Source organism: Pungitius pungitius, chromosome 7 (genome assembly GCF_949316345.1).
Source record: "Pungitius pungitius chromosome 7, fPunPun2.1, whole genome shotgun sequence".
NCBI classification, from domain to species: Eukaryota; Metazoa; Chordata; class Actinopteri; order Perciformes; family Gasterosteidae; genus Pungitius; species Pungitius pungitius.
In genome coordinates, this window is record NC_084906.1 from 3,914,908 (window position 1) to 3,986,996 (window position 72,089).

Sequence of the window (72,089 nt, forward strand, 5' to 3'; positions counted from 1 at the left end):
CGAACAGCATGCCGTAGTCATCCATTTGCCTCAACAGGCTAATGCTCACAACCCGAACGCCTTATCAATTTAAGCTGATCGTTTTTCAATAATGTGCTCACAGCTAGTTTGCAGCTAAACAATGTTGCTATTATTCCCTACGGATATCAATCCACCCATCCTGTTGTTACTCAGCAAGTACGGTGCCTTTTCACATATCATATCAACTTCAGTTGGAAATTTGTCAAATGTTCACAGTCTTTGGCTTTGTGTGTGAGCAGGGAGGGATGATGAAGACGATTTGATTTGTCATAGTGACTAAACTGCATTTGGTCTCTAGTATTGTGGAGCCATCGTTAATCTTATTAGTAAAGTAAATGGTCAATGTCAAATGTGTCGGAGAAAAAGTGTCTATTCTCACAGTTTTTCAGTGCAATTATGCGCAAATTATGCTTTTCATTTTCCACTTGTGCTGTTGGCATAACATTTTACCAAAGAGAAATTACCAGCAATGGTTTCCCCATGAGTTCAGTCTGTGTGGTGGGTGGCGTTGAGTCATTGTTAACATGAGTTGCCAAAGTCAGAGGAAAGGCACTGTGAGAGGGTATGTCAGTAAGTAACACGGTGCTATTTTGTTGTCTAGACCGGTGCAGCTATTGTACTTATTACCTGACTGACAGTGACTGAAAGTCCACCCCCATCCCAAAAAAAAATGACTCGAGTTGTTGTAACAGAAATCCGATTTTTCTTTTTTTTTTTCTTCCACAGCATTCATCTGTAGTTTTCTCCTTGGGATTTGTCACTGCAAAACCTCACCAACACCTGTTTGTCAAAACATATAATGACTACTCTTGATTCACCATCTCTTCCATTCAGGCTCCTTCTATAACTATCGATGAAAGCAAGCAAAGACAATTGGTTTGAAAACTTCTAGACAATAGATTGTCTTTAATCGCTTTTAGTTTTAAAGGTCCCATTCTATGTGCTTGTTGTCTCTGCAGAGATTCTTCACAACTTAATAACATTGATGAAAAGCAGGGATGGGTGAGCCGGGAAGCTGGTGAACAGCTGTGTGTTTCTATAATTGTTTATCGTTCTCTGCTTTGCTTCACTTCATCATTTGGTATTATATTGTACAAAGTAGATCATAGTAGCCGTTACGGAGGGGGGAAAAACAAAACAAAAACCTCGCAGATTTCTTGGGGTATGAGGAAATCTGAAGCTAACAAAGGGAGAGCAGAACATGCAAGTTCTGGTAGACTAAAAGATGTGAAAGGTAATCTGACGCAGACCTGACAAGTGGCCGCGAGCGGTTGCAATCTGATGGATGGGCTGGCGCGCAGCGTTTTTTGCTGTAAAAAAAAAGATATTGTGTGTGGGGATTAAGGGTTTGAATCTCTAAAAACTAGCAGGTTTTCAATGTTATTTGTGGTTTAACTTGCTTTGTCATAAGCATTCCATAACGTGACATACACAAATGCACTCATTTAACATTTAGAAAATAAGTGCATTAGGGATGATAAGGTGTGCCTTAATCAGAGGCAGCAAAGACAGGGGAGACGAGGACTTCATGTGGGGACACAATGGGAGACTTCTACTTGGCAGTGCTGCAGTGCGGCATCTCAATTCAAAGAGCTGCATCTATTAAGAGTCCATATTCTCACAGCCAATATGTCAAGACAGGTTGATAGACATGTCCTCTACTAAAGGTTTCTCCAAAAGTAGAGGAAGAAATGCAACCTTCATGGTTGAAATTGAAGGATACAAAGCGCTCTACCCTTTGCGGCCCATTATACAATATCCAATTGTTTAATGGAGTGTTCAGAAGGTTTTCGTCAATGAAGGTATCCAGGAAACAACATTTTACTAAGTCACCTTTAACTGGTGTTAAAGGTGACTTGAGCAAAATATAATCTCCACTGATTGAAACCACTATGTAAAAGTTAATGTTGAAGCATTTAAAGGTTAATCATAGTCAATACATTGAAAAAGGGAAATGTCTCAGCTCATAATCTATGAATGCGCATTATTGCTACAATATCTTTATGTCGGGCTGAAACACACTGTACATGATTTTATTTTATGTCTTCATGCATTTTTCATGATCAAACACACTGCTTCATCTTATTGAAGATTGCACCCCCATCAAAAGAACATCAGCGTCTATTTGAGAGGTCTTGGAGTTCTTTTGTATTGGAAAACCGATGCCTTGCTGGCTTTTAAAGGGAAAGACACAGATGTGACTTGGGAGCTGGATTTCCACACTGAACAACACATCCTACAATGTACAATTGTTGTGCACACGTCCAGCTGTGCCACAAGTCCCCACTTGTCTTCTAGACAACAAACCATCACCAAAAGTCTGCATTCATGCCATGAGCGGTGCTGGATGTGCTTTGCGCCATGTCCCGATGAATACAGTGTCCTACATATATAAAAAAATAAAAAAATAACTGAAGGCCATTAAGAGCAATTCCAATTGAATTAATCAACGATAACTTATAAAATCAAATTATATACAACCAAGCAAACCCAATGTCTACTCAGACGGTTTCAGTTTGAGTTCTAATTATATTATCCACAGAAAGTTCAGGAAGACGTGCCACGATGGAAATATTCTGTAGCGGGGCGGATCCCATTTACAGACCTACGTGATTACCAATGGCCGTCATTCTGCCGGAGGAGGACTCGACAGGGTGCGATGTTGTAAAGGAAACGTCACCCTGCTACGCCACCACCATCAGGCTCTTTTGGATTCCTACTGACTGCTGGTGGATTCTTGTGTCAGCCAATGATTGACATATGGTATTTCACGACTTTTGCGTGGGCCATCTGAGGACATTTAAACGCCTTGAGGATGTGGGCAGGAGTCCATGTTAATGACAGCTCCTGCTTGGGGAAAAACAGTAATAGAACAGTTCTTGTGGGCTCCATCTGAATAACCCTGGACCCATGGCTCCACTGAGTTTAATTGATGTAATATGTTTGATTGGAAGTGAGATTTCACATATTTGAGTAAGGAGAGAGCTTTTGGGAAGATTGCTCTTGAAAACACAGCAGGACGGAGCTTTAAATTCTTATATTAGCAGCTAACAGTGATTTTGGAGGTGCATCCAGTGGCATATTGCTCCTCAAACACAGTTTGTGGTAATTTTCTATAATTGCTGTAATCACTTTGGCACATGTATACTGGCTAATTGGGATTGATTTTTTGGAGTTTTTGATTGCCCAAACCTTTAAGGCCTTGGAGTTATCTTAATTGCTTTAGCCACAGCTGCAACCCATGTCAATAGGGGTGCAGAAACGTAAATGCAATTTCCTTTATATATAAATAGTATGGACTACATTAAACTATCATTTAGTCTAATGTTTATTAGTAAAAATAAGGCATTGTTTCTTTGTACTTCAGGTAAACCTCATATTATTATAATGTATTTTCTGGGTAGTACATGAATCGCGATGAATCATTTTTGGCTTTTCTGCATGTCGTACTATATTATAAGCCACATCATAAACAATGTTACCAAACTGAATACTTGCACAAAAGTGCCAGTTTCTTGTTGAAAGTACTGTTTGTTTGACCCAAACATACATTTATTCCTCTACAAAAATAAAGCCAAATCGAAAGAACTTTAAGAACAGTCATTTACCAAGTTTCAGACAATGGGCTGAACCCTAACCCCTGACATGATCCTTGATCTGTCTTCAAATAAGTGATGTACCACCAACTGTTCCTCTTAGAGATCAGTCACAACCCCTTGAAGTAACACTTTATGAAGAAGTTCAGCTGTAAATGCGGTACGGCTATCGGTGATTAATGGAACATGGATGTTGCATTATCAGCGTTGCTGTTCAATCGGCAAAGATGGGATGGAAATCATTTAGAAATGGAAACTAAATTGCGTGGTCAGCGAGCTAAAGTTCGGCAGATGTTTGGTGAGTGGTCTGCCCCGGGAACTATTTTTCTGTTTTGCCTTTAAAACCTGATAAAAAATAAAATTCCTGTGTCCAATGTACCCAAGTTTTCATTTCTTCAAATGCAATTTGAAAATGTGATGTTTGCATTACCTTCTTTAATTTTTTGATTACTTTCTTGTGAATAAATATACTACCTGTGTTTTAGACTAAATAATATAATTAAATTAAAAATGAATAAAATAAATGATCCTTAAATCCTTCGACATGAGAGCAAACAAATGGGATTCCGGCCACATTTGCTGGTAATGCAAGTGAAGCCAAATTGGTGAGATAACAATTCGATTCCCTTGTGCTCTGACGAATGAAGTCAATCTGGTGCTTGAATGAAAGTGTTCCAAAAACACAATCCCCAGGTGCGTCATTTAATATTACATTTTAAAGGCTGAAAGGGATGTTGGTATGTGTTGAGGCTATAATCAACAACAGGTGCTTAGATTTAAAGCCTCTGTACACACAGGAGGTTCAACTCATTTTTGCTTTATTCGGAGCTTATAGAGTTGTGTGCATAGCTTAGAGACTGCTGGACCAACTTGCAGCAATGCTCCTCTTTGTTGAACCTTTTGCTAATTACCTTTTGGTATATTCAACTGGCATGATGCTTTCCAGTCTAAAATGTTTAGAAAACCCACAAGTGTTTTCCAGTTTGGAACGAGGTACATTACCTCATCTGACGTGGACAAAGGATTGTGTGAATGCTTTTCTTATTTCCTCTGATGACACCTCATTACTTGCATAAGGTATCGTCTGTTTCATTCGTATCTAACGTGAGCCTGAGCAGAGGTCTAATCAGCCTGAACTGAAAACACCTGTGCGGGCCTTTTTTTTTTTAAATCGTCGCTGCATGTCGTATTAAGTGCTTCTGCAGACGTGAGGCAGTGCAACGCCGCCGCAGCTCACTGCTATGAGTTGACGTGGCGTCCACAACGTGCCTTACGCATATCTTCTTTCAGTCCCGCGGGAAGCTTTGACAGCTTGCAAAGCAATCAGCCACTTGTTTACTCACAGCTGGCTGCGAACAGAGGAAGAACAGACCGTTGTGTGTACCCTTCAAAATCATTTAGAAATAAATATTTCACCCTACTGCCTTTTGTCACTCTGTTTGCTCAAACATGCAGCAAATGTGAGCAGCATACATTTGCAGAGGCTTGCGGGTAGGCCACGGGGTCAAGTCTTGGTGTTTCAATCTCGATGACTCGATGAGGATTTTTGGCAAAAATACAAATTAAGTCTGTCACCGAAGTCAACAGCTTGTCAGCCAGACAGAAATACATTCCTGTTACTGTTAAAAATAAATTGCATTGATCAACTTAAACATCATGACACTTACAAACATAATTTGGATGACTGGATGTGGCTACTTGACTGACTGAGGCGTTTTTGAATTTGCCGAAATTCCGATGCTCAATATGAATGAATGTCGCCATTGTTCCCTTAGAATTGTGCTCTAGTTAAATATTGATACAAGTATCTGTGGAAGAATCCTGAAGTTCATTAAAGGACACAAAATACCTCCAAGACAACTTTCACCATCCAAGAGCGAGCCAATTGCCTATGAAAAGGCAATTTCTATCCTTTTTCATGATGGCCATAGCGAACACATCCCAAGGTCTTTCATAATGTTTTATTTAAGTTACAGACTCTTTTTATGAATGAACACAGTCAGAGCCTCATCTCTGAGATGTGTCTCATCAATGTCTTGCCATCACGTTGGTCTGGTCTTTGATGTTAGGCAGGTGCCTTTAACTGGGTTTATCTGATGCAACTGAGGTTGATGAGAGTGCTGACAGACTGAAGCAGCATAGAAATCTTTAGCTGTTCTTGTGCTTAATCCAATTTGTTAATTAATCAATATACAGCCACATACAATTCAACCCCAAATTGAAAATGAAATCGAAGGATGTATATTAATGCTAGCTTTTACAATATTCTACGTAGTTTTTAGGTTAATGACATTAAAAAGTTTTCTGTTCACGTCGTGGAGAAGCAAAGAAGAATGTTTTAAAGTCTGGTGGTTCGGCAGCTGCTACTTATGTGTCTCTTTCCTCTTTTCTGGTTCATATTTTCATCCCCAATGCTCAGTCGACGGGTGTCAACGCTATGCTCGGCGGTACTAATCACCAGCTGGGACGCGAGAGCCCTCCTGTCCTGTACCATTCACGTGTTATGCCAGCTGGTAATGTTGCCAATCTGGAAGTTTTGTATTGCACCTTTGTGCAAGTTGACAAGCGCATAGTCTTCTTAAGCGATGCAACCGTGTGTGAGCTTTCTTTGCCAGGATCACGAGTGAGGACGATGGTCGTTTTGTGAGGCGGACTGCAGGTATCTTAAAGCTGCTTACTCCACCACAGCGCCATTAACGAAGAAGAAAAAGCAATGAATTATACAGACTAACATCGAAGGCTAGCCAATAGAAAATGTAGCTGGAAGATTAATTGATAGTGAAAGAAAATGCCAGCCGTAAACTAACAACCACAACAATGCAGCCCAAGCAACACATTACACATGGCCATTTTATTATTTTTTCCCAATTAGCTTAGCCTATTAAACCTGTTGTTTTGCTCACTGAAAGACCAGAACTGTGGGTCTTAAATAAGCATATTAATCATGAGTTTAAAAGGCAATATAGAAATGATTGATTGGAGCTTTTATAAAATTTAAAAAGATTTATGTTATTTAGTAGTGTGCTTCAACAACAGTTCTCCCTACTTTCTAGAGAAGGACTCATAGAACCACAAGATACTCGCTATGCGAAAATCGCATGCCTCCCAAAAACCTGTGGTGTTAGGATAACTGATAAACAAGGGACAGATCAATTTGCACAATTAAAAAGGAAAGTCTTGATCGGTCTATTTATTTGCTCTATTGACATCACATACTGACCCCTGGCAACAAAGAACCTGTAATAATTTAACAACCAGTCAAGGTAAAGGGCCCATAGATATCTGTCCCTTACCATCTTGTCCTGCCTGAGCAATGGCTCACAGTAACTTATGTGACGGGGAAGTTATCGCCATGATTGATGGGGGCAAAAAGGAATCAATATTCTGCATGCCTCTGATTGGGAAAAAATGCCTACATATTTCAGAGCCATTAGCTGACAACAGTTGCCATACTTGGGGCAATGTTTCTCAATTTGACTTGCCAGTTCATACTGATACTAATTTAGTTAAATTTCAAAGAATCATATATGACGTAAACCGTAAAAGGACCTAAAAGGGTCCGGTCCAAACAAGGGTGCAGCCAGTCTGTTTCCCGGGTCAAAGGAGATTTGTCCGCTAATCTCTACAATTCCTTTTTCTCCTAAAGTGATTGTGTTAACAGGCAGGCCAAATGAGTTATGGCCTCGCCTCCCACAAATGTAAAACATGTAAAACAAAGTCAATTGAATAACTTGATGACATGGGCTTTTATCAGAGGGGACAACGTTGCAAATGGAGGCACTGCCGTGGACAGTCATTTGACCTTTCATTATCTTTCCTCAAAAGTGGATTAGATAATGCTTTTCACCCAATGGAGACATGTTATTATCTAGCCTTCCAATTACCCAATTTCCTCAATGAAAGGGAGGAAGAGTGAGGGTTTCTAAATTCCTTTGTAAGTGAAGGATAACAAATGTAATTTCAAAAAGGCACTGATCATCTCTATTATTTATTTCCTTTCTTTTCAAATGTTCATGTCCACTTTTTCTTTTTTTAGGGAATTCAATCTTTATGTTTATGTGTATACAATTTTGAAATAAGTCAGGTCACACACAGGTTTACTTGTCACGTAAACCGGTGCCCCTTTTTATTTTAGTAATATCTCTGTATATCTTATAGTCACCTTGTATCGTAGAGTGTATATTCTTCACTTCTCACATGTCACTGGTTTCCTTACTAAATTATCAGGAAATGTTTTTTCACCATCCATTAGTTCCTAATTTCAAAACGCTTTAGTTGAAAATCGAAGCCCAACGCAGTGTGTGTGTTGTTAAAAGCAATACACAAAATACACAATTGACTTTCAGAAACTATTATAGATTAGATAATCAACAGAAACAAATCCTAAGATTGTTATTTGTGAAATATCCTTTCCATGACTAATTGGATTCTCAGAAGTTACAAATTCATGTCTTGAGTGAAAATGACCCACTTTTGTGTAAGCCCTAACTTCGTTTTGGATCTGACAGCATGTGGACGCCCCAAGAGCCCCGATGCTGAAATTAATCTTTTCAGGCATTTTTTGGCATGCAATGGTTCGGTAAACAAAATTAACAAAGCAGATGAGAGGGCCAATAAGGGCATGTCCCCCTGACACCAACGCGTTATTGTCAGAGCAGACATGTACACAGCAGAATATCTTCTCCTTGGCATTGTACGCCATTAAGAGGCCCAGGCAGCTGGGGTTCTATTAATTAACTTGGCACTCAACGTTTAGTTTTTGTTCAGCACTGACTCCACTCCGGTGATTTTAGGGCTGTGGAACATGGGAATGCCTGCACCAGATTCAGGGAAAATTACATACGGTCAAACCACGAGGGAAGAAGCCTCTTCTGTGAGCTCTATGTAATTTAACAGGCCTGTCAATCACGATTTCTAAACGGCCCCTAAATCCCTTGTCTGTATCAGGGTTAAATAATAATGCCAGAGATTTGCGATGGCTCAGCTTCTCAGGAAACATCCTCCGAAATCCTGAAAAATCCGATGTCCAACAACGTTGAACCAAAACTGGTGACCAAGTCTTTCAGTGGCTGTAGCGTTTTTTTTTTTTCAAGACAGCTTGAAAACGGTGTGACTGTGGTCCCAAGATGGAAGTAATGCAGTAGAATGACAAAGTTTGACCGCATGTTGCTTTTCATCTCATTTCACTCTACTACCACTTCATGACCCCCAACAATATATTGCAACGAAAATTAACTGGAAAAAGCAACACGTTAAAAAGTAAACGGCTATTTACGCTATTCAGTCAAGCGTTTTACATGAATTTTAATGAAAATGTTAAAGTTACCGAATCTGACACTAGTCTGCCCACGCAGAGATATGGGGGCAAAGAATGTTTCAAAAAAGGCTGTTTATTCAGATTGAAAATTTAAGAAATACTTTCAACAGCAAAAGAAATCTTAAAGATTTTAAAAACTATGAATGCAATCTGTGGCATATTTAACATTTTAATTCCTTTTTACTGGTCCATTTTCTTAATGTTATGCATGCGTAATGCACAATTTCCTATTGATTGATGCTGCAATGCAATGATCTGGCGAGATTGACTGTAATTGGAGTGCGTTCATTTGGCAAGTGAGAAATGTTTGAAAGGTTATATCATATGAGCCAGTTAACATGTCGGTTACGTGGACCTGCTGTGTAAACATCATTACATGGCAAGGACAGTAAGTAATAGGATAGGGTTGATAGGAGCTCTTGTTTGAAATTGAAAGGCAAAAAGTGATTTAAAAAAAACTAAATGACAAGCACATTTTTGTAAAGACATTTGATATGAGACGAAAGACTCAAAAAAGGATTAATAAGAACAGTAAAACCAAAAGGTTTTTCTTTTGGCTAGTATTCATGACTCTAGTATAGTCGGTAAAAAAGACTGGCTTTTGCTTTGTGGCCAAAGAAATACAAATCTATTCTACTAAGCTTCACTGTAATTGAAGTAATTAATTTGGGGTGAAAGATTTAAGGGTGCTACGGTCTAATATAAATCATTTTCGCTACATGCACCATTGGTAGCGATGGTTTTAGCAATACTTGAATGGGTAAAGCCAGGTTTTAGATATGCTTTTAATTTGTGTGTTTAATCGGGGCTCATAGTCCTCGGAAGGAATTCATCACTTCCATCCATAGTTGTGTGCACTGCTACTTTTGGTTGCTTAGAAATGAGCTTTTCTAGAATAACAAATGCCCTTCCGCTCAGGTGGAATTAAACTCTTACTCATGCCTATAGTGTCCAGCAGAGACTCTTCCGGTATCTGCCTCACAATTTGACAAATTAAAACCCCAAACATAACGGACGTTGTTACAGCTTCACCAAGAAGCAATCCGCAGCAGTGGTGTCTTCGGCCCATTATTATATTAATCATTCAAATCAGTACCCATAGAAACGTCTTCCTGAACTTACCCTCACAAACACATGCATGCCATGGTCTCGTACTACTTTGCTGATAAAATGGCTGGGGATTTTAATGACTGGGCAAACAAGGCACCAGCCACCTCATCTCTGATGAATTAACTGTGAACAACACAGTGCCAAACCCATCACTGCGTCGACAGCTTAAGTAGAGGTAGGAGTAATTAATGATTCAGTAGTCCCGAGAAGTAGGGTGTCAATTTGTAATGTCCTCCAAATCCCCAACCACCTCTGCCTACTGCTAAAGAGCTTACAGATTTGTCTGAAACCAGCTGTAAATTACATTTTAATGGTGCGAAACCTTTTGCTGAGTCATGCACTTCCCCCCCCCCCCCCCCTTTTTGTCTGCTTTTCCCCCCAATTTCCTCTCCGTTTTTTTTCCCCAACGCTGTCACAAAACACTTGTTCTCTTTGACTTCTACTATCTCTGTCAGCAGGGGGCCAATGGATCTATCGGGCCAAGCTGGGAAATACAGATAGTGACAGGGGTAATGTGGACCGGGTCACTTCACATGCCTTGACTTGTCCCTGCTTCTAACGCTCAACCCTCTGCATACCACAGGTTGGAGAATGGATCTGTTCAACGTTCACTCAGCTTTGTGTTGTACAAACAAGAATAACATTACATTTTCAGGACACTCCTTTACAATGTAGAAAACTGTGACAACATACAGTCCAATGCCATGCTGTGAGAGGCTATTCAGTTTGATTGGAACCCCTTTGACGTGCAGGGGCATTTACAACATACTTAAAAATGTACATTTATTATTATAGAGTTGTCTTTTTTTCGTTTTCAGACACTGTAGTCCAACAACACAAATGCAAACTCAACTGTATATGAGGCCAAGATCGACACAGTGCAACTTTACGCCCAAGCATAATATTTCTCCTAAATGTAACCACGTCAGTGCTTTGGTTTAATTCACAAAGTGTAACCTTTGTTTAGTCCATCGTGAAAGACTAGCCAGTGTGTTAGAAATAGTTTTAAGGTAGTGAAGACACATCCGCTGCCCAGTACTTCAGGATTTCAAATTGTTGTTGAAGAGGGGGGGGACTTTCCATCCCATGTCTGAAGACAAATTGTTGGTTTGTTCTTTTCCGTCAGCGCACACACACCACCCCCAACAAGTAATAGTGTTGATATGAGTTAACTTGCACAGAGACGGAGAAGCTCTGACTGCAGTATTGATAGGAGGAGGCCGTGTATGCCGGGATGGCCATGGGGGAGTTTTTTTGCTTTCATCAACGAGGTCAGCCTCTCGGCAAGAGCTTGTTCTTGCTAGTACTTTATCTGCAAAACATCATCGGTGATGGATGGGTAACGGAGAAGCCATAGCCCTCTCATTCACAATGCTATATCATTTCTGACAAATCTCGAAGCTATCTGTTCATTGGGTTTCAACGATAGGCTTCCTCCAGCGCACTATACTCTAGGTATGAAAGCAGACTGCTTTAACCATATCTGGAATCCCAATTTCTTCCTGTCAGTGAACTGCCTGATAATATCTGCACTGCTGAAATATGCAACTACAAAGAAGGCATCTAATGCTGGGCTATAGAGCACAATTATTTTAGTATATTCTGTTTTATGTTGTTAAAAATGTATACTAAATATGAGAAGGTTGCAGTGGGAATTGTCAAATTTGTAATGCAGCTGTTTTGTCGGCCAATGAACAGCTCAGCAGGGGTGGTTGTAAGTTCAGTTCCTAACCTAAGGGCACTTTGACTGTAGTTGTTGTTCATTTTCTTTTCTTTTTATTCTTAGCCTGTCCAGGGATATGTGCCAAAAAACTTTTCTTGGTCATGAGTTTACTTCTTTTTTTCAGCTATGACTCAAAACACTACTCAGGTCTTCGGCAGCATATGGACGGGAAGAATGGCTGTAATATTGCAAATGTGATCGGTGTTTACTCAAGGGTAGACAAAGCGGCTTACCTTCCTCATCCCCATCCACAGTGGTGTTATCAGTTCTGCAATCCTACTGAATTAGCAGCCACAGTGTTAGGCACTGAAGCTGTCATACCATGATAAATATCGTGAATGAAAACACTGATTGCTATCACAGTGTAACCAATGTTCCTTTCACCAAAAAACAAGGTTATCTCACCTTTTTATAACACTGCTTCTGGTATCAACTTAATGCCTCTTCCCATTAGGGTCATCATTAAACCCCATATTGGCCATTAAGCAAAGTGTTGTTTAGAGTATAATAAGTAAAACAGGAGCGTGCATTTGGGAACTGGATATTATGAGAAGTTCGGTAGATGAAAGCATTAACCCAAAGTACAATTAGGTATTTTTCAATAGCTTGTTCTTGAAATGAAGGGTAAGTGTAAATAATGATGATTGCTACTCATTTTCTTAAACAGTCAAGAGGGAAGGAAACATAATTTGTTGTGTGATGAGATAAAAGTTTGTCTTTTCATGATCCCTTTGTCCTAGGTATGCAACGATAGGCACGCTCAATAAAAAACTGGCCATGATGCTGCTGGCGCTGGTTTATATACCAATACTGAATCAGCAGTGAAGCAATAGATGGAAGGTAACACAGGATATCTTGGGGTAATCTGTATGAGGTATATTCCTCCCCTGCACCAAATAATCCTAGCTGTTTTAAATATAGAATAGATAACTGCTGGTCTGATGGTATTCTGGGGAAATGATAGACGGTGAAATGGAGGCAAAATGAATGGGCCCTTAGTTGAACAGACCTAAATTCATTTCACAGGCCCAGTGGAATGGAGTTATCTGAATCAACTGTCCTTCATGGCTGCCGCAGGGATATTGGAGACGGCTAAGGTCAAATTATAGCGGGGTTCAGCTTGTGTGAAACTGTGAAGGAATTGCCTTAGGAGTTTGCAGGAGCTTGACTGTCAGGCATTTTGCTACATTAAGACGGAGCACAGAATGGGTTGAAAAAGCAAATGCTGTTGTGCATTAAAGTCGCTATTGTAAAAAATGTGAAATCAAAAGAAACATTTGATCTCGCTGGTGAACCGTAACAACCACCACAAAACAAAACTGGAGCTCTAATTCATAACGGACTGACTATCTCTGACATACGTGATCTCACTTTTGAGTAGAATACTAAAAGAAAGGCTAAATGTTACTATTGAGGGGAAAACATTGTGCGACCGCTGAGACAGTGAAGGATCTTTTCATGAATGCGATGCTCTCCAGTTCCACTCGGGTCCTCTAACGAGACTGTGCTTAAGGTGTAAATTAGTTACACAGCCTTGCTCATCAGACACTGGAGCGGCAAATCCACCGGGTTGCTCCAGTTCCACCAGACATGATGGAGATCCATTTGAAGAGCATCACTCATTAATATGCTAATGGTAGTCATTAATGGTTGATAGCAAAACTAATGGCATTTCGATTCCAAGAAGAAAGGAACACCAACATGGAGCCATTTTAGGAGATTAAATATATATCCAGTGTATATATTTCCAGTAAAATGTTGGTTCTGATGAAGTGTTTTGTCAGTCAAAACACAATCACCTAAAGTGGTTGGTAATTAGGTTTTGTTTGCTGTTATGCAAAGACAGCAGTCTTGGTGGGGCTTTGCTAATAGTGATACACTGGATCATTTATTTAACTGTTTTATTTTTTATCCGGAAAATGAAACTTCAATGATGTGTGGGGCTCCAAACTGTGTCAGGCTGGTGATTCAGTACCATGGACAGCACCTCTGCCCAAAGCTTAACAGCACAACAGAGCTGGAAAGATTTAATGTGAATAACAAAATATTTTAGGATGGAAAAAACACTGACATTTTTTACAGGGGTAGCACACCAATGGGAGAACATGCTTAAGAGAAATGACTGAATTAATGACATTTTTCTTACACGTTGTCGGTTTTTGTGGCAACGTCCTGATAAGAATTGACAGTAGCAATATAGAACAGACTCTGTGACACAACGAATCTGCTAGAAATCTCTAGTGGGAAGTGGCATAAATCAACCTCACAACCGCGGACAGCTGCAGCACATCGGAGCATACTAAATGGACACTGAAATACATGGGGAACTGGGTTAATTAGCACCACGCCGAGGCTGCTGCCCCTCTAGAATTCCAAGACCTGATTGCTTTCACACATTCATTTCTGCTGTTTCTGGGTAGAATGAGTTTCTATTTTGTAGCCCCAGAAGAATCTAGAGTTAACAAATGTACTGTATGTGATGCAGCATTCACCTTAGTTTCAGGTTTGTCAGTATAGTCCTAACATGCTTCAGCTATTTGGAAAGACTAATTGCAACATACAAAGTTTTGTATTTCAGAAGCAATGTTCAATACCAGCAATTCAGAATTCACTTTGAGTTACTGTGGGTTTATATGAGGAATGCCCGTATGACGGTGGAATTTAAATTGTATAATCCAGACAAAATGATCTGCCTTCCTGACCAGTTCATATCAAACAAGCTCTGGAGCTAGTTTTGATCACAGCAATCTGAAATGAAATTAGGTCCCATTTTTTGAATGCAGTTAAACAGCACTGATCCCTCTTACTTTAATCGGTGCTGTCACAGTCATTATGAAAATGCCAGCAGCTATTCCCTCCCTCACTGGCCATATTCTTCCCTGCAAGGGGATTTTAGCAGATCCCCCTTTGCGGTGTCACTTAATGACTTAAGGTTCATGCATGGGCATGCTCCTCAAACCAAAGAGGATTAGGCATTATGCTCAACACCTTCCCTCTCTTCTTACTGATGTGACAGTTTGGACTGATAAAAAGGACTTGAAATGTTGACATCCTCTCCACAAGCAGGGACTTTTTGGACCGGACCAGCTAAGCAATTATGGGGATATACAATTATTCCCGTCATAAAATAACTGACATTATAATAAGTATATTCTGGGAGTTATTGACAAGACTGCCATCCCGTTTAGCGCCCCGCCAGTGCTTCGTAAATTAAAGTGATGAGGAAAGAGAGGGGACTATTAACGAGTCGCCTGTTGTCATTCTCTCCACGTCCCCTACTTTGGTCGACGCTTCTTTGGCGGCTATTACAGAGGGTTACTTGTGTCTAAAACATGTGACTCGGTGAGAGAGGGGCACGAGCGAGAGCGCCGCTGCCCGCTGCTTGCTTGCTTGCTTGCTGAGCGAACTACCGACCAGTTCCTCCAGGATCCGGCTCGTCCTGCGCTCCTCCGCACGGCGATGCGGAACAGGCGGCTCAACACGGCGGAGTAAAACGGCGTTCCGCGTGGGGTGGCAGACCGCGTCTCAGTACCGCAGTACCGGTTTACGGCTGAAGCGAATTGCGTAAACGCGTGTTTTTTTTTCTTCTTCTTCTTTTATCTCCTAATGGACAGCAGCCTTTGCGCTCCCTCTCCTCCCTCTCCTCCTCCTCCTCCTCTGCCCGTGTCCGCTCTTCACCGCATCGCATGCTGGATGATTTCATTTTGTTAAGTCATTATCCACATACAAAAAAAAAGGTCAGAGCCTCTGCTTCTAGGGAGTCGAATACGCGGGGACAAAGACACTTTTCACCCCCCCCGCCGCCGCCAGCGAAAGTCAAAGTTTCTTAGCGGGACAGAACCGCGCGACGGATCGGTCCGGGGCAGCCTTTCACGCCGATCACTTTGACCTCTTTTAGGATCCTAGAGAGTGTGTTTTTGGAGTGCGTTTTTTTCCACACTACGCCCCCTCCACCCCCCCCCTGTGCTTCTCAGCCTTGGCAAACTGTGAAATGAGTTTAGGATATCGGGAGTTGAGAGGCGCTGAGATTCAAGGAGAGGATGGGAACCACTGAGTGCAACTTTATCTACTGTTCCAACCCGCGGTGAGTCATTCTAATTATGTTTGCATCCATTTGTTCTGGTCAGATTTAGCTGAGTCTATATGAATTGTAATCCTTAAACATCTAAACAACCTACCTCTGGGTATATTTTTTGGGGGGAGGGGGGGGGGGGGTGAATAACTTACCAGAGTCTTTGACTGGTGGAGCTCTCTCACATCGGCTGTTCCTCTGTGACTTGTGTGACATGCTTTCTGAGGCCAGACAAACAATGGAAGCTCACCCCCCCCCCCCCCCCCCCCCCACCCCCACAAAGACACACACACTCATCTGGACAAACATGAGTACAGGCTCATCACACCTGCAAACGCAGAAACATTATTTTATTTCATAATATACATTACCCGAATCAGACCCATCCCCTTCTACCCCTCTCTGATCTATATTCGTTTGGGTGTATTGGCATTCTCGCCTGTAGAGGATCAGATCTCCAACACCGATGTGTGCCTGGGGAAAGCTTTGCCAAGCACCAGCGATGCCGAAAACCCCACAAGACAATCGGAGAGAAAAAAGAAAACTACTCATTTCATAATTATACATTCCACCCTCAAATGGAGGCACATGAGTCAGGGCAGCCTCATGGGACCGTCAGTGGAGGCACTGATAATGAGCCAAATGCCCTAGAACAAGATAAATAACATTATAAATGCAATCATACGGGTCCAAGGACACGCGTGAATGGGTGTTCATTGGTAGTATTTTAAATTCAACTCCATACCAAACCATTATTTCAAGAGCGACTGCCCCGCTGCAGTGGCAGGTTTTGTTGCTGAGCTTTATTTTGGGAGAAAAAATAAATAAAAGTGAATCACTGCTGTAATTCTCATTGCCACTTGTCAGTGTTAAGCAGGAGTGCCAAAGCCTGTGACTTTTCATAGGGCCACAACATGGCCACTGTGAAGCCGTGTCCTCATCCATCCTGTGCGACTGGTGAACCCGACCGTGTCTGGGCCTGAAAGGCACACTGTCTCCTTCCATGAAAAGAGAGATTTCTCTCCTTCTATTGCTCACCTGCCGCACAAAAAGTAACCAGCTCAACAAATGCGCTCCAATCTCTCATTGTTAGGTTGTCCAGCCAGGCTGGGTGCTTGTGTGTCTCTCTTTGTATGCTTTGTTTTTTAAAGCTATTGATGATAAGACCAGCAGCCTGTGATTAAGCGCGAGGACAAGTTAAGCTAAAAAAAAAACACTTTTACGTGAGACTGTGACTGATCAGAGAGCCGCACATTGACTTTCAGACCAATGCCAAAAGGAGGAATTATAAGCCCGAGAGGGCTCCTTCTTCTTACAGTCTAATGTTGGTTGTTTTGACAGGACCGGATGACGCATCATCCGTAGGTGTGATGGTTGAGGAGAGAATGGGAGAGGAAGGAGGGAAAAAAAAGAAATCTGCTGCTCCCCCCCCTCCTCCTCCTCCTCCTCCCACAGTCACTGTAAACACACCACAAGGGAATTAAAAGACTGCGCAGTATCAGTTTGATGCAAAGTGATTGGCCACTACTTAGCGTTCCATCCACCCACTACCCAAAGCTAAGTGTTGGACTTAATGAATGAGGACCCTTGATGTGTGAAATATCACAGCACTATGTTTTATCATCACATTTTTCCTGGGACATGACAGTTGGAAAAGACAGGTAAAAATAAAGCCTGAAATAAGAAGATACACAGTTGGAAGAATACGTGTGAAAGGAGAGAATTATTGACTATGCAGATTTTGGTGGTATTTCGGGATCTGGTTTTGCCAGGATCTCCTCAATATCCACAGCCCCCCCATTATTTAATGATAATGAGCGAACCAACGAGTTTGACTTCAATCTAAATTAATGGAGAAGAGCGTTAGAGAGAATATAGATGAGACGATGAGGATAATATCGTAACGAGACTGACAAGTGCGTTAAAATGCAATCTCTCACATCATGAACAACTGTGGCGTTGAACCAATATCTCGGTCAGAGGCAACGGGAAACGTAATGCTGAATGTGAACACGTTCTGTAAAAGCACCCACACACAAAAGGGGCTAATGGACAGACGCGTCAATGCTCTCACAGCAAATCTGCGGCCACAAAAATAGTTCCAATAACATGTTAAAAATCAAGTGCTGACTTTTCCCCCAAAAGCAGGCAAAGCGTCAGGGATTCAACCGTGGTCAGAACCCTAACAGGAGACGTAACGAAAATAACTGTGCCTAATAAGAAGGTAGAAAACGACTCATCCCTAATTACTATTACGGCAAATCACGTTTGTAACTACTACCTTGTCTCGTTGTATTTTCAGCATGGGGGATTGACAATTATTATCATGTTTAATAATGAATAATAAAGTGTTCTCAATATACATTTCTAAGATTATTATTCTTTTGACAGAATATTCAAACAGACCAGCAAGGTAATCATTGTGTATGACACAATTGTTGTTTCCGATCTGCCCGTCAAACTGAATATCTGCGCTATATTTGACCACATACACAAAAGAATAACATTGTTGATAATCTGTAGAGAGCAGCAATACGCTATTGCCCTCTAGTCTGACAAATCTGTAAAAGAATAAGAGGACGACTCGATCGCGACTCCTGTTTTAGCCCAATGCTAACTTGAATAGCAATCGCATTACTTAAACAGTGCTGCTCTGTTTGTTAAACCATAATGAGCTAATTCCAACAGTCAAACAAGTCATTTCGCAGCGGCTGTGACGCTCAAAACTTTAATTTGTATTTAAATGTATCCTCCGTCTATATGAAAGCAAATTGCTTATTAATCGTTTTTGTGGAACATTTCGGAGGTGAAAATGTAACTTCTCAGCCCTAACACAACAAAGTTGAGCTTCTAAAATTGAGAAATACGGCTTGAATACATTTCAAGCCTCCTGCATCCTCTAGCCCGCCTCGTCTTTAGCACAAAGAAGGGACATAAGAATAGAATAGAGGTAATTTAACAATACACTTGCTTGATTCGTGTAGGCAGGAAGCCGGTCGAGCAGTAAAAAAAAAAAAAAAAAAAAAGATGAATAACAACGACAGCAAACGCCTGGGACAAGAGTGTGATGGGGAAACCATGCCTTTTAAATTTAAGAGCAACCTTTGTCCCTGTTTGTACAAGGCCATCCGCAGAAGAGCTTTTTTTGTTCCGCTGTGTATAGAAGCCTCACTCGGTGTACTTGCCCACTGTGTGGTGTGCAGCAATATGAATAAAGGCAAGTGTTAAACGTACAGTCTAAGTAGCAATTATTGGAATTTTAGCCCCCTGAACTTACTATTTATTTCATCTCCAATATGCAGAGTTCAAATGGAACACTGACTTTGAACTCACTCATGCTTCTTGAATAACGGCATGCATTGTAACTATACCAAGACCTTTTGGACTGGATGACTGATGGCATGTTTCAAAAGCCAGCGACATTAAATGTCTTTACTTTGGGGTCTCAGCGTCCTCCACGTATAAAACAAGAGATTTTGATATGCTCCAACAGTGATTGATGTTGGCAGTACTTTTATACACAACCAATTAGTCTATTTTGAAATCATTTCATTTTTTCTTTACGGTTTGTTGTTGAGTTGTGTCGTGAAGTTGGAGCTCTGTGGAGACTGTGACATCCAACCGGGATAACAGTTTGTTTGTGAATGACATTTGGCAAACAAACTGCTGATGAATAGACCAAACAACACAAGGTACATGATTTGTGATCTGGTTCGCTGCAGCACCTCTCTGGTAATTTCTGCTCATGATCGTTTTTTTTTTAATCAGACTCATCTTTCATCATCTGCTTTCTAAAATCATTACAAAAGCACTACTGAAAATATTATGTGTGCCCTGATGACTCTGCAGACTATGAAAGAGTGTTTTTTTTCTTCCTTTCAGAACCTTCCATCATTATTTTAAATCCATAGCATCTCCAGAAGGCTGACATGTGCATTTAACACCTACAAACACATTAAGCTATAACACGCACACACACACACCTCCTACACCAACACTGTAATCACTCTCTCATTTCAAACAGCAACCTATTGTTGTTGCTTCAAGTCTGACGCTTGCATGTTTGCAGAGCGGTGTGTTCATGATTGTGCATGTCATTTTCCTAGGACCCTCAGCCTTTGTATTTGTTTGTTAGACAGCCAGATGAGTGCATCTGGCTGTCATACGCAATTTTCACAAAGGCTGTGTTTTACCCGCGGTGCTGTTATGAGAGGTATTGTTGACAGTTGTAGGAGGGAAGATAACTGGGTTAATTAGGGCCAAAAACCTCATTAGTGAGCACTGAGGGGAAGATGTAAAGTTTATCAGTTCCTGTTTCCCTACTTTGAGGATGGTTTTAGGGTTGGCTCTAAGACAAAATACAAAATGCATCTAATGAAATGTTTTAATCAGCCTTTCCTCCAACCATCCACACCCCACAAAGCATGCTTACCTTTTCTACCATTGTTTTCCTTAAGATGGGTTAAAAATGTGAGATGCCAGCAAAAAAGATTCATTCATTTCACATAATTGCAGCGCCAACTAAGAAAATCGGTTGTTCCATTTACAGATGTGTGTAAGTTACAACTCCTCCAATATGAAAGCATTTTCAGGGTCTCAAGAACGATCAGACTTGGGAGTAGTTCCTACCTCTGATCAAGCAAACTGTATCCTCCAAAAAAACAAGGTGATCGTCAGGATCCAACACTACGGTGAGGGGCCAGTAACTGGGGAGGGGACAGATCCTTATGGCTGACACAAAGTCAACAGGAAGTGCCTCAAAGTTGGGCTGCAAAACATGGTGTGAAACAGGAATCTATTGATCGGAGGCCACTTGGCTGGTTTATGATGAACAGTACCGTTCTGAAGCTAAGCATCAGAACACCTTTCGTTAGTGGAAGAATGAAGACCATGCAAAACATTCTTCTTTCTCATACAAATACTCGGTCCATGTAGCTGCAGGACATGCCGGGCCAACAGTGCGTATGTCATACCTTAATGTAACTACCAATAGTGCTGGTGATGAAAAAAATGCTTTTGACTCACTATCTCACGACGCCTCAGGAAACAACATTTGCAGATACGAGTAAATTTAGGAGCATGTTTTCCCTTTTTGCTCGACTAGTGGTTTTTCAATCTGAAATGGCTTTGGTTCCTTGAATGAATGAATTTTTGTATGAAGTTGTTCAATTCCCTTTTGTTGACATGATGGAGGTATATTTGTGTTTTAGAGAATGTCTTAAATCCCTCTCAGATCTTCATTTTAAAAACATGACAACTATGCACTCTATATTTCAGCCCAACAGCAAAAAACGAGCTCTGAAATTGAACTTCTGCCTGGACAAAGTAATGACTAGACATGAAACCTTGGCAGATGACAGGAGTCACCCAAGCAAACTTGTTAAGTATTTTTTGCCTGTGAAGAGTTTTATATTCAGTGGTGCTTACTGGATATGGCATGTCATTATGACGTGCAGTGGGCGTAAAAATGTTGTAGTTTGATCCGCTGTTGGCTCTGCCTCACTCAAACGGCCATTTGTTTAACACACTCCTTTCTCTTTCCAACTGGCAGAGAATAAATCACTTCCAAACGGATATTTCTTCCCCTTCAGAAACAAACACAACCGTATAGGTGTCATTTAAAAAAAAAATAGATATGCGTGTCCTGTCATTCTACTGGAACAAAGGTGATGCTAGACTTCCTGTGCAAATGTGGCACATTTTAGTCGAATGCCGACTTTTTGCCATAGTTACGGGTACCCTCGAGAACAGTAACAGATGGTTTCAAAAGTAGGAAAAGTACTGACATCTCATTTCTTTTTATAACTTGGTGCTGTGAGAGTTTTCACACACACATAACTAAAGCGCTGTATTTTTCTGTTTGATGCCAAGTGCTGCCTTTCACCGATATCATTCTTGGCATTTAGCATTAAATCGTCATTACATTTGTGTGGGAAAATCTATTCCTTTATCATTTGCACTCTGCTGAAAATTCCATCGAGAGGGACCTCACAGGAACAAACACAGCTTTCATTTCATACAGGATCCAAACAGCCCCGGGTTATTGGTGGCCCACGTTGTGCAAAAATCAGATCGGAGTGGATCTGCTGCAGAATGGCTGCTTGCCTCCCGCTTGAATTAAATTCCTCGTTGTATTACCCAACATTTGATTTGTTGTTTCAACATTGTGTGAGGGCTCCATGCCTCATGCGAAGAATTCCGTGTTGATGAAAAGCAGTGTTTGCATGAGGTTGGAAATGTGACATAATGCCCTTGTAAGTGGAAATGGCATGTATCCGTATTTCTTCCAGGCAGCTGATATCAAAGGCTTAGTGGATGGCTTTGTCTGGGCCATGATGTGATTATTGGGTTGGCGGGGACCTGTCTGTAAACATTCATTGTTTTCAGACAGGACTTGTCATACTAAGTGTGTGTGTGTGGAACCCCCCCCCCCCTCCCTCCAAACCCTCCCCCGCACAGATAATGTGTCCAAAGTAGGTTTTAGATGTATTTGAGAAGGCAGAGGAGGACGATAGTGGGTTGTTTGAGGAAGGAGAGAAAACAGCAGAAGACAAAAAGGCTTGTGAGAGGAGTGGAAAAAAGGAGCATGGAACAGAGAATGTTCTCCTGCATCAGCTTTTTGGACGGCTGCCTGTAGGATGATAGGATTAAAGAGTCCTTTTAATGTGACCTCGGTGCTCTCTCTTTGCTGTTAACACACCACACGCTCCCCTCTGCGATAGGTCACCCAATGCACAACATGCACCATGTAAAGCAAGGCTGTTTTTCAGCGATAATGTTGCATCAAAATCGGAGGCAGAGGCTGCTTTTGGATTCTTCCAACAACAGATGCACGTGTCACCGTTTCGAGGTCAATTCTGTTGCAGCGTAGACACGTCGTCATGCATTATAATGCTGAGATGTATTCCCACCCTGGTGCGTTACAATAATAAGCCACAACTTTAGTGTAAAATCTTTTTTTTTTTTGTACAGTTACAGTTTAACTACATTGAGAAATCAAATATTGTGTGAGAATCAGATATTTTTCTCAGTTTCAGTATCGGGTTACTATAATGCTGCATATGTTTACTGTTCTAGCAGTACCCATTGCTGCATCCTTAATAATAATAATAATAATAACTACCTGAAGCAATTGTGATTTGTTGAGAGAAATACATTTTACCCTCATACCAGAATGATGATGTGAAGAGCCAGACCATGACAGTCTGGACCCGTTGGTGTTGACGGTCTGTGATTCAAATTGTTTATACTTATTGACCTTCTGGTCAAGTCTCTCGCTCAGTTCTTCCCAGTAACATTATTTCAAATGAGTCATTTTTATAAGTAAACAAGAAGGGAAAAACTCATGGTAAAAGGACTGGGGTTGACATGAAAAGAATTGTGACTAAAGACCAAAATTAGGCTACATATTTGTAGAAATAGGTCCAATTCTGTTGAGTTTTTGTTTCAGAAAAAAGGAAACTTTGTGTGATTCTAGGGGGGGGTTCCAACATTTTTACATTCCTTTCTCCAGTGCATTGTTTTTCTTGGTGTTAAGTATTGGTGGAAGATATGCGAGTTATCTTTGTTGTTAGGTATGCAGACTGAAGTTCTACAGCCAAGGATTTGAAACTATTCGGATCATATCCGATTGTGACCTACTTTTTGCCGAGGTAACTCCACCAGTCTACTGAATTTGTGGTGAGAAAGTTGCATCAAACCTTTTGTGGCCTTGAGTAACGGCACCCGAGGCAATTCATGGTGTTCAGAAGTCCGTAGCCGAATCCTTATATCTGTTTGAGGCTGGAGGTTAAAGGCTAAATTAGCTCTCACCGACTACACCCAAACCGGCAACTAGATGGATGTCGGTAATGTTCAATAGATATCTATGGTCCCTCTCCAGTGATTTTTGTATTCATTCATTTTCATCTCCAACTAAAAAAAACCTAATAAAACAGCTCAGGTGAAAATCAAAACGACTCGCAAAACGTGTAAAACCGCACATAAATATGCAAACTCTCCCTCTTAAAACACACCAAGTGTGGTGCACAACGACAGCAGTGTAAGACTGAAGTCAGTCTGCAAAACACCAACTCAAACCTGCCACATTAAAATCCTCCACATGAAGAGATGGGCATTGATTAAATGTGTGAAGCATGCAGGAGCACCACCCAAAGCTATTCAATATTACATTTCAAATCGGTTTCTGCTCTTCCCATCCACCTGCAGTGAGCTCTTCCTTTGCCGTCTTCCATGTTATTTGAGAGTAATGATTTTTTTAAACCCACGCGCGCACGCACACACACACACACACACACACACACACACAGCAAATGTGTCACTGTGGGGGAGATGATTGACTAATGTGAGGACCGGACAGCGGTATGAACTCAGTCATTTTTTTTTTTCAACATACCAATGAAAACTTTGCATTTAAGGGCATTTTCTCCCTTATAAATGCTAAGACAATTAAAATTATAACCGGCACCCAACACTTATTTCAGAATACCACAAAGGGAGGGTGTGACAGAATGGTGTTATATTACTACTAAAGTTATAAATGTGTCCCTTTCTATCCAAATTAAAAGGTTTTGTTCCGTAACTGTAATTCCCACTCAGACAGTAATGACTCAGTATACAACTGAAATACCTTGTTTTTTAAAAAAAGGGGCTAAATTGCTCTCTCCCCAAAGGATGATTGATTATAAGCACATCGTAATGCATTTAACTGAATTAATGTGTTTTCCTCTGATTGGATGTGAATATTTCCCGACCAGCCTCAGAGAAAATCAATTTTGTATTTAAGTTCAGCGTAGGCCTGTAACTAAAGATTACGCTCATAATTAGTGAATATTTTCCGTTTTTTTGAAAATCACTCTGTAATGCTATAATGTGTGAAACAGTCAATCTACTTTTCATTTTAATATAGACTTGTATATTTCATTTTACAGTTTTATCAAACAGGTTGATTGTTGCTTGGATCGGATCAAGTTGACAGTGCAGGGTGTTAAAACGTGTTGGAGATACCCAACCATTTCTAGTTCATATCGATTAACGTTGCAGCTTCCACAGGCTTGAAACCTCCCCGCATGGAGCAACAGAGTCATTGATTTCTTGTATTGTTGTTGGGATAAATGTGTTCGACATCATGTTCTTGAATATGTTTCTACCGTTTGGATTTAGAGTCGAGGTTTTAACCATCTCCTACCCCATGCACAATGAGGCGCTCTTGCACGGAAATACACTGCAGTTAAATCAGGTGAGAATGAATTAGATGAAAGGGACAAGCAAGGAAAGACCAGAAAGTTTTATCCAAGGTCATTTTGAGTATTGCTGTAGTGTGAAAGTGGTATTCAGGGTTTTATTAGGAAAACTGCAATATAGTGTATTTCGATTTCAAACGGTGGAAACCACTACTATTCATGGTTATAGAGTCACCTAAATATTTGGTCAACAGTAATAGGCTCACTGTTAAGAGACAAATTATACTTTTTGATTTCTTTCATTATAGAATGTCCTAAAAATATTTTATAAAATGCATTTTAATTAGTTATTACCAGTTAATTTGGTTGCATTGTGGGTGGCAATTGACATCCTCTCCAAGTCAGTCACATTTAAGAAGATGCTACTATTAAATGCTTGCCATTTTATCTTCATAAATTACAAATAATCATTATAATTTTTGACATGAACTAGTGTTCCTGTCCTATGTAGTAAAAAGGGGCTGTTAAAGTTAGAAACATTTTGCGGTTGCTGTCTTTTATATTGGACCTGGCTGTTTATATTTATCCTTGTGTTTGTGTTTCCCTAGGTGTTCGGAGGGCGTTGAGGTGATGCAGGTCCCCCGTTCATCCCAGTGGAGGAGCCAGCTAACAGCGAGAGGCTTTGGCTGCTGAACACCTCCCTCCTCCCACCATCACCCCCCTCATCCTTTCCTCGCTCCCTCCATCTCTGATGGCTCTATGGGGCGTCGTCAGCCTCAGCCTTCACTGCTGGGTGTGTTTACATTCTGCGGTAACGGCAGCAGCGGTAGCCACTGCCAGCCTCCCCAATGACAAGCCCGGGGGCCCGCTGGACTGGCTCCTGTCTGATAAAGGGCCTTTCCACCACTCCCCAGAGTACATCGACTTCCTGGAAAAAAACCGACAAGGCTTCTCCACCAGATACAAGATATACCGGTGAGTGATGACAGCCGGAGGAAGCGGTACTTCACTGCGTTACTGTGTACTTTTTTTTTTTTTTTTACCCCCTCCTATATTATGCGCGGCGAATCAAACGCCCTCCCTGCTACTCCTTTGAAGGATCAGCGGTGTGTAAATTGAGGCCACACGCTGCACCTAATATGATTATACGACGTATTTACGTATTTAGATTAGTGTACCTCACAAAGTCACGAGCCACCGCATGCCCCCAAAAGCTCAAATACTCGAGAGCTGCATCATTCGGCTCATTTACCATGACCACAGGGATCATTATTGATTTATAGCTGAAGAAAAAAAACTTCACTGGTCATATGAAGATGCCAGCAGTCACTGCTTAAATTGGATCAGTCACTCTAGTTTGAGTCATCGTGCTACTCAGACGTTAGAAGAAGACAGTAACGCTAGCTGAGCCGATGCTACTTTTCCCTATTATGCTGACGTAAACTACATGATCAGCGTAATGAGCCTTGTCCATTAAAAGAATAGTTTAACATTTTAGGAAAATACAAGAGGCTAATCAGTTTCCTTGCCAAGAGAGAAAGGAAAAGGTTGATAGCACTGCTGTGTCTCTTTACGGGGAATATGAAGCTTCAGCTGCGTCTGAGACCCTTTGTTTGTTTAACATCAAATATGATTAATTCAGAGACACGTCCTCAAATCCATTCCTTTCCAAAAGCTGTGGCCCTCCAGTTAAGTCAGCATTATATACACGTTTGAGGTTTTAAAATATCACCCCAACAGCGTTTTTCTTGACATTCGGAGGAGTGAAGCGCATATTAACTTTATTACTTTTTTTATTTTAAAAAAATATACATTTTACCTAGGTAACCAATAATAGTGCATATTTTGAAGTAGGAGAAATTTAGATTAAGAGACGTGTCTTTCGTCATTCAAATGCCAAACCATATTTCCTTCCCTTCCTTTCCCTCCCCGGCTTTATTAAGGCACTCTAATGGAAATAATAGTGCTCGCAATTAAATGCACTGGAGTTAAATCAGTTGGAGTTGAAATAAATTGTAGACAAGAAAGGTGGGGGAACCGCCATCTGTCGTGAATGAATTAACTTGCAAACATAAATCTCCTGGAATATGTTTGGGAAAGATCAGATTAAAGTTTAGGACAAGGTCATAAAAAAAAAGAAAAAAAAGTTTTAGCCTAACCACACGTTTGATGAGGTTATCTCAACCCCATCGTAGTGCGACAGTAATATTCACAGCTGCAGAGAGTCTTTATTAGCATTTCATTTGCTTTTCCTGCCTAAACTTTTCATTGTAACATTGAAAAAAAAGATAAGCGAGGAACTAATACAACTGCATTTTGTTATGAAGACGCAGTGGACAATATGCTTTATGAAAACACAATTTGTGGTTATTCATGCAAACATCTTATTTCTGCCTGCTTGTCATGCAGAAAACGGCTTCTCGCAGTTGATGTTCACAAGATATCGAGCACGTGCCTAGACGGATTCATAGTGATGTATTTATTGCGGGCACGTTCTTATCTGCCGGCTGTGCATCACGGGTCGGCTGTCTTCCAAACCCTCCGGGGGGTCACCTGATCATGTGGTCAACTGAGATATGTTGATTAGCACCAGGAAAAAAAATGATGATTTGTCATGACAGCAACACAGTCTGAAGTATCGGCGTGCGACCGTATTAGTGGAGATAGTGTCATGAATCATAACCGTCGTCATTTAGGAGGATAATGGCCGGGCTTCTGGAAAGAGACGAACAAGGTTCCTGACATCTATGGATCGGCGCGAGGATGCTTTATAGCTCGGGTGATCGTTTGCAGCTTTGGAGCTTTTCAATATTTCCTTCTCTGGCAAAAGGCAGTCAGTCGTTGGAGCCGAGCTGCATGGGCGGAAAGATTAATAGTCTTATCATGTGGCCAAGTGATTAGTGAGCTCTTAGTACTTATTACTCTGCATTATCACAGAATCCCCTGAGAGGTTTCTGTCAGCTGCAAGGTTGTGTTTAAAGCTCTCTAGATTACCACAATACGGCATTGATTAATAGTGATGATATTAAAAATAAAAAAAAGTACAAAACTAACCTAAAAAGTAAATAGCTTGTAAATCTTTCAAAATTGGATTCAGTCACATTTAATTGAAGAAAGAAAATCAGAAGAAAACAGGAGGGTTACAACTTTTGGTAGAAGCCTGTGTATTTTTCCTGCTAAATTATTGCTTTGTTTTCAATGCCCCCTCATGGTGGGGTGAGATACGGTGATGGTTTTGGAGGCTAACACCTGGAGCTGGCTAATAAACATTTTATAGTGTGGATTTATGAAAGGAAGTTGGCTGACTGCAACGTTCTCTCTCGGGTCCCAACACTTAATTCCTGCCAACAGAGCTCCTCAAATTCGGAAAATTAAACTAAGCCCTTGTGTACAAACAAAAGTAGGGAATGCATATGTTGCAACTTCTCCATCTTTGAAAAATGTAAATTAATACTTGCCCAGAACTTGAGCATTGTATTTCCAATGTTGTTTGCTTAATGTAGAAGCAACTGGTTTTTAACCCGTGTTTAATATGGTCACATCCCTGACCACCGCCAAAGGTGGTTTGGCTGAACGGATCCACATCTGACCACGATGCCATGTTTCGGGTGCATTTTACTTATTGCGCTATGCATTTACAATACTTTCAGTGAAAAACCAAATACAGCCTCACATCTTATCACCTTATCTTGCAGACAATTAAAAAAACAAAAAGAAAGGGGGGGGGGGGGGGGGGTAATAAATGTGACTCAATGCATTCAAATACAAAGCTTGTCCGGCCCACATTATCTTAAATTGCAGTGGTGAAGCTTCATTTGCAGTACCTGTCACTACAAAAGGTTTGGATGCTATACAAAAATTAGTGTATTTCTTATAATCTTAGCAATTTAATTTAATTTCCTGATAGAGATGTCTGGTCCAGGCTGCTTAATTTTTTTTTGCTTCAATATCTTTGCTTAATCCTAAAACATTACCTAAATCACAGCAAAAGATTATCAGGATTTGACCACCTCTGATTAGCCACCTTACTGTTATTTAAAAAATGAATTATAAAGTCCTCTTTGAGGAATGGGATAGGGGTTGTGTGTGTGTGTGTGTGTTTTGCCTATTTTCACTGGAGCAAACACAATGTGGGCCTTCCGCTTTAGCCACCTGTTCAGAGGAAAGACTGCCAAGGGAGAGCAGCCGTCCTCACCAGGGCGGAGGCAGTGTGTTGAAATGTTCGAAACATATTGCATTGGTTAACGCATGTGGTTGTTTTTTTTGATGGAATATTAACATTTAACTGTGGAAAATCCCCTATGGACATTCAATATTCTTAACCTTCCCGAAAGGTTGGGCTTGATTCCAGTGTAAAAATAACATTACATAAATAGATGCTTAATGCAGCAATACGTGAAACGGTTTCAGGTTTAGCTGAGTTGTTGTGCTCCATGCCTCCATGTCGCTCTATGCCAGTGGCCGACAGGACAACGTGGGTGAACCAGGCAGACCGTTGGCCATTGGCTAGCTAGCGTGCACAACAACGCAGGCCCGGCCGGCCTGGTTACACAAACAGAGCTCGGAGAAGTTCATATTTCTAAGACCTACGTGAACTGTGCTGGTTTTGTTTGCTGCAATATGAATGCTCTGGGTCCTGCCAAATTTGAGAAGGGGAATTCATTCTGTGTGCTAACAACTTGATGACATCTGACACAAGGCAAATGATCCCAGTCATTTTTTTTTTTATGGGCCAAATTCTGTGGGTTGGCAACCAGTGGTTCTCTGGCCATCTGGCAAAGCGTGCGCTGGCACGGCTTTTTGCATTTTTTGTGTGGTGTATATTTTGCACATTGATTAGGTCTTTTACTTTATGGAGTATTGGAAAAATACACACATACTCGAGTTCAATTTTTTATACTGTCATTTCTTTACAGACAAATAAGAACACAGTGACTGTCAACCATTGTAGAAGCAGACTTGATGAAAAAGAGGCGTCTTTAACTTTGGAGATAGCTCAAACCACTCACACAGCTCTGCGTGTGATACCCTGGTGGGAAGGAGCAACAGAACTGATAATAGTAATGACTTAGCGGCTTGTAAGGGGGATTGCAGCCCCCTAAAGTTGACTCCATGGTGAAACCCATTTACTTTTCTTCCCCTCCCTGCAGGCCGAACCATTGGCCCGTCGGGGGGGGGGGGTTTAAGATAAGACTGGGCTCGGCTTATCACAGTCAACAATAACTGATGAAACCAACGGCAGCAGGGATTTGCAAATACAACTTCCGTACCTGCCGCCCCCATCGTTCTCCCACACTCCCTCCCTGCGTGCTCCTCTCTTTGCACGGAACCTGCCGTGGCTTCGAAACCAGTGCTCGAAATCAGGAGACACTGTGTCCCATTTGAAGAGGTCATTTGTTTGTGTGGCATGAAATAAGGTAAAGATTAATAGCCACACTAGCCACACTATCTGAGCAAGAGAGAGAGAGGCTTTGTCTAAATGCTACAGTGTCAGCAAAAAGGTCAGCGGGTACCACGTATCCATTTAACATTGTTCAGTTTACTTCCCATTGCCTGCCTACACGTTCTGCTTAATATTGTGTGAATCAGTGGTTTGGTGATTATAAAGCAGAATGTGAAATTTATGTTTGTTGCAAAAAACCTCTCAGGGCAGCAGTTTAGGTGGAGTGTGTGGGATTTACACCTTGTATAAATCAAACATCTGGGTGTTTGAGCGTTCCTCATTGCTCCTGGTTTAATGTGATATATACCCTTTCAAAAGGCCACACTCCCGCCATCCATCATGAGCAGCTGAGGTGGTTCAACCCATTCTGATTAAAACAGTGAGGCTTTTATTTTGAAGAGCGAGAAGTGCAACATTTGACTGATAACGCCACCACACAAATTCACGCTCTGTTTGTTTTTCTTCTCACAATGTAATCTGACGAACACAATCCCTTGGTCAAGACAATTAATCATGTCTAAGTGGTTCCTTTGTGGCTTTAAAAAGGTACATGTGAAATGTTATTTAAAAAAAAAAAAGCATCAGCAGGAAGTACTTCAAAAAACAGCAAACGGCTCTTCGAGGAACTTTTATTTCTCTTTCTCGTGTGATATGAAAGTGATTTTGGGGCTGAGCCAGTCAGAGAATAAAAATTGGCACTGCCGTCCTGAAGCCTCTCCTGTTAAAATTACAGCTGTGATATCTGTTTGTGGCTTCACAACTCTGTGTTACTAAAATCATTGCTCCCAGATTTGTGATGGAGGGGAAAAGCTTGCAGACAAAAACAATGTTACATAAGTCTAGTAAATGCCCCTCTTTTTTACACATCAAAAGATGATTATGGTCTTCAAACGGTGTCTTTGAAAGTGCATTTTTAATTAGTTCTTGTTACAGATATTAAACAGGTTGCTTCTCCGTAGGTGGTTTTCTTATGTGTCAAGCTGAATTTCTCAGAATCTTTATGAAGAACAACAAAAAGCACCAACACACATTGAAGGAGCTGCCTTTACATTTGAGTGGATCTTTTGTTCACACTGCATTCAGTTTTGATCCCCACTTTGTCTCTCCCAGAGGACAGAAGACATCCTCTCTTTGAGCTAATGGGGCCCCTCTTGTACCACCTCGAGCTTCATTTATTTTGATGCATCTCTCTCTTCCATGATGGACTCTTAAGGAAAACATCTGTCCGCTTTGTTGTAAGAGCACATTTCTGTCCCAGGTGACAAGTTCCAAATGATACCAGGTTTCCGTCTGGATGTTTCTCTTTTTTTGGTCTTTTCTCTAATCTTCTCATTCCCTCTTTCTCCATCAATTCACTTACGTTTAGGCTGTGTTGGCATTCTCTGGGGATCCCTTACATTGCAAAAGCACAGAGTGACATAACGAATTAAATTTACTACTCACTATTCATTTTTCTTTGTCTTTCTCCTCTGAAAATTTATTCTGCTTCCGTACTCAGCTTTAGTTGATCTCGCTATATAAGAAACAGAAAAAAAAAAAGGTACAGCAGATGAATTTGTCCTCTACACGGTCACCTTTTCTATGGCAGCTATCGTGTTTTTTGTTTGAACGCAATCAATATGCATTAAAAATGTCCAGTTATATTTACATATTTAAGACATACCATTAATGATTAAAGTAACAAAAAGCAGTAAATTGTTCTTGGTTTGTAACTCCACTATTAATTCAGTTGCTTTCTTTCTAGGGAGTTTGGGAGATGGAAGGTGAACAACTTGGCAGTGGAGAGGAGAGATTTCTTAGAGTCTTCGTTACCTCTGACCCCGGAGTTCATCAGGAACATCCGAATGTTGGGCCGCAGGCCCACCACCCAGATGATAACTGACAATCTGATCAGGAAGTATGGGACTCACTTTCTGTTGTCAGCTACACTAGGAGGTAATCAAAAACTGTGGTTTCAGTGTTTGTTTTTTATTTAAGGTATTGCCTTCGAGCCCAACAAGTTCAATTATTGTTATTGGCAATTTCCAATAAGAGAAGGACACGTTCGGAAAAACAGAAATCCTGAATAGCTGTGTATGTTGCTGGTTAAAATGGCTCCCAACATCTTACAAGACGGTTGCAAAAAATATTAAATCTTTAGATATCAATTCAGTCATTTAGATGATACCGCAATTTAGGTGTAGTTTTGTGCCCCGTTACGCCGTATTGGGACAGGTGTGACTTTCTTATTTGATATAGAAGGAAGGTGCTTTTAGCAATGACTTTTCTCTGAGACGATGTAGGCTTTAGTAAAGTACTTGTGTTGATAAAAGCTTTTAGTGTTTGCTCCCTGGGGGATTGCATATGAAAAACAGATGGACATGTCACAGTAAGTAACTAAATAAACACATCACAGCATAATAGTTTGCCACAGGCAGCATATAAATGGCTCTTTGAGAGGTGTACAGTATGCATTTTTGTAATGAAAGCCTGTGTACTTTAAAAACGTCCTACTGCCAGTCAGTCACCCCCTTTTGCTTTTCCTGGAGTCTGATGAGAAGCATTAATGGTCCTCGGAGATGTCCTGCAACGCTCGTGAAACCAATTTGCTTTTACAGAGCAACACTTGTCAATTATTTTAGACCTGGTTTCTTGCTTAGAAAAAAAAAAAAAAAAGGTCACTGTTGTGAGTGGCTGCATTCGATGCAACGCTACCAGCTGCCTGAGCCGATGCAGCCCAAACCCTGGCTCCCAGCCAGCACTTAGTGGTATGAAGAGAGGAGAATGAGGAGTTTACCTTGGGCTATTGCCAGAGAAATGCCTCTGTGGTTCTGAATGGATGGCTTATGTTCAGTAACATATGGACCTAATGCAATGAATACATACATTGATATATAAAAAGAAGTTGCCCTTCAGCGGCTAGAGCAAGAAAAGAATCGGGCGGGAAAATGGCCCCGAGTCATTAACACTGCATTACGGAGGAGGAAAATGATCTGCAGTGTCTTGGGTACTCTTAAAGAAAGAGTGCGCTGCACTGTGGTCCCTAGACCGATGAAGAGTTGATTGCCACGATCCCGAGCTCTACAGGGTGACCAAAGCTAATCCTAGTGGTGGTCAAATGTCTTTGAACTTCAGGAGGTCCCCTTGTTGCTCATGTTCTCTTTAGACCCTTGAATTGAGTGTGTGTGTGTGTGTCCGTCTCCTGAAGCATGCATGTGGCAGGTTTTAAAAATGTGCGTAAAAGGAATTGTGAACAAAACAAAGTCAACATGAGCAGTCATGAAAATATTTGACGGATGCAGAAACACTGACCTCATTAATAGAAAGTTGAGAGAAAAGTGTAGAACCAGTTCAGCTGAATCTCTTTTTTGATTGACAGGCCATTTGCGGCAGATGCAGTACAATATTTCAATTAACTCTTTGATTTTTCTATCAGAGAAGTGGAGCTTGGCCTCTATTCTTTGAAAGCAATGTCATTTTTCTTCCTTCAAATGTTGTGTTCCGTCACAGGAGAAGAGGCCTTAACCATATTCGTTGACAAGAGGAAACTGAGTAAGAAGGCAGAGGCGAGCGATTACGCGAGTAACTCCTCCACTGTGACTCTGGAAGCTCTGCACCAGCTGGCTGCCTCCTACTTCATCGACAGGGAGAGCACTTTGCGCAAGCTGCACCACATCCAGATCGCTTCATCTGCCATTAAGGTAAGGCCTTCTTTGCCTCTGCTTTTGAGTTTCTTGGGGGCACATTCACACACTAACGCATTGATTATTAAAGATTCAATCGTCTTTCAAATCTTCAATCAGACCCAAACCCAAGTCAATACTATTGCATAGGACAATCAGCTGAGATGGTAAAAAGCTAGAGGGCTGCTAATCCTGTAAGATTACTGTTTCACTTCTAAGAACCACTGATGGCTTAAAATCTGTCTGTCTGTGTTTACATACTAATTTAGGAAATAGTTATCATGCCCCAGTAAGATCATGTTCCTTTTCTTAAAATTAGGAAAAGAGTCAAATTGAAGTAGGTTACTTCAGTAGTGTGAGCTTGGCTTTTCTCTAGCGGCAGAGAGGTAGAGCTCTCTTATAATTATGATGTTGTCAATATGTTTTCAACATTGTGAGCCAGCATTAAATCACAGTACATCATTTTTGGGGATTTAAGATTTACCGCTAACTGAGATGCTAACATGGGAATAGAAGCTTCCTATGAAAACAAAATCACTAGTTAAGGGATTTTGTCTCATACTAACAATCATAAGAAATACCAGGTGTGTAGGGAACAACCATGGTGCAGTAATGCACCATATTTAGTTTTACACCTTCACTGGGAATTCTGCCCAAAATTAGAACAGCAAAATTGCAATCCAATTTTCAATGGCTAATTATAGATATTATATATATATATATACACACACACACACACACACACACATCAAATAACAAGGCCCCCAACGAACCAATAACTCAAAATTATACATATCAAACACTACTGTAATGTAAGGTAGACCTATGCATTAGGTATTTCCTTATTATTTTAACCGAATGTCAATTTTATCCTCAAACTAATTAAAGCTTTTCTTTTAAAAGTGGTTTTCTGTGATTACAGAATTCATGCAACGATCGCATGGCAGTAATGAGCATCAATTGACACACGATGCCAACTATGAGGGGTATATTTTTGTTAAAAGGGGGTTAAATGGAACGTTTTAAAATGGCATACACCCTCTGACCAATTAATCTCTATGCGCAGGGCACACATGTCAGATTCTAATTTGTAGTACATTTCAATATCAAATATTTGTTGCTCTCAGGTGTCATTTGCAAATTGGATAGGGTGATAAATAAAAAGCAGGATGTGAAGGATTTCTTTTTGATGAAAATGCCAATAAAATAGGATAATGGTTTTCTATCAGACTGCTTCTGATGAGATATGATCTCCAGCTACTGCAAGCACATCTCGCCTGGAGGAAGATGGGTGATGAGTGCATATGGTGAAGGGAAGAAATGGATCTTGTACGAAACGGCACGTGACAAGTTTCTGCCTCCGGCTGTCACCTTGAGGCAGCACAGGATTAATAGGGCCACAGAGCGGAGGATGACCCTTCTTTCTGCCTTTTTTTTCCCCCCCTTCTTCCTCAGAGCACAGCGGTAGTTGGCTTGTGAAGTGTGGCGTCCTCTGTTGTAGCAGAGCGTGAATCAGACTTCCTGTACTTATATCAAAGCTCTGTCCTCTCACTACATTGCTTTCAGGGAAGGTTTGGTATTTCTTTAGCTGCTAACGTGGGTGCATCAGAGGAGCACAGGCATATACTTTTGTCAGTTTCAATTCTTGGGAATACTTTTTCTGTAGCTAGAGAGAAAGAGAGAATAATAAAGAGTGTGCTTTCATGTTCCAAAAGGAAGTCATCTGGTGTGACTGTCAGGTGGGAAGTAGAAAGAGGTATGATTCACCCCCTCCATCACTGGTAGAGAGGGATCCAAAGGGGTGATACAGTCCACACTTGTGCATCATTTCATCGGGGCGTCGACCCACGCGCCATCGGAACAGATACAGCCAAGCACCGCTCTGCATGAAATCTCGAGAGTTGAGAAATGAATGAAGACAAAAGCCAGGCTAAGATCCCCCTGCTGGCGCTGTGTAAGAGGGGACATTGAAGCCTGTTACTGTCATAGTGTTCTGGGGATTGGCTGTGGAAATGTTGCCTCGCTTAAAGAAGTCCAATGCCTGAGCAAGCTGTTTGTACCATGAGTATTGACTCCAGTTGTTTCAGTATCAGGGATCATTTTTGCTACAATTCTGGAATTCTGCAGACCGAGTCAATGCTGATATCCCTCGCCCCCCTCCTGACTCCGGCCTTGTTTATCTGTCTGCACAGTGATGATTGTATTGTGCACTCATATTGTGCGCGCTATGCATTTCGGCGTGCCTCGACTGCTTCGAGTCGATCGTGTGCGCTTTTGTATTTGCTGGTGTGGGCGTGGCCTCCCCTCTCCCAGCTGTGCTCATCACACTCACCTGTCCCCCATCTGTAATCTGTTCATCAAGCAGATTAGTCTCACCTGCTTCTCATCAGTTTATCAACCTGCCGTAGATCTACTCTGGCACTTGAACCAGCGGGCAGATTGCTGTTCTCCCTCAGCAGTGCACGCCCCCATGATTCATGCGTTGTCAGTCACATCGTGTTTTGCCCATACATTCAAATGTTCCACAGATCACCCTGGACTATGAATAAAACCACTTGCCTGTTTTCATTTTTTAATGGAAGTATTTGATTATGTATGTATTCATTTATTTTATTACAAACTCAGTAGGACTTTTCAACTCCAAGCAGAGGTGGTCAGCAGTGGTTTTAGTCGGTGGAGACCAAATCAGAGCCTAAAGGAAATTAGACATAGGACTTGCCTTCAAGTTGACCCCAATAGGCTTATACTATATTTTATAAATATACGATGTGCACATCAATTTAAATTAGCTTCAATTTTGAAAGTGTATTCTGTTTGTTTTTTAATTCCAATTTCAAACATCTCAATATTTCCAAAAGTAGGAACATCGGAGTCCCTCAGGGAATACAACAGATGTGAGTCAGTTGTATGTATTTATTTATTCATTGTTGGTTGGAATCAAAACACCACAACACAGTCACCAATTATTTTGTTATAAAATGTACCCAAAATCTGACAGAAAATGTTTTGAAGATTTAAATCTTTGCTCGCAGCCCATACAACATGCGGCTTAAAAAGATTAGTTTTCTGCTCAGCAATTTAATCTTTCTTACCAAAATGCACTTACAGAGTTCGGGCTAACTTTTATATCTGTTTTTTATTGCTTTAAGCTTCATAGTATATTATTCACATTTCATGCCCACTCAGTTGTGAAATTGCGCCGAATGTCAACCACGTAGCATTGTGAATGCAGCAATAAATAAAAGAACAACTATAATATCGCAGTTAATTTAATAGCAAGTTAAGGCAACAGACTATGTTTTTTAGGGTTCAAAAATTGGCATTGTTCGGCCTAAAATAAGTACGCCTGTAACATAACATCATTTCACCCTACGCCATGAGGTCACATGACATCTCTTTAAATTATTTAATTACATGACATCTCTTTAAATTATTTAATTACATAAGTCCTGTGAACGGGCAACCAAACCATTTTGACTTCATGCATTCCGTGAAGTTAGAGCACATCTCAACTCCCTCTGCGATCTTTTTTTGTTGTTGCTGCTTTTCTCTCACTCAGCTGTTTGAACAATTCAGTGACATACGTTTAACACGCTAGGGCAAACACTGGGTACTACAATTATAACAGCCTGAAAAAGTCAGTCAATAATCACACTCAGGGGAGTCCTGCACAGAAACATGTCCGTGGTACACGTGACTCACACCAGGGGACCCCCCCCCTCGAACCAGGTAGCCAATAATGTCCCATTAAGTATTCGTAATATCATAATGTACCTACAGTGAATACCCGCTGCTATGCTAAGCGGAAATTGAATGCTGTGCTCATCAGTCAATATTTTGCCGTATGCCATATCAAATGATTCCTCAAAAAGATTCACTATTCATGTGGTTTGAAACCCGGGGCTGTTTTCTCATTTCCTCATATTCATATCTGCATTCAAATCCCTTATGAGGGAACCAAGGGATATAAAATATGATACAAATATCACTGTCAAGGAAAAACTCTTACATTATCCATATTTTCCTTAACTCATTCAAAGAGGATACTTCTTTTTATCTTTACTCTGTATTAGGCTTTGTATTAAAGAGCCCCATACTGACTTTTCTCTTCCCTTCTGCACCTGCCTCAATTTTCCCAGCCCATCTGCCCTCTGATTGTTTTACTGATCGCCTAACCCTCATTGTCTCGCCACATCTATCTGTCACTTTGCAACAACTGTCCTTCGACAGGCCTGACCAGGACAAATTACTGAACATAATATGGTGTCCTAGAGCCACAAAGAGAGAAAAATGAGAATCGGTAAGATGCTCGGCATCGTGTCACTCGGAGAAAAAGGAGAGCATTGCTCTCTTGCAAATGAAGTCAAAGAGGATGCTTTGCTGGAGCCGCTTTTGCGGCAAAGGTCAATCAAAATGTCTTAAGAAGTGACTACACAAAAAAGGAAACGTTAAGCATTCCTTTACATGAATAACTTCAGGGAAGCACTCTTACACTAACTCACTGGGTTGAATCTAAATAACCTCATCACATTCACAAGTTCATGTAGAAACGACTTTTTGGACACCGATTTTATGTTACACATGGCACATAGCCAACTTCAAAATAACAACACAAATCATCTTTCATTTTGTTGTTGCCCAGGTGACAGAGACTCGCACAGGTCCTCTTGGATGCAGTAACTATGACAACCTTGACTCCGTAAGCTCTGTGCTGGTACAGAGCCCTGAAAATAAAGTCCAGCTGCAAGGTTTGTCTGTTTTTCACCACTTTAGGGATTTATGTTTTTTCTTTTTTTTAATCCAACTGAAAAGTTTATGCACATGGGATGAACATCAGATTTACAGATTTTATAAAATAAGTTTGCTCAGCCTCATTAAATAACTACCATACTTTCATTGTTTGTTCACAGGCTTGCAGGTGATCCTCCCAGACTACTTGAAAGAAAGCTTTGTGCAGGCTGCTCTGAGCTACATTGCCTGTAATGGAGAGGGTGAATTTTTCTGCAAGGACAACGACTGCTGGTGCCATTGTGACCCCAAGTTCCCGGAGTGCAACTGCCCCTATATGGACATCCAAGCCATGGAGGAGAGCCTGGAACGGATCACAGAGACGTGGGGAACGCTATATCAAGAGTTTGAGGAATCCGGTACGATATACCTCTAGAAAAGTATTGAGCACCTTCATGGAGAGAAATCCAACTTTTAGGCGCACCATTAAATCTGTTCCTCCCTATTGTATGACTCATAGGAAATCTATGATGGCAGGGTTGTGAATCCTGTCCTGTTGCACTATCTGCATGAAGGAAATTAACAGTGCAACAGGACCGAATAATAAAAGTAGTTTACAATGTGTAGAGCAGATTAATCAAGAATGAAAGCCATTTATTGCCAGACCACCTTTTCACATCACCGGGGAAACAGCGTTTCAGTGGAAGCTCTTAGCATAATGTTTGGTTATTATTTCTGTACTCGGTCACCCTGTCTTGGTGATTATTACTCAGGTGAAATCCAAATGGTCTTTTTTCATTTTTTCTCTCCTCCACTCTTCAGATTTGTCTGGAGTATCCCTAAGTGCAATTACTTTTAAAGTTTATGTTTTAATAGGTTGGTGTGAAGTGAGGGCAGGAGCGTGCTGAGAATAAAGACAATGTCGTAAATGTGTCCTTCCCTGAGGGCCATAACACAAATGCCAGAAATGAAAAGAAACACAAGGTCAAACAGGGAAATCTCCCTAATACCAATGCTGTTGTTGACCTTGGACCAAGTGGTGCCAAAACAGGACTCGACAGGATCAGAAATCTAAACAGTTATCTTTTTTTTTTCATTTTTTAGGCAGGGCTCACTTTTATCTTTCCCATTTTCCCTCATTGTTAGAATATGCGTCATGTAGGAGAGGATGATGAATGCGACAAAACGGCATCAATCAATATTTATCACACATGTGTATATAATCACTTCTTATCATCTATTGTGTCAATCTAGAGTTTTCCTTTTGTGCCTTACCAAGCACGGTCCAAACCGTGTGTTTGGAGTTGACTTTTTAAAGCACTTGATATATCAAAAGAGAACAGGCTGCCATGGTATGTCCAATTTCAAAAGCATTGAGAAATACAGCCATCTTTCGACTGAAATAAATGCTGTATCTACTGTGTTTTATAGCAACCCACTTTTACTTAATTATGTTGTATACAGTTTAGACCCCAACCACCCAAATATTTTTTTTCATTTATACTAAATACACCTTCATTTGTGCAAAACTTAAGATTCAGCGTTGCTCTGCTATATCCGCATCCAGTTGTATTATCATGAATAATTTAACCACTTACGTTGAAGAGGTGTGTGTGTGTGCGTTTGATTCAATCCGCTTCGTGTCACGCAAGGGTTCGCCGATACAAATCCTGGACGAGCTCCCAATTAACTCGCAGCCTCTTTCGGAGGCCTATGGGTACGCAGGACGCAACCCGACCAGCGCTAGACTACGTCGGCAAAGGGTTCAACAAAAACAAAAGCCGAGACATCAAGGTCTTCAAAGCCAAAACGAAACTGGCCACGTGAACACGAGAGTCACACGGGATCAGCAGACCTAATGGAAACCGACAGAAATAGCACTGGAATCCCTAAGCAGCCACAAAACAAATGGCAAAGGACAAAACCTAATGGCAGAAAAACCCTTTCAAAAACTTCTCCAATTGATTAGCCCAGCTGGATCCCATCAACAAGCCGGCAAATCGTCACGTTGCCACATCCCTCTGCGGATTGCTTGATGAGTCTTTTTGGTTTTTTAGGAACTGAAGCGAGGTGCGACAGGCCTGAAACGCAAAGAGAGCTCTTCACTCTAAAGAGGCAGAATTAAGTCAGGGGGTAATAAAATACGTACTCATGTTAATTATTGGAACCGAATAATTGCATTAGATTCAAGCTTACAATTTACAATAGTTCGGGCTCTTCATTGTTGCTCAAAAGTGTGCCGGATATATAAATATTAAAATGTAAGACTATTGAAGGAGTTGTGGAAGTTCATTTGGCAACTTCATAAAGTGTGTGGGTAGCTACTGTGTTCCAAAATACCTGGTACAGAGAATACTCCTCAAAATAAACATGCCAGAGCTGTTTTGCTGACGGAATGTTAAAATGTCCCCATGTCTCGTCTGTGGTTACAGACGAATTCAAGGCGTTCTACGCCAGGCTCCCCCAGAACTATTTTCTGAACGTGTCTGGCATCCAACACTTATGGTCGATGGACAACTTGTTCCAGTGGCGATATGAGCAGTTGGAGAACAGCATGCGGCTCCTTGCCAGCCGAGCCCACAGAGTCATCTTCAAGCTCTTCAGTCTCAGCAAAAGATGTCATCGCCAGCCCCAAGTGCACCTGCCGGGAAAACGGTGAGCCCTGCTGCTGGAGCGCAAATCACCCCGTCTGTGATAAGTCCCGTGTATCCCTACAGCAGCGAACACCTAGAGCCTTGCCTTTGTGTGATGTAGTTCTCTCTCTACATTAATCTAGCGATTTATCTTTTTAAGCAGTTAAATGAGACAAAACAGCCTAGAAATTTACTGGAAAAGGCTTGCTTTATACATGCACACATGTGTTTTATACAATAAATGTCTTTTCGTTTTGCAGATCGACATAAATAGCCTCATGCCGGGCTTACTTTGCTTACATTGGATGCTCTGACACGAAACTTCAACTTCTCTATCAAAAATGTATTTGGCTGAGAAAGCTATGTGAAATCTTTTTTCATCTCATTTCACTTTGTCCCCATGAAATCCCTCCTGAAGCATGCATTGGTTTCATGGCCACAAAGAAAATAAACTCCAGTGTCTACTGTCACTTTTCACAATTCAGCAAGAGGTCGCTTGCCAGTTAAAAGACGCGAGACTCTCGATAAGTTTAAGTGTTTGGCCATTGCTGGTTTATGGTTTTCGGAGTTTCAAGGTTATGTTTTAAGCCGCGAAGGCTACCTCCTCCATCTGAAGGGCTGATTGTCAGAGGTACACCACTCTCACATGAACTGAGTTTACAGAGTAATGGCGCTGATGCTAGAGACCGTAACACATAAATAAAGCCGGCTCACTATTCTACGCAGTTCTAATCAATGTCCAGTCTCTCTCTCTTTCTCCTTCTTTTCTCTTCTCTGTCCCAGTAGCAATCCGTGTCATCTTTTTTTGCAACATTAATCACATATCTACGCAGCTGAGATTCCCACCCACTTGGGAGTGGGAGCCTCCTCGCTCTCATCCAGGCAGTGCAGTATCTTACAAGCGCCGCATGAGCGACGGCAGCCTTCCCTTTTGCTTTTCCCTCTCCACAGAAACGTCCACATTCAGTGGAAGGAGATTGATAAGGGAATATTTGCTCAGGAGAGGAACGGGAGCTCTCGAGAAAACCCTCACCCTTCATTTAACATCACGTTTGAGGCACTTGAAATAGATGAGAGATTTCGTGATTTATTTTGTGGCCCGGGGCCTACTTTTTTCTCTGCGCTGACAATTATGAGCAAATAAGCCAGTCTAAGTAGCAGTCAGATTGGCTTTTATTAGGCGGGTAATGACAGAATTGCACAGCACACTTGCTCAAACTTTTGCCATTAGGCATACTGATGCACATTGTCATTGAAGTGATTTTTCCCTAGTGAGAAAATTCCCTTTTTCTGTGCGTTGGCTTCAAACAAGAAAAGGTGCCGGATTTTTCTATGCTGCTCCTCACGTCATTGCGTGACTACTAAAGAGGGTACAGTTAAGATTTTACTCAAATGTTGAATAGCTTTTTAATTAACTAGCCAAGGGATTCAGTAGATCTGACCAATTTCATCCTCGCAGCCTCACACTGTTTCAATTACTGTACAGTACGTGAAATTCACACTGAGGAAAACTTGCCGGAAGGCAAAGATTTGATGACAGCGCTCTTTTCCTAATCAGCATTGTCCACGTGGTTCTGATGTGCAAATGGACTGGTTTGGCACATTGTAAATAGCATGCATACAGTACCTCTGTCTGCCAATGAAAATGATGAGTAGTAAAATGAGTAACGCATAACAGGATGACGACGATTTGAGTAATGATTACCTTTTATCTAATGCACAAAACAGATAACAATGGGAGAAGGGAACCCCATGTTATACGTTTTTACAAAACAAGAATAAAAAGACAGGAAGCTGAATTGCAATATGATAATCACAACAGTAGGTGACGCTCAACTTTTTTTTTCTCTTCACGTCATGTCTGCTACTTTCAAAGTGGCGCAGAACTTCAAACACGTCTCCAAAGAGGAGAAAGGGTTACCGGGGGGGGGGGCAGGGGGCTAGTAGGATAGCTGTAATCTCACCGGGGACCTAAACAATACAGCTGCAGTCCTGTCTTGGAGACTGCTTTGCTCAGCTGCAGCTGTCGGAGGTGAAAGGCTTCGCCCACAGGTAGAGCGTGATGGAAAGGAAGAGCCCTTTCAGATCATTCCCCACGAACGCTTTTTTTTTTCCATTAGGGGGTTTTGATATTCAAATCAGCGATTTTCTGTACCTAAAGCTGCCAACCGCACAATGAGATTGGGATACAGAGGAAGTATGCCCCCAAATGTAATCCGGCAAACATTTTCAGATTAGCATAAAGTTTACCACAATAAACCTTCATCAAAGAAAAAGGCATCTGTTTTTTCTCTGAAAGGAAAGCCGACGGTATGCACCGTGCAGCCCTTCTCTTCAGCTAGCAAAGAGGATGAGAGGGATAAATGGATCACAGTCAAGAAAGTGCTACAGACGGTAATCAAACTCTGGCCCACATGGGGGAATTAAATGAGTCACAAACCCTAAGGCTGGAGTGCACTTCTAATATTTATGTCACAAACTGAGGACATCTTCCTCTTCCTCTTCAAAACACCAATGCTTCTTTGCATATGTAACCAAACCTCTATGGGCACTTCATGATATTTCGGCACTTTAAAACCATCTTGGTATTATCATCCGTCTAGAAATATCCATCTTGAAAACCGATTTTGATTTGGTTTGAAAAAGCCTGAGTTTGTTGCTGGGACCATCAACTCTGAAAGGCACATGTATCCTAAAAACAACAAGTTGCCGTAAACCATTTAACTAGTACTGTTTAATGTGTTGGAGAGCAATGAGCAAGGTGTATTTGTCCTAATGAAGCAGCCACCTATTAAACCATCTCATCCTATAAGCCCTGTTCAAAAATATCTCTCTCTCTCTTCTGCCTTTCTTCCTTCCCTGGAGCAGGCCTCAGTCTTACTGGCTGAGTCACCTGCAGTCTCTCCTGTATTGCTCAGAGAACAACCAACTCGGGGCTTTCTCCGAGGAGCTGCGGGGGTGCAGCTGCCGATACGACCACAGCCCCTGTCAGCTGCCGCCGCCGTGCTCTGTCGGGGAGGGCTCGGCGTGCGCGGCCTGCGCGGCCGACAACCACACCCGCTGTGGCAGCTGCAACCCGGGCTTCTCTCTGACGCAGGGGGCCTGCAGGTCCATGGTGGCGGATTCCACGGAGAACTACCTGGGCTTCGAGATGGACCTCCAGGATTTAGAGCTGGGCTACCTACTGCAGAGAAGTGACCGCAGGCTAGAGGTGTATATATATTTCTTTTAGCCTTGTGTTTAATGTATGACTCGAGCTGAGGCGTGTTTCAAAGCAGTATCCAGGGGAGGATACACTCACTCGTGGGAGCCACTCAGTATTACAAAGTATTGAGGAGGGAATACGGTTAGTGTGGTTTTATTTTAATCTTACACAAGAATAGTTTGACAACACCTGGCCCAGATGTGTTTCATCCAATTAAGCCTCGGCTCAACACAATACTTCTTGATAGTGAAGTGAAAAATAGGTTGGCTGAATGTTTCTTTCTTGTGGAGGATTGTTTTAAAAAAAACTACTAAGTGAGAGTGTGCGTTGCTGTGTGTTGCCTAGTGTGGTACAAGTTGATAAAATAGAATGATATTGAAAATACAGAAATAAGTACTTTTTTCTTTCATTTATAGTCCCTTTGAGTTCTCCGTCCAGAGCCAAAAGTGGCGTTATCAGCGTAAATGTATAATATTGAACTCAATCAACAAAACCGCTATTGTTGTTGTGAAAAACCACACTTTGTACATAATACTCATCGATGAGTATTATGTACAAAGGCTGAATCACTGTAGTCAGCCTTTGCAGTGTTGTAATGAATGACATTTTCTGTGTGTATATATATATATATATATATATATATATTAATTTATTACTCTCAGTGTTTAATGGCAATTGAAACATTTCGTTAAAGAATGACCAGCCCTACCTTTTTGAATGTTCATCAACATAATTGTGCTTCCATCTTAGCCCATGTGTGTATTAGGAGAACAGGATGTCATGTTCCAATGATGTCAAGGAAAGTTTCTCAGGCTTTTGCTTTCCTTGGTTTCTTTTATTAGCAAATTATTCCTTCTTTGAAAATAACTGAATGGTTAAGTATTGCAATGCCAATTATTGACGGAGCTTTTTAGTTTAATAAAATCATGAATGAACTTGGTGTTCCCGAGTACATTTATACTGTTTTCATCTCTGTGTGTCCGATAGGTCCACGCAATCTTCATCAGCAATGACATGCGACTCAACAGCTGGTTTGACCCTTCGTGGAGAAAAAGGATGCTGCTGACGCTGAAGAGCAACAAGTACAAGTCCAACATGGTCCACATGCTGCTTGGAGTATCCCTTCAGATCTGCCTTACCAAAAACAGCACCCTGGAGCCTGTCCTTACACTCTACATCAACCCATTTGGGGGGAGCCACTCGGAGAGCTGGTTCATCCCTGTGAATGAGAACAATTTTCCAGATTGGCAGGCCACCAAGCTGGACCTACCCTTCGAGTGCTACAACTGGACTCTGACGCTGGGCAACAAGTGGAAAACCTTCTTTGAAACCATCCACATCTACCTTCGGAGCAGGATAAAGACTCAAGACGGAGCGAACGACAGCATATATTACGAGCCTTCGGAGGTGACGGATCCTGCTCGGAACCTGGGCTACATGAAGATCAACAGCATCCAGGTCTTTGGCTACAGCATGCACTTTGACCCGGAGGCAATCCGCGACTTGATTCTGCAGCTGGACTACCCGTACACCCAAGGGTCGCAGGACACTGCCATGCTGCAGCTCTTGGAAATACGAGACCGGGTGAACCGGCTGTCCCCTACGGGACAACAGAGGTTGGATCTGTTCGCCTGTCTCCTACGACACCGTCTCAAACTCACTGCCAGCGACGTCGTCCGCATTCACGCCTCCTTGCAGGCGTTCAGCTCACGTCTGCCCAATTCGATGGATTACGAGACCACCAAGTTGTGCAGTTAACAGCTGCTCTGAAGGGAGATTTTGGATGTCGTCAACTCCTGGACATCAGAATGGGGCCCGTTGTGGTGCAGATGACACTTGCACTCTGTCTCTTGTGGATTACCAAACTGTATGGTAAAACGGGGGAGAGAACCCGCCGTGGACAGCTGAAGAATGTACTCCTCTAGCTGTTTTTGCTTCTGTTTCGTGGCAACTACCTTCAGTGCTAAATGATAAAGGATGCACCAGCGGTAAAATGCACAACTGTTTGACAAAAAAGTGAATATTTGACAAAGAATCCCAACGATAAAATACATTAAAGTTGAACCATGCTGTTTCAATATGACCCTGCCCATTTATACTGTAAGTACCAACACCAAAATAATTGACATTTTATGGTAAAAATGGTTAAGTCTGTTCGTTTGTAACTTTTATATGTTTCTTTGCTTCAGTGACTGTGTACTTTCCATGAAGACCAGAATACAGTGGTGTCAGTCCAGATTTTGTAGATACATTGATATTAAATGATGATGTTATAACAGATTACAGCTGTTGCTGGTTATTATTAAACTTTTTTCTCACTTATGAATAATTAGAATTTGGTTGAACGAATTTGATCAAATTATTGTGACATCCATGCAGTCATCTTTGGATGAATTTATTTCTGCAATCACTTGAATTTGTCACAACATTTTCTAGTTACTTCACTGCTACAAGGGGAAATCTGCTCCAAGCATGAATGTCAAACAATGAATTGCCCTTTTCTTGGTCAGGTAATGGTAAAAAGGATGGATGCAATGGGGAGCCTAGATTTACTTTTTACGCTGTTGGTATTAACCTACTGGAAATTAAAGTTCTCAAAACCGTATTCAGCAGGGAACGAAAACCTTGTTAGTATTCAAATATTTAATATAGCATTAAAACGATTTGCAATTTAAATTTATAATGGAGTAATGTATGTTTGAGAAGAAAATTAAATTAAATACATAATTATCTTTTGTTTGTCTGCATTTCGTGAAAGAGCACTTTTAATAACAAACGTGTGAATGCTATTATGTTATGAATCCATTTTGCTCTCTTGAAAAGAAAAAAATCCCTTGTTTTAAGGAAGTCCGCTAGAGACCAGAAATTGGACCTAGGTTTTGAATTATTTTGGTAACATCCTCCACTGATTTTGTCCTTGCAAAGTTTTCCAGTTGTCCATGTGATGGAACATCGGTTCTATTGCGTTTAAACCAGCACAGCTGACGTGCACAGCGCTGTCTTGGCTCCTGTCTGACTCCCATTGCACAACTGCAACCCCGGACCTTTTACATTTCTTTCAGAATTATTATTTTCATCACACATGCTTGTATATTGGGGTGTGAGCTTTGTCAAACACATCTTGAGTGCACAGCAGGATGAGATTGGACCTCATCCGGAGTAGACTCAGGACAGCAGCTGCTTCAGACGAGGTAACGGACCAAATATTTTTAAAAAAGCACAGACGGCACACAGCACTTTACTTCATCAGCACCTCGAGTCACTATTGTTGAACTGTGTGAAAGGCTGTGTGGGAGGTACACAGTGTTCAATAATGAGACCCAATTATTGACCCGTTACACTCCTGAACCGCTGAGAAGATAGTGATCATTTTGGTGGTTCCAAAACGTAAACGTAATATACAATTCAAATTGTAAGTAAGATAACTATCCAGCTCAGTGCTTAAGCAGGACTTTTATTTTGGCTTGACTCACTTTGGGAGGCTTGGAGGACTCTTGACCTCTTGAAACTGATACATTTTGCAAATTCACTTTTAGAATGTAGTTGTTTGACGCCTTAACCCTCACTTAGGGTGATAATGGAAGTTTATTTTGAAAAGGCACTTTGAATTTTAGAAGTTGAAATGAATACGTACAAAACTAATGCTCAAAAAGCTCAGAGTGGCCAGGCATCGGATGAGGCTGTGGGTGAGATCAGTTATTGAGTTCGTTAAGGATTCAGGTTTAATAATCACAATATGTAGGTTCAATTCCAAGCAGGAACAGGCTCAGACCTGCTACTTTTATTTCATTTTAATTACACTGATGTCAACAGATTAATAATGTTTCATTGGTGAGAGATGCACAGATTCTGTTTTGATCAGTTACTGATCAAACACCATGTGCCTCTGTGCCAAAGGTCAACGATTACACCTGCATTTTTAACGTCAGACATAAGATGCCACCTCTGATCTGTTAACATTCACGATTCCTAGCAACCCTGCTGACAAAAGGGAAGTCGAGCATTTGTGAAGGTTAATAATCATCTACCTCAATTTCACTGTTCCTCCCTTCAAAGCCAACTCATGTCAAAAGCTAAATTAGGGATGGGCTGTTCATGCAGGAGCTGTGTTTGATGAGCTGTACGACCGAATGTCAGTGTGTCTTCTCCTGGTTACAGCTTCTTCAGCTACGAGGGGGAAATAAGTGCTTCAACAAAGCATCAAAAGAGCATGTCAGATAGCATGAGCAACATGTTACGTTTCTGAATCTTGGGTGACATCGGTTCAACTTTGATGTCAATGAATTCAAAACAGGGTCTTTCGGGGCTAGTTTGCAAAACTTTTTAAAACATCTGCACAAAAGGGGAACAGGAAACATCCCCACAGAGTCATTAGGGATGTGAAAACATAATTATGCCCCCTGTACATTACGTGTTCCTCTTCAAGCACAGTCCCGAAAATCATGAGGTAAAATGATCAGAATTGTGATGTTTAACAGCACTCTGGACATCGTGCAATTACCAGACTCAGTTTTAATAACCTGTCCTCCAAACGTGACGAGCCATGATGCATCACTGCTTCAATGCAGCGCTGTTAGTGGGTTGCGAGAGGAGAGCTTTGATTAGAGAATTTCTCATATTTAGTTGTCTGTCAATCAAAAGTATCTTGAGTTTTTTTTTTTTATTTGAGCTTTGAGTGAGCTTTAAGAGAAATGTCACCTAAAAGGTTCTTGGGCAACCTAAACCTCTCATTCAAAAAATGGAGGCCAGAAAAGATATTACAACTGAAATAAAGTAAGAAAATTTACCAGAAACTAATTGCAAACATACTGAAATCCGTTTGACCGAGATCAGCATGGTTGCATCATTACCATGGTTGTATTGAAATAGTCAAACAGCCATGTTCTAGCCAATATTGTTGGTTAGTTATTTAAAAAAATGAACAGGTACAATATATATAAAATGTATAATTGGATGTTATTGTCTTTAAATCATCATTTTCGATCTGAATGAATGAAAAAACATTTTAACAAAGAGCAAATATGTGTAATTACTTCAAGGTTTTTATATTTGTCATTAAGAATACAACAACTTTAATCTCCAAAAGGAACTATGAGATACTGGCTTGTTGACCAAGATTTTTTCTCTTGAAAACATATATAAATCCAGGCCTACTAATTTGTAACATGCTGTTAATAAGATGAACGTGTTTATACATTTTAGCAAGAAAGAAAATATCTGTTGTGGCCAAGCGACACACGTTAGATGCTAAATGTACTAAAGTACTTATACATTATGATTGTTTACTGTAAATTTGATCCCCTTTTTCTGCAAAAACTTTTTCATATCTCTCTCTCTGTAAACATTTTGCTATTGTTTTCGTACAGTTTTCAACTCTAGTAGATGTGGCATGATACAACAATGTATGGTTAGGTTTAGCTAATCAAATACGTTAATAAAACTTTAGGAACGGTGAAATTCTTCTGACAGACAAGTTTGCTGTAAGACATTTTGTTACGTTTTAGTTCGATGTTTCATGGGGATCACTTGGCACATTCCAGCAGTGATTTGATCAATGCACTTTGTTTGAAACTCAAGGGCTCCATTTAACCGTCATTTTCACAGTGTATGATAATGATGTAAATGAACTATTTCGGTGAAACAAAGCCACTCTGAAAATGAGCCGGCGGAGCTGTTTTTAGTGAACTACCCTTTATGGTTAGAATTTATGTAAAAACAAAGCGCTGACATCCTTTTGATGACGCTCGCTGTGCGATGGTTTCTGCCCACACATCCGTCCCTTTTTGTTTTCCTGCATTAATTATTCCTCACATTTGCACAATCATGGATGCTCACAATTATTTTGACAACTCGGTCATTCGTCCCTCACACGATATTTATTGAACTTTGACATTGGACTATTAGAAATACAACAAACATACAGTATATCTACACGATCATCTTGATGAAGTGTATTTCATAATAAAATAGGCCTGTTGAGATGTAACTTTTGCTTTGTATTTTAACATTGAATGTCAATGTAGGGATGGATGTTCATTGTGCTAAAGAGGTTTCTATAGAGACCAAACTTTTCCTCCCAGGAGACCCGGCAGTGAGAGGAAACAGAAAAAAGGAGGAGAAGCAAAAGGTAACAGTGGCCTGCCAATTAATCAATACGCTGCTTTATTACTTCCGCGAACAAAGGGCTGTGCACCAGGTTCGATTGACTCGATCACCTAAGAGCCTCCGATGTAAATAAAAATAATTCTCCTGTCAAGACCAGATCAGCATCAATGTAATACTGATGTGATGATGGTTTCCGCTTGATGAGTTTTTGGTACAAGCACAAATCAATCTTGAGTTAATTAGCCAGCATGATGCATGGCAAAATTACATTACTCAAGGTGCCAGATGGATGCTATCCATCAGATAGAAGGTCTGCATCGACTGTGGGTCCGCAGACAGACACAGAGAGAGAGAGAGAGAGAGAGAGAGAGAGAGAGAGAGAGAGAGAGAGAGAGAGAGAGAGAGAGAGAGAGAGAGAGAGAGAGAGAGAGAGAGAGAGAGAGAGAGAGAGAGAGAGAGAGAGAGAGAGAGAGAGAGAGAGTCCGCAGGTTGAGAATCTAGTGCGCCTCGGGTTCTTTTTTTCTTCGGCTGTGTAATATTTATCTATTCCTTTTTGTCAAGCAAACCGAAGCTATTTCTTGGTAAACGCAGGACGAGTGTCCTTGTAAGTCAAGCACACAGCGTGGAAAAGCAGCATGGAAGCGACAGCACAAAGGATGAGGCTGGATTGGACTCTGCTTTCGGGAAATATTCAAACATCGCACCCAGCATCCTACCGAGAGTCTTAACAAAATCCCACTGTACCACGCTTGACTTCATAAAGCACATTTGATTAATATTATCATTAATGATTACTAGGCTTGGGATGTATGTAAAGTTCATGCACTGAAGAGAAATAATAAGGTTGTTTACACAAAGCAATATATTTCTGTTATTTTCTCTGCATCTATTAGGAGTAAGGGGAATCGGCCGAGCACACAGCTGATTAGATCTGATGAACCCTGTTGGATCGAGGAGTAAGTGGAACACCAGGACATTTGCATTGAGTCCCAATGGCAGTGCATTCAGAAAATACAAACAAGGAGGGCTGGAGGGAGAGAAAAGTAGTTTCCGTCATTTTCATCCAGATAAACTATTGATTGCATGCGGTACTGTGGAATAACTCCAGCAGCTTGTCCGTATTTGTTTCCACTGCTGTTCATCAATGAAATTGATGGTCAATATTCAGACTTTAATATTAATAAACAGACCGCTCTGGTTTCGAAACAGGCCATTCAGAGATGAGATGGAAGACAAACGACAAGACACACAAGAATGCGACCGAGCTTAATGGGATAATTGGATGAGAAACTGTCATTTCACCTGGTGAGGGACTGTTGGTGAAGGAAATTGGCTAGACAGCAGAAAAAAAAAAAACCTAATCAGTTTGGTCCACTGAGAGCCATTTTATGCTGCAACATCAATTACAAAAGAATTGCTTTAAGGTTCCCCCTGCCAGGCTTTCCAATGCATCACTTATTAGACAATCCTTTGCTGTGACATGTACTCATCAGACCACTAAGGCACCGGCATTAGACAAGGTCATTTATAAATTACTTGGTTTGGTGTGTCACACTTTTACAATGACGCGACTCCGCAGTTAATGTCTGAGTCTGTCTGTGTGGAATTTGGAACTATTTCTTCTCCGAATAACTGAGGTCATGCAGAAATGCGATGCTCGAATATAATTATTATTATATTACTTGCCTAATTTTCATCAAACATTAGACATAATTATCCTGATTCTGTAGTAATTCGCAAAGGAAATGAGGGTAGGGTGACTCAAATTGTGGGAAAATCGGTTGTAAAAAGACTGACGAAAACATAATGCCTATTAATTTGACCTTTATTCGTCTTAATTAAATCTCTGAGGGATTACCTCAAACGGGATCTTCTCAAAATCGTACCCAACAATGCCCCTAGTGGTTGAAAACTACCTTTTAAAGCGGTGGTTCTCAACTGGTCTGGCTCCGGGACCCACCATCACCCCTTAATGACAAGCCGCGACCCAAATCGGGGAACATTCTCAACTTCTCAAATTTATTCAAAATCAAGTTGATAATCTGAACCCACTAGTGGGTCGCGACCCACCAGTTGAGAATCACTGTTTTAAAGTATAGTTACCGTATGTTAAAGTCTTAAGTGTGTGGATCTACGGTATCAAGACGAGTCTCTAATTCATTTCCATATGAATACATGCTTCATGACTTATCAAGCTTGATACCGAATGCTGATTTCTTTATGTATATCTTTATGATATTGCAAGATATCTGGTTGTATCCCTCCTGGGACTCCCATGCTCCTCATTTGACACCAGTTAAATTGAAAAAGCCCAGAAATCGATAACGTATTTCGAAATCAAATGAGATGATGATATGCATGTATTGAGTTTTTCTGGTCCATTATCACAAATCTTGACTTTGTGTAATGATTTAAGCCACTCTTTATGTTGATTGATTGTGTCATAAAATCCGTGGCGGTTTAGAAGGACACAATCACAAATAAATCTGTGAAGAATAGTAACATCTATTATCTTCTGGGTCAATTTAATCCAAGAAAAACAAACAGATTTTAAACGACAGAGCACTAAGTCACCGGCATTAGACTGAGTGTGATGCTCGAATAATTTCCATTTCAAAGATTTTAAACATTTTTTGTAAAAGGAATATCATTATCTGAGCATCAGCTATAAAAAAAAATGTATAACAAAACATTGTGTCAGCGATTGTTCTATGCTACTGAGTACTGGTATGTATGCAAATATGTCTGTGTGAAATAGTAAAAAAAAAACTTAAAATTAACAATAAAATATGTCTGATAGACTACCAAGGTGCCAACGGGCAGTCATGGTGTTAGCTGTATGTGTCTCAGACTGTCAAAGTTATCAACCCTCCTAATGGCAACCAGCCATTCATTTACTGATCGCTGAACCCACTTCTCCCAAACATCTCCCAAACATCTCGTATTGGTGCGAGTTTGTTGCGCTCTCGTCGGCTCTGCCTCGTTTCTCTGCCATCAAAGCGCATGACAACAGGGAAAAGACATGCAGGCTGGAAATATGGCCCTTCTAGTGTCGTCAGCCCAAAGGCTTGCTGTTGCTTTGCCTTTTTACTTGTACTCTCTTGTACAAAATGAGCAACCCAATGCAGGCTAGCGAGTGGGTCACATCCAAGTCCTTTTTATTGTCCCCATACGTGCGCCTCCCCGCTAAATGTGTCATCTCAAGTATCCCCCTTTTCGAATGATGTTGTTATAAAGAGCTCAAATGCTGATTTAATGTCATGGACTTGGCTGACGGCACATCTGGCGGGGCCTAGAACCATTTTGATGACATAAGCAGCACTGAGTCTACCCTGTTGTTAGAGTGGGGCGACGGGTCATAATAACCTTCCATTTTTGCAAGAATTTGTGTTTTTCCGGTGGTTGAGAGAGGGTCAACACTCTCATTGTCATCAGAGGAGAAGGCATCATAATCGTCATCATTCTCTGTCTCAAACTCGTTCTCTTGTTTGTCAAGTTACAGAGATATGACAACACCTAATTGACAGAAAACCTTTCCATAGAAGTCATTTTCAATTGAGAGAAAGTTTTTTAAGAATGTTCACACAAAATAGGTAAGGGGAAAGAACAATCTGTGGTTCTTTCCTGGGATTTACGAAATATATTTGATGATTATTCACTTTTGATTCGTCCATATTAAAATAGAAAAAATCATTAAATATGAAGCAAAATAAATTGTACTCATTTATTTAGAGACATTAAATCCAAAGACAATAAGAGGGTTATTAAAAGAAAGACAAGAACAAATGCATCAGAGCCAAATGGTTACTGATGAAGGGTGATATAAGAACAGGCAAGTTCATGAAAAAGCAAAGCTACACTTGTGTGTATTTATTGAGAAAGCTCCCCATCCAAATGTTACCCACACACACACACACACACACACACACACACTGAGCAGCCTGGAGTGCTGGGAAATGATCCTTAAGAGCCTCAGTGGCACTCGAAATGTCGCTGTTGACACGCTCAGTGTGCGGCTCCTCGCGAGCTCTTACAGACATGCGTAAGCAATCAGAGAGAGAAAATGCGTACCAAACAGCAGAGATAATTAAGGTTGAACCAACAAACGTAATCAACGTGCAATCAGGCTGCATTGTGGCAAAAAAGCTTGTGATCATTTTCTTCCATCCAAGTGGCTGTTGGTGGGCATAACGTACGTGGCCTGAGTCCGTGACTAATTCGCACAGGAGAGAGGTCGTCAGCAGCCTCTTTGTCCAGAGCTACATGTTCATTGAGACATTGTGTTTGTCGTGGAAAAATGACTAAATTAAGTCTAAAAAACATTTTGATGGATGCGGTACACTAATCAAACAAAGAACCTGTTCAATCTGCAATTCTGTGTTTGTGATTACTAGCGATGCCCCCACTTTCGTGGGTACAAGTACCGAAAATATCTGAAAGAAAGTAACTAAATCAGTACTTAAAGTGGAAATGAGAGTCTTTATGCTGACTTTAAAAACCTGTTTTACTCTCATTGGATGTTTCTCACTTTCTGCCTGTAACAAATGAAATATGCAACATGTCATATTTTAAAATGCAGTGTTTTTCCCGATACAGAGCATGGCTCGCAGTTGAGATCTTAACCATTTTGTTTCAAAGAAAAGCTGAGAAAACACCATGGGATGTAAAAACAAAAAATAGCTCTGTCCCAATTCCATGGAACATTTCACAAAGATTTAGCGTATGTCTTGTGCTCCCACTGCAGGGTGACGAAATGAAGTGCGCTCAAAGATGTCAATAGCCAGAAAATATGTCTACTCCTGACATATACTATTATTTCCAAATAAAATGTGCAAAAGACATGGGGGAGGTTTTGAATGTGAAAAAGAAACAAGGAAAAACACGGACTTGGGCAATTGTGGATGTTTTGAGACAGCTCAATAAAGATCTTGGAAAAACAGCAAAAAACAACATCAACTGAAATATATAACCTTAACAGAGAAATTATTTGTATTTAAAATTAGTGCATTACCACTATTAAAGGAAATTGATTTTTTTTTAAATAAAAGTACAGTGATACTCATCTTATACTGTATGTAATTAGGTAATTCTTCCATGACAATATGTATAGAGCCATATACTGTACTACTGGTGAAGATAAGTGAATTGTGACGCCCCGTGTTTAGGGTCAGAGAGAAAGTCTAAAGAAAAAATGGATGTGTATATAATCCAAAAAGGTATATATATAGCTATATTATGTTCAGTCTGTAGGTCGGAAAATGAAGCTTGCCATCAATACCTGAACATGCCAAAGGGTGTATTAAATGACTTGAGCTTAATATACGTCATGCGCTGTGTTACACCGTGTTATCCCCTCTAAAAGCTGCACTGATGGAAAAAAAAGAATGCAATGAGAAAAATACAGACCCATAGAGTAGATTAGGCAGACCAATTTTCTCTGACATTGACATTTTGAAAAAAAACAAATACATAGTTTATTGTGATTAGGCAGGGACGACTCATTTTTAATTGAGGAATTGTATTATAATCATTTTTATTCATAAACAAGTGAAAAAGACGCTCTGGAGAGAGGGATCTATTATTGATTGAAGGGAGAGATACGTAATTAATGACCCATGTGTCCTAGATTGAATAATCAATTTCAATTAATATCAATTTCACAGTGCAGCTGCTCTGTAACAGTTTCTCAGATCTGCTCTTGCTGCTCATTTTTCAACCTGGCGAACACATCGAGGGTGCACAAACTGTGCTGCGGGAAATCAGCATCTCCCTGGGGCAGAAGGCCAGGTGACACAGGTCTTTGAACCTGATCTGCCACAGGTTGTTAATGTGAGTTCCACTAACCCCCAACTCAAACCACCTATTGTCTCATATTCACATAAAGAAAATATCAACAGCTCACACATTTTGCTCCAGAGAGCAAGACATTCAGACGAGCTGTGAAGAGACCTCAGTAGTGTCATTTGGCCATGAATGAATACATCGCGAAACCATCCATCATTCGAGTCTTATTCCGAATGACAATGATGAGGTTGAATATGTGTGTACGCGTGCATCTATGCATGCATCCACATGCTGTGGAGAGGAAACAATCTCCCTTCAAGAAATGAATGTGATATTTTGAATCCAAATTGAATGGATGGGGTGATTGCACCGCAAGAACAGTATGGTGACATCTCAATAGGCATGCCCTTATCAGTAAAATAATGAGGAAAGAATTAGATGCGCAGACTGTCAGATGAAAAGAAAAGAAAAAGTTTGAACCAATTGAAACGACGAAAATGCTTATTAGAGAGGTCAATTTGCATGTATTGCATGTCAGACATATTGGCATAAATGTCAAAAACTAAATAAAATGTCTTTTTATGTATGTGTTGAAATTGCTCCTCGGTCAGAGTGAACGAGTTTGACAGAATGGTTACAATATGAGTATCAGACGGAAATAAATTTACTGAAATAGCAGCAATGCAAGTTTCTCTCCCAGATCGGTGTTGCATAAAGTTTGGTCATTTGAGATTTGTAAGACGCAAGCAAAAGGTAGATTTACACCGGATTAATTGAGGTGCTTCTCCTCGTCCCTCCGACCACTCGACTGGCTTTGGACTAAACTGGTCAAAGCCCATCATGCTGCAGTAATTATCTGCTCTCATTCCAGCATTCTGCAGCAGTAGTAGTTTACTTTTGCTCCTAGCTCCAGTTTTTCCAAAAGTCATCTTCATGGTCAAAAAAGTGCAATAAAAAACGATTGATTAGTCCTGTCTCAAATGGCTCCAGAACGCCTGACAGATTCCTGTCAAGCTCTCTTTGAGATGCGAGCTAGAGGGCCCCTGATGTCAAGTACCTTTGACACTTAAGACAAATGATGCACTCGGCCCACGTTCCAGAAAATTACAACGTCACAGATGGATGAGGGGCACACTGGTGCCTGCACAGGCACAAAGGAATTTATACATGATCACCGTCATCATCACCGTGTTCACGTCCACCAACTCCCAAAAGCCGGGGGCGGGGGGGGATTGGTTAGAAAGCCTTATAATTTGCTCAGGCATCGCCGCCTTTCAAAACGCACATGCATTAATTAAGAATCCATAATGAGACCAAAGTCCATCAGAAATGCAGACTTTATGCAGAGTGACACCCAATTATACGAGCCTTCATTGTGTTTTGCATGCAAGAGTTGTAACAATTTCTTGTGGGTTTTTGCAAGAGCAGCAAAGCCATCTGTTTCTGTTTGTAAGGCTGCAGAGTGAATATTAATAAGGACGACAGTGTTCTCGGTGATGTGTCATCTTGAAGCTCCATCAGATAAGCTTGAGGAGAAAGATATCATGTAAATCTACGTAATAACTATCAATCTGACAGACAGGTAGAGCCATTAGTCACCCTGCTGGGTGTCCTACCTATCCTTACATGACAAAGCCACCTAAATTGCCGCCCATCTCCATGGAGAGTCATTGTCCCGAGTATTTACTGCTTTCAATGGAAGGCTTCTGCAGACCTCACAATGCAATGCTCACTCACAACTTTGATCATCCAAAACCTTTGTGAACATTCAGTCAGATATCCGTCATTGAAAGATGACGTTTGGTGTCACCTTGCTTCAAACACCCATTTGCAGAACATCCCACCTTTGAGGGTTTTCCAGGCTATTGTCCAGCTTTGACAGTTGATATAAAATACATTCTTCTCAAAAGAGCAAGGTAGTTATGCATGTCTTCTACTTAGCAAGTTTGGAATTTGTCCAGGGTCTCTTAACGTGAAGATTTCATTTCAGGACATAACTGTGAAGGAGGCCAGATGGATGAGGTTGACTTCAGTACCCTCTACACAAGACATCAGGATCAGAGGTTTGCGACCTAAGGGCACGTTTATATACAGCGAAATACAGACACGTGACTTCTGAATCGAAAACGAAACCGATTGAGCTACATATAAACCAGCAGGGAGGTCAAATGAAAGGCACACAGCCCCCGACACTTCTTTGTAAGGTTGCACAGCTCTTTATAATCTTTATCTCAGCCGTCACGCCAAAATCAAATAGGGAACAGGGAACAGAAAACGACAGAGAATCAAGATACTTTTCCAATCCCTCTAAGCCTTTATCGAATAAATGCTCAATCACAATAAACCCCGTGAAATGGAACAGAAAAACAAGAACCTTCACACACAAACGAACACACACAGCTCAGATCTAAGAAGAAAAGCAGTGAAAAAGCAGCCGTGGCGATGTCCTCGAATACATACTGAATTATTTCACTATAGGGCTACAACTCATTATTTTTTGGTCCACCTATCTTGAACCGTTAAACCTATGCAATGTAAAAGAAAAACGAAATATCATATATTTACTTTTCTCACTTCTCAGATTCTCAAGATGACTGTCCTGAGCAGCTTGCTACAATGGTTCAATAAAATCCCACGTGGCTTTCCAATTTGTCTCAGAAAGCCAAAAGTTAATAACTGAAGACGCTGAGGCTCAAGGCATAGTGGAGCTCACATCCTCTGCACAACAGTAGCAGCATCCGTGATGGTTGTGAGGTGGAGGCACAGAGTGCTGTGCTTATCTTGAGGAAACTGGGATCCTTCAACGTGTGCAGCCAAGATGTTGGAGACGTTCTACCAGCCTGTTGTGGCCCGTGCTCTGAATGTGCCAATAGTCAATAGCATTGGAGCTGGTGACACCAACAGAGTCAATGAACCGGTGAAGAAGCCGGCTCCATCATCGGCTGCCAACAGGACTATCCGGAAAAGGTGGTGGAGAGGAGGACGTTGAAGAAATGATTGTCCATATTGGATAACCCGGACCACCACCCGTACTGCAGGGACAGCGAAGCACTTTCTCCAACGCGATGATCCAGCTCCGCTGTCACTAGGACCGATACAGGAAATCATTCCTGCCAACCGCAATAAGACCTCTGGCTAAATCCTTTATTTAATACCTATTCCACTCCAGTGTACATACTTTGATTTGAATCCTATTTCACTAAATATACTGTATACACTTGTATTTTGTGCACTTTTTTTCCTACTTAATTCATAAATTGAATTCAATGCTCTGATCCGTTTTATTGTATCGTGTATATATTGAGCATTTTAAATTCCACACGGAATTTTTTCATGTAACTTTCCCCCGCTTCTACTACACCCACATGTCCCCCTGGGCATGAATAAAGTATACATCTATCTATTTAATAACTGACACATTCTTACTCTCCATCCTTACGGCCACATCCCCACCTTCTCAAACGCAATTTGCCATTTTCCCTCCTATCCATCATATACCCTGTAACCTTTTCTTCTGTTCAACACATCTTAGTCCCTTATCCAGCCACTTCCAGCAGCTGTGCAATAACCCCTTTCCCTCCGTTTCAGGTCACCTAACCTTCCCGCCCACTTGCGCATCGGCTCTAACTTAACGTATATATGTGTGTATAACGGGAACAAGTGATGCTGTAGGACCACTACATCTATTCATAATGTTCAGTGCAAATGATTCTGAAAACTCTCGCTCTCTTTTACAGCATACATTTCCATGTTAATTAAGTAAGGCAAAGTTGTGGGTGCGATTGATTCAATCTAATTAATGCATCGTAGGTTTAACAACTATAGACATTTTGCCAAAATAGGGAAAACAAGAGTGGTGGTCGGCACGTTATTGGTATTCACTACAGAATATTGGGCTGAATTGTGCCCCCTGTCTTCATCAATTGACAAAACCGTTATCTATATTTGTTGAGAGCTATAATTCAGAGCCCTTTCTCTCTCATGAACTAATACAATAGCATTTCAAAGTAAAATAAAGCATGACTAAACATTTAATTCTAGACCCGATTGTCATGGAATACAAACATAAATCAGTTCCCCAGGAAATGAGGTTGGGTCGCGGTCTACATTTAATGTCAAACAGTCTCGAGTATTGTGATTGCTTTTGGAATTACTGACCCCGTTGGAACCGGATTAAAGCTAATTGCTCCCCAGCGTGCTTTCATCAAGCGTAATACATGGTTACACATTTACTCCACATAGACAAATGTGAATGAATACTTCTGTGGGTTCTGCCAGGAGGTATTTCAGATGGGGGCTAATGTGAGAAAACTATCCATTCTGTTTTGATCACTAGATTATTTTATACATTAATCTAGGGGCTGGTGATGAACTCCTGGAAACCTATATACTATCTCCTTAAAGCTGGAAGCATTACAGAATGTCACAGGGGCTGGCTGGTGCAAGTAGAGGCAGGACTGAGACTTCCAACAAAGTTCTCTTCTTTTTTATGAATCCAAAATAACGTGGCCAAAACACCAAACAAGGACAAGGAACACTCGCCAACGACACATGACACGGAAACAATGACGCGACAAGGGACGCAAGACTTAAATACACAAGGGAGGTGCAGCTGATTGGACACAGGTGGAAACAATCATGGGCACTGCAGACAATCACAGGAGAAGGCAGGAAGTGAAGTTACCCCAGGAACACGAGACATGAAACTACAAAATAAAACCCAAACCATGACAATATTCATGGACAGGACAGATTATTTCATGTTTTACAGTAATGACCTAAAGATACACATAATTCGTATTATATCCAATTGGGTTTTAGTTCACTGGAAACATTCTCGACTCAGCTCTGAGGATCCGTGTGAATGTTCGGTAGATCATCTCATTTGCCTGGGAGAAGTGCATTATGCATAAACTGTGTGAATAAAAACAAGTGCTGATCAGATCGTTTCGTTAGGCTGGGCTAATGTGACGGTCGTTAAATATTCAGAGACTGTGTCCTCCTCTTCAGCTCTGATTTCATGTGAACATCATCACCGAGGCGCTATGTCTCTTATCATTAAATTCGCTGAATTAAATACCACTGTTTAGGATGATGGCTTTTAAATGTAATTCCTTTTTTTCTTCAAGAAACTATTCAGCACAATCAGTAATAACATTTACAAAGCTGCTACGCTCACAACTAACTGCAAACACGGCCAAGACATGTTTTTTGGAGAACTGTGATCTCATCAAAAAGTTTTTGTTTGCACAGAAATAGTTCCCTGTGTATTTCTATTTTTTTTGTTACTGTATTACATTAGTAATTATGTTTTCCTGAAGGTGTACAAAATGTCGCATTTGCAAGTCAAACAACGCCCTCTATTGTGTATCACTTAGAACAACAAAGACAACAAAGGCCCCAACTTGAGAAGAATGAGGAAAGACAAATACATGCGGTTGGAGGTAAATAGTTGTTCACTGGGAACAAAACCATGATACAGTGATGTCTTGCTGGGCGGTAAAACAGAATCAAGAAGAATACAACCCATGTGGTCCCTTGAGATTGCTTTAATTATTCATTCCTCATATGTTTCATTGTTCCTATAAAGTACAACAATGAATTTTGTTTAATTTCAAGTCCTTACCAGTTTTAAAAAGAGGGTCTCAAACTGAAACTAGGAGCCGGTAATATGACCTTGAATAACACAAGCTCCGGTCACACCTTATAGGCTGAACGATGCTCATTTCAGGCACATTGTTGCATTGTCAGACATGTCAGCGCATTGAGCTTTACGTGTTGCAACAACACAATAAGAAATGCCCACAAGTAACATTCATGGGGGTGAAATAAAAGCAATGGTTTTCATGCGCCTATAGTGGCATAATAGGACGACAGAGGTCCAAAGTAAGCTGTGTGCAGGCTTAGCTGCTGTAAAACGTCTCCTCGGTTAAGATGAGTGCTTATGTCTTTCATTAAAAATTTGGGGGGGGAATAGTCCTAAATGTATCCAAGGTAAACTCATTATGAATTCAGTTTGACTTTGAATATTAATGGCGCAAATTCATTTACTTTATTCTTTCGACCTTTTGGTGTCTGTCTCCATCAAAACGGTGCGGCATTATATTGTCATGGTGAGCAGGGAAGCTTTTTCAACAATAGAGGACCTTGAAGTGTCCACAACAAAGACATTGAATTTCTATAGCAGGTCCTGCTTGACTACGACTTAGTCATGTGGAGAGGGACAAGAAAAGGGAAAAATTTCCTTGCATGGAAACACAATGACTCACTCACCTCAAACATTTGCTACGACCATTCATATTTGGTCAGTTTGAATCAATACAATAGGAGAAGGGGAGTTTTGGTGATAAAATCCTGAGCTGTTGTATGCACTCCTCATGTGCTTGGCAGCTAATTTGCAGTGCTTTTAAGTCCTCGCTGCTGAGGTGCTCAAAAGTCCAATCATGGACTCAACTCCACTACTGAAATTAGTGAAATAAGTGGCCTTCTAGGTTTGTTTAAGCAAATAAATACTTTTAATTACTTGGTTCTGCAAATTTCCCTATTTTGTCATTGGCGTTGTGGCGCCTCTAATGAGCATGAGCACACAAACTAATCGATTTGTTCCCCAAAATGATTAGTTTTACGGTGTCGTGTAGCTGCGGCAAATTAAATAGTAGGTTATTGTGGTAAAGTCAGAATTTTATTTAATTCAGGTAAAGGAGTGAAGCATAATCTAATTATTAGCATTAAAATGATGGAAAATGTGTCCTGCCATTGCAAATACTTCTTTGGTTCATTTGTTAAATTGTCCTTGAGATATGCATACACAGCTTGGCCCCTCCCTCCGGTTTGCCACAGTTCTAATGACGTCTTCTCCTTGACTCCAATCCACCAGGAGTTAAACATTTGTTGACCACTTATTACAAATGTAAAGCCACTGTATTTACATCTGAAATATTGTATTTTTACATTAACTTGGAGTGTATTTTTGAGAGCGTAGCAACAAAAAAATCACATGCTAATGATGCAGAACATCATGGTGGTGCAACAGTGTTTTTTATTCATGGTGATCAGAGTTTAAACAGTTGTTTACATTGTGTTTTCATCGATGGTTGGTACAAGCTATTTTGTCATCTGCTGTGAGCTCATCAAGAAACACAAAGACAGATATTATCCAAATGCTTAAATTGTCACTCTCCATGTTCCACTCACTGCTATTTCCATCCATCCAGCAGATGCCCTCTGACTCTCACTTCTTTCCCCACCACCTGACTGCTCCACCCATTCACACATCTGTTCCCACTTCCCGACTGTGCTCTGAAGGTGCCAGTCTCTCCCCCACCCACTCACCAGCATCTCATTCCCTCATTAGCCTCTCGGTTCATACTTCATACTGGCCCACTTCCATTTGTCAGTTTTTTCCGAGTTGCTTTACAGTCTTTTTTTTCAGGGCTCTGTTTTCTGGCCACTTACCTGCATCCGCACCTGCTCGTGTGTTCACGTGCTTGCCAGCGCCTCTTAGCTGATTTATTCATTAAATCATTGGGAATCTTTTTAGGGGATCGAGTACACCAGCTGTGACAGCTGTGTTGGTCCTTTCTGCTAAAGACTCAATATTTTTCCCTTTGCATATTTTTATAAGAGCCCAGGGCTTTTGATCATTCTGATCTGATCAACTCCTCAACCCTCAGTGTTTTCTAAACTTTCAGGTCTCCGTTCAGATGGATGGAAAAGGGCCGAGGAAAGATCTCTGCTCATTGAATGTTTGAAAACCGGTTTTGGCCTAAAGTTATTAGAAAGGGTCTCAAAGGTTGCCCATGTGAAAGCAGTCAACAAATGCTCTTCCGTTAATCATCGAACGTCTTCTGAAAAAGTAAAAAGTTATGCTGATATCTGCTGGCATGAAAAGTGTGACCCAATTATACGGTGCGCTTTGCCGTTAATGAGGGCTGGGGGTTTGCACTGAACAGGCTCTGCCTGTTTGGGACTAATGTCTGGCATGGCACAGAGCTGGGCACGGGTGACATCAGCTCTCATTCCCTCTGCTCTGAGATATTGCATTGACCTCTGCAACCTGCATCCCAAGATTACCTTGACATCTGCTGGGTGGGTTTCAAAAAGCTAATTAATCCCCGCTGACCTGGAGTTTGGCTGTCTGTTCTAAAAGCATTTCAGGGAAAAGACTATAAGTCGGCCCGAAGCTCTTATATGACTTATTCTTGGAAAACGATGTTATGCTTTTCTTGGACAGCTTTATAGAAAGTTCTTAAAAAAAAAAAAAAAGGAATGTTCAATATTTGACCAAAATTGCAATTCTTTTTAATTTACTTATACATAATTATAGTTAGTAGTGAGTGTGAATTTCTTCAGTACTGAGTACTGCAAACAGCTCCCACTTGAGGCGTCATTACTATGCATGAATCGTGTTGTATAAAAAAAGACCATACTAATAAATAAACGCGGAACATATTTGGCAATGTCGCCCCCTAAAAGTGCTGTGGGGTCCCTGATGGAGCTTGTGATTTGTCTTCCATGACATTTGTATCTGTTACGGTCGAGGAAAAAATTGAAGGCCTCAACAATATTTTCCCCAAATCCTCAAGGGAAAGTAATATTCCCCCTGTGGATGTGTAGTTTCTGCAGGTTCTAGAAGTGGGAATTCTTAGAGATATTTGCAAATGTATTGCTCTAGTTTTCAAGCAGGTGAAGAGAGCCTTGGGCAAAATTAGGTTTATCTGAGCGATGTTTGTGAGGAATTCTGAGGGGACCGGATGGCCCTTTCCGTTTGTCATTGCACAGACGAGTGTGCTCAGCTTCTGCGCCAAGGGAAATTACTATGTTGTTGTCTACTTACAAAATTCACTTTTGAAATGGGTTGGTCCTCAGGCAAACATGTCAGAAATGTTTTCTGGTGGATGAAAATGTATTTTTGCCTGCGAAGGTCAGACAAAAAGCAAATAAGTAGCATTTTAAATCTTCTGCTCTATTTAAATGTGAACACCCTTGTTTACACAAAGATTTTTAGAAAAAAGAAAAATGGAAATTAGCAATGTTCGAGGTTCTGCTTCTCCTACAAACTGGATATCGGATATATACCGGATTTTCAGGCCACCTTAAAAAAAAGGATATAGAGTTATGGAAGAATATGGAATTTATTTCTAGCAACATTTAAATTGTACATGTCACTGGGGAGGACGCTCAGCTGCTCCGTTTCCACAGGTAGACAGCTTGCAGTACTCTGCTGCTCCAACACTGCGGTGCTGTAAGTCCAACAGAGCTCCGGATTGATGAACCGGTTGGCAACAGTGTGCTTTCAGTTTGAATGCCCATTCACAAAGGCATCCATTTTTTTTTCTTTTGACCTCACAACTCTCACAAAATGTAAAACTATGCTCTGTTAGATTTATTCAAGCTTTGACCTGAGTAAAGTTTTCGGGCCAAAAATGACAAAATAATTAGAAGAGTAGCAAACAGATGATGATGGGAAATCTAGATATCTAATTCCACAATCCTTTTTCTAGAAAACAACTCAAGGTACTACATTTTGACTACTGTATCGAGGGTTATTATAAGCAGCAGCCAATACAGGCGTAATTCAACGGCAGCTGCAGTTTTTATCCAAGGTATGTGAGAGAATATTAGCAGGCAGTTTGTATAACAACCCCCTTTGTATTTTCTTATTTGAATTATTATTAAATTATTAAGTACTGGCTTATATTTTTTTTAAGAAACTTTTCTTGTTACTGTAAACTATTAATTATTCTGTATCTTTGGTCTCACATTTGCATGTTATTTATTTTCATTTCAATGCTGGGGAATATGTCTCGCTTAATTAGATCATATTTGTATTGAAGTAATTTTTTCCACAATTTATTTCAGCAACATTCTCAAAGGCCAAATCAAGTCCTTAACCTATATTAGAGCAATGTCTCTTCATGCTGTGGCTCCTACACGCACATTGTGGGCAGAGTGAAAGCAGCAGTATTCATTAGATTGTTATAAGGTCTAGACATGAACTAAAATACTTCTGCACATTGCTACTGCACGCTTGATAAATACACTGTGCTTTTTAAAATATCAATGTAGTCCTGAGTGATATAATGCTGGTTGAAAGTGGGGTATTGCACAAATGCTTTTCAGATTCGTCCTGAAGCATAAGCCCCACAACCCAGCGCGCTTGTCTCCCCCATCTCCCTGGGCTCTTGTCCTTGTGTCCTTCATCACCCTCCCTCCCACCTCATTCCTCCCTCTGTCCATTCTTTTGCGCCGACCTCTGAGGACCTCTGGTTCTGATCTGCGGTCCCCCGAGACCTGCCCGAACACTTGCTCATTCCCCATCTAGTTCTCTCCACCTCGTAGCGAGTCGCAGCTGATAACAGATGTCCTCCTGGTCGCGGATCTATTTTGGCTCTCGAAAAGCACATAGCTGGGGAGGAGTAGCCTGTTAAAAGGGAAAACTGCATTGTGAGGATCCACTAAGGAAACTTCTTAGTGAAGACACAGGAATATGGTGCACGTCATATGTGATAGTGGTCGTATGGCTACTACATTGGGCCTTGGGAGCACGTTAAAAGGTGTCAGACAGTCAGCGTGAGGACTGAACCTATCTGCTTCTCACATGGATGGGGTCATATTGTCTCCTGCCGGGTTTGACAACAATATAAGTCTGATGTGCTTCAGAGTAATTGCATATCCTCAACAGGAATAAAACATCGGCAGTCAGTGATTTGACAAATTGTGAAATGGTGAAAGTCAAAGGGTCCTTTTCCATCTGCAGTAAAAGCCCATTGTCGTTCCAGCCACTGTTTCATTCTGGTGTAATCATTGTGTGACTACAAAATAAAGTACAGAAAAGTGGGGAGGGGGAAGGAGAGGGCTTGAAATTACAGAGTAATGTGTAATACATCCCTCTCTCCCCTGTGGTTTTGTTTGTTTCCACTATGCTGATAATACAAACACCATTCACGATGAGCATACACGAGGTTAATGTGTCGTGAAAAAATTAGATGCAGCGTTTCTTATAATCCTTGATCTGATTTTACGGATGAATAGATTAATATATATCAGAAAAAATGTTCCTCTTGTCCATGAAAGAATCTAATAGCTATAAATGTACCATGGTGACTTTTTGGATGTGTGCAAAAATGAACTCATTGGGGCGTTTAATAACATTGGGGGATTCATTAAGAGGGACAAAAAATGGTGTGTTGTGTCATGTGCATGCTTAACACGGCCCTGAACCAAATAGGATTCAGACTCTTTTCTGCTGAAGACTTTGCTGAAGTTAAGTAGATTATTGCTACTGGATTATATGTCATGGTCAATATAGCTTCAGTGATTTTAGATCGAATACCAGGAGTTGTGACTTGATCGGCAGGAAGAGCAGAGATCCGACCGGTACACGGCGTGAAAGTGTGACTCTCCTGGACTTGTCGTGGGATTCGTTTTTTTTCAATTATGTGTAGCCATATTGTTTTGTGTTTTGTCCACCAATGACCCGTAACCACATACACTGTTTTCCACTGGATAGTATATCAATTGTATATACCTCTAAATTATATAACATACCTAATATTTACCTACAATGTATAATATCTAAATAAAACAGCACTTCCCATAGAAAGTGACATTTGTATTTCTCAAAACTGTAGTTCACAATAGATAAAGTAAAATCTTAAATTGTTTTTACTCCTTAAAAATAGCAATAATATAGTATATTTTTTTGTGTAACAGTACAAACTCTGGCTGCTGCTATGAAATGAGTGGTTGTATTAAAAAAGTATTGCTATATTTGCCGGTACTTTGTAGATAAATGTTTGGCGTGATAATTTATATGTAAGATTGTAAAAGCCTCAAGTAAAATGCCAAATAGCTCTTAAAAAAGGTTACTCTTACATTTTATTTCTCACAACGAGGTTACAATACAACTTGTGACAAACAGCAAACCTGCATTAAAAAAGTAGGCTGTCTTCACTTCTGATGCCTCCTTCTTCAGTGTGGATACTTTCTTCAGAGCCTTATTAACTTCCACAAACTGGTTTCTAGTTATCCAAACAAAACATGAAAAATTGACGTAATTTAAATAACACATGATGTAAAAAAGACAAACCAAATATACAAAACAGAAATGAAAAGGGCTTTTTAAAAAAGAAAATATTTTTGTAGGTAAAGGCAGCAATCTCCATCACCTCGCTCAGTATTTCAGGGTGAATCTGAGCCGTTTTAATTGAAAGCTTCTGACAAGGGAACCTAATGTAAAGGAAGTGACATTAGGATTACAGCGTTGATAAATTCCATTCACCGATTTGCCTCTCAGCAGGTTACCTTGATGAGGCTGCAGTGTCCCGACACACAGCGAGGGTAATGTCCCTGGCCTAACTTGTACACTGCACGGTCCGATGCACAAATAGACCACTGCAGCACGCCTCTTTAAAGACAGCCGGCATCCAAGTGTGTAATGATGCCAGGGGTGTGAGGCACTTCACAACCAACCCATACCTTCACCCACAACTGAGATTAATTGCACTTGATTGACTTTATCAGATGCACCTCTGTTTCCTGCTCTCCCATTTGGAACACCCTGGAATTCATTGAAAGACCTTCGATAAGCTCTGTTTCCGTGCGTTTATTTCTGAAGAGGTAAAGAAAATCTATTAATGTGTTCAAATGTAGTGTCCTGTCTCCGATTTCAATCCATAGCAAAATGTTGACAAATCGCTTGTTCAGGCATCCCATACAGCCACAACAAAAGGAGGAGCATTTGCTTTGATGGTGGATGCATTTCTTAGCTTAGATTTGAAAACTTCACGTCATTTTTTTTTTAAATCACTTGGTGTGTCAGTTCATCTTGTCTCCCTATAATGTTGGAAGACAACAGACATCAATGGTATGGACATTTCACAGGCTCGTCAAGGCAAAACAATGCACAGGCTATTCTGAAGCCAAATGGTGGTCACACCAAAATGGTAAAAAGGAAGCATACGTCATTTGAAGTGGGAAAGTGTAAAAACACCAAAGTGTTTGGAAAAAAATCTCAAATCAAAAGCAAACAAACAGTATAAAAGATCTCCATTGGACAATGACTTTTGGACCTTAAGATAGATAAAAATTGATTGACAGTGCAGTACTTCAATTCATGCCTTTTACACCTGGTGACATTCAAGGACGCAGTTTGTGTTGCCACCATATTGAGGTCACGCCTCATTTGAATCGGGGAGCAGATGCATGCAGTAGTTCAAAGAAAACACTGTGGGTGCATTCTTTAAAAAGCCGGCCGCAGATAAACACATGTGGCCCGACTGTGGCAGCGTAGTAAGTGGGATTGAATTAGGAGAAAGAAACATTTGTAGGTCTGACAGTTGCTTTATGTAGGACTCCCCATGTGTATATTTTTCGGGTAGCTTACTATTTATTTCTTTTTGAGCAAAATCTAAAGGAAGTGATCAGGTGGTGCAACGCTGAGCCTGGTCACTGCTGTTTTTGCCCTTTGTTTAAAATAGATTATATATGGTTACCTGGTTTATATAGTATTTTTGATTATGAATTGTTCATTTGTTTTCTTTCCCGGTTAGTGTCTTTTTGTTTTGTCCTACATAAACAACTATTACTGTGCCCTATACTGGGGGTCCTTTTAATGCCAGTACAGGTGGGCATATAGTAGGCTTACAGGGGGTGGCTCACAAGGTGGAAGGCCCTCTCAGTTTATTTTGCTTGTTTGCTGTGTTTTAATTCCTTTTGATTTGCTGTGTTTTCTTCCCTTTGACCTGGTGGTGGCCCCCTTGTCCCTTTCACTCCCCCACCCCTGTGGGCCTCTCAGGTAGTCACCTCGTACTGGTAGGGTACCCCAGTATAGTAATCTTTTTTTTAAAGCATAGATTATATTTTGCCATAAAACCAACCAATGTTTTTGGATTGACCATTCTTTTTTTAAATATTAAACTTACCTGTGAATAAAAAAAAAAAAGCATTGTTACAAAACTGGAACCTCACCTCTCTGCTCCCTTTCTTTTTATTACAACTGATATTCTTTGGGTGAGAGTCCCAAAGTGGCGTTGTCACCCTTGTGACCAGGCGAACGGCCGGCCCGGACATAGGCATCCATCAATGCGCATCTCTGAGAGCAGATCGTCTTAAGGTCTTTTCGAGGTGGTGCAGGTATTTACTTGTTTAGAGCATTAAGCTGACAACAGACACGTTGTGTTTTGTGGACTGGAATGTGCACAGCCTTGAGAAAGTCTCCGCTCCTTTTGTTTCCGTCCGTTTTTCTAATACTTGCTTGGAGCGTTTTGTGCTAAACACGCTTCCATGTAAGCAATGCAATCAACACCTCTGATTATCTGATTATACAGTTACTCAGTAAGAGTCAAGTACCAAGTCACAACATTGTTTTCTTTGCATTTCAACAAACAACCAAAATGCACATTTTGAGTGAGGGCTGTAACAACATTACGGCTGTCTCAGTAGGAATGATGTCTTAAAGTCTTCTACGGAATCATAAAAAGCGTAAAACATGAATATTGATCCAAAGTGGATCTGAAAGAAATGACAAATGTAGCGTTTGTTTGGGAGAGCTCTGGTTAAGGATCACACTTAGGATCACTGTCAAGACAGATCCCTCTATTCATTGTTTATTGACAGGTCTGGTGTGAAGCGCCCCATGCCTGTGATTTCGCAAGGTCAACCCCTGGGGACAGTTGCATTAAGAAAGGAAATATAGCGGAAATTAAATTAGAAAAAAAAACGTAGATCAATTCGGGCTGAGATCAAAAAGTTAGATGAACCCAAAGTGATTATCCAGCAGAACAAACTAATGTCCGACATTTGGTCTCAGAGCCTAACGCCCTTTGCTGGTGAAGAATGAATGAATGAATGTGTACAGGCCCAAAATAAGTAATGTAACGGCTGAATGGCTGACAAGAAAAAACAAAAACGCGCAATAACTCAAAGTAATTTCTAAATAATTCATTACTTTTAAAGTAATTTGTTCCTGTGGGGATTAAATTGTTGCATCTTCTGAAATGAATTTGTCTCAATTGACAACCTGAGAAAGAAACTTGATTCTCATTTTAAAGCATTATAATTATTCAGCGATTGCAGATGAACATATGCAGAGCAGCCCTTATGAGATATGCGCAATTAAATGTTAATCCATTACATGTGTTCCTCTGACAGACATTAAATTAGATCACATTTGAGAATGACTAATAAGGCATGAAAAAATCCAATAAAGATCATTGAGATTGTTTTGTCTATAAGCTCACGGCATTGCAATGATGAGTTATGGGACCTCCATGAAACGGTGTTATCTACCACTTTGTGTGATATAAACTAAAATGAATAATTTACAATGTGATTATATTATTATGTATCACTTTCTTAAATAAAGCCATCCTTATTTAACCAAAAAGCCTCATCTGATGTATGTGCCTAGGGGCAAAGTCTTTTGTTATTATACTGTGCTTGGTGCATTGTCCCGTGTCTCCCAGGAGGAATTGAATGGAAAGTTGCTCCTGTCCTCAGGTGTGTC

The 72,089-nt window shown here is 40.8% G+C and overlaps 1 protein-coding gene across 2 annotated transcripts; it reads left to right on the plus strand.

Moving 5' to 3' along the window:
- The first annotated feature begins 15,722 nt into the window (after positions 1 to 15,722).
- brinp3a.2 (bone morphogenetic protein/retinoic acid inducible neural-specific 3a, tandem duplicate 2) lies at positions 15,723 to 46,972 on the plus strand. 2 transcript variants are annotated; one of them, XM_062563458.1, is made up of 9 exons: positions 15,723 to 15,851; positions 25,630 to 25,996; positions 32,209 to 32,399; positions 33,954 to 34,144; positions 38,769 to 38,874; positions 39,037 to 39,273; positions 41,287 to 41,509; positions 44,356 to 44,698; positions 45,680 to 46,972. In XM_062563458.1, exons 2-9 carry the CDS (start codon positions 25,773 to 25,775, stop codon positions 46,448 to 46,450), a joined length of 2,286 nt encoding a protein of 761 aa, XP_062419442.1. In that variant the 5' UTR covers positions 15,723 to 15,851; positions 25,630 to 25,772; the 3' UTR covers positions 46,451 to 46,972. The 2 variants fall into 2 exon arrangements, with proteins under 2 accessions (XP_062419442.1, XP_062419443.1); XM_062563459.1 differs by lacking the exon at positions 15,723 to 15,851 and adding an exon at positions 25,028 to 25,077.
- The last annotated feature ends 25,117 nt before the right edge of the window (positions 46,973 to 72,089 follow it).

Bases quoted from the DNA above. Each gene is read 5' to 3' on its own strand.
- brinp3a.2 (XM_062563458.1), top strand. From the start codon at position 25,773: ATGGCTCTATGGGGCGTCGTCAGCCTCAGCCTTCACTGCTGGGTGTGT. The intron at 32,400-33,953 runs GTAATCAAAAAC...GTTCCGTCACAG, and splicing joins GTTGTCAGCTACACTAGGAG to GAGAAGAGGCCTTAACCATA. The intron at 39,274-41,286 runs GTACGATATACC...CTGTGGTTACAG, and splicing joins TCAAGAGTTTGAGGAATCCG to ACGAATTCAAGGCGTTCTAC.